The following is a 72,089-nucleotide window of genomic DNA, read 5'->3' as shown; positions in this document are numbered from 1 at the left end:
ATCGGCGGCCATTTTGTGACTTGTGGTGCGCCAGCACAAGCTATCACCAAGTGTATTTAACCATCGATAGTGTGGTTATTTTGTGCTATATCCTACATCAGCTGCAGGCTGAGCCTGTGTCACCGAAGTGCATTTAACCATCAACAGTCTGGTTATTTTTTGGCCATATACTACATCAGCTGCAGGCTGAGCCTGTGTCACCGAAGTGCATTTAACCATCGACAGTCTGATTATTTTTTGGCCATATACTACATCTGGTGCAGGCTGAGCCTGTGTCACCCAAGTGCATTTAACCATCAACAGTGTGGTTATTTTTTGGCCATATATTACATCAGGGGCAAGTTGAGCCTGTCACCCAGCGCCTAAAAAATAGACCTGACATTTCTATTCAACCAAATCTGTACTGTTTTAGCTGGTCAAGTTATTTGTAGTGACCGTAAAAGCACACTTTTTTTTCTGGGTTGAAAAACCATTCCCAAATTTGCCATTCTCAAAATAACTAGTTTCTGGTATTTGAGGCCTACCTGAAATCTATCCCAAAAAGAATATCTTACATTGAAGCTAGTAATAGTGTCATTCAGAAAAACCTAAGACACACGCTAGCATGCAGATAGAAGTCTGATTCTGTGATTAAACCTATACCTGTCACACAGCGCAAAAAAAAACAGGCCTCACATCTCTATTTAACCAAATCTGTACTGTTTTAGCTGGTCAAGTTATTTGTAGTGACCGTAAAAGCACACTTTTTTTTCTGGGTTTAAAAACCATTCCAAAATTTGCCATTCTCAAAATAACTAGTTTCTGGTATTTGAGGCCTACTTGAAATCTATCCCAAAAAGAATATCTTACTTTGAAGCTAGTGATAGTGTCATTCAGAAAAACCTAAGACACACGCTAGCGTGCTGATAGAAATCTGATTCTGTGATTAAACCTATACCTGTCACACAGCGCAAAAAAAAACAGGCCTCACATCTCTATTTAACCAAATCTGTACTGTTTTAGCTGGTCAAGTTATTTGTAGTGACCGTAAAAGCACACTTTTTTTTCTGGGTTGAAAAACCATTCCCAAATTTGCCATTCTCAAAATAACTAGTTTCTGGTATTTGAGGCCTACTTGAAATCTATCCCAAAAAGAATATCTTACATTGAAGCTAGTGATAGTGTCATTCAGAAAAACCTAAGACACACGCTAGCGTGCAGATAGAAGTCTGATTCTGTGATTAAACCTATACCTGTCACACAGCGCAAAAAAAAACCAGGCCTCACATCTCTAGTTAACCAAATCTGTACTGTTTTAGCTGGTCAAGTTATTTGTAGTGACCGTAAAAGCACACTTTTTTTCTGGGTTGAAAAACCATTCCCAAATTTGCCATTCTCAAAAGAACTAGTTTCTGGTATTTGAGGCCTACTTGAAATCTATCCCAAAAAGAATATCTTACATTGAAGCTAGTGATAGTGTCATTCAGAAAAACCTAAGACACACGCTAGCGTGCAGATAGAAGTCTGATTCTGTGATTAAACCTATACCTGTCACACAGCGCAAAAAAAAAACAGGCCTCACATCTCTATTTAACCAAATCTGTACTGTTTTAGCTGGTCAAGTTATTTGTAGTGACCGTAAAAGCACACTTTTTTTTTCTGGGTTGAAAAACCATTCCCAAATTTGCCATTCTCAAAATAACTAGTTTCTGGTATTTGAGGCCTACTTGAAATCTATCCCAAAAAGAATATCTTACATTGAAGCTAGTGATAGTGTCATTCAGAAAAACCTAAGACACACGCTAGCGTGCTGATAGAAATCTGATTCTGTGATTAAACCTATAAGTGTCACACAGCGCAAAAAAAAACAGGCCTCACATCTCTATTTAACCAAATCTGTACTGTTTTAGCTGGTCAAGTTATTTGTAGTAACCGTAAAAGCACACTTTTTTTTCTGGGTTGAAAAACCATTCCCAAATTTGCCATTCTCAAAATAACTAGTTTCTGGTATTTGAGGCCCTCTTGAAATCTATCCCAAAAAGAATATCTTACATTGAAGCTAGTGATAGTGTCATTCAGAAAAACCTAAGACACACGCTAGCGTGCTGATAGAAATCTGATTCTGTGATTAAACCTATAACTGTCACACAGCGCAAAAAAAAACAGGCCTCACATCTCTATTTAACCAAATCTGTACTGTTTTAGCTGGTCAAGTTATTTGTAGTAACCGTAAAAGCACACTTTTTTTTCTGGGTTGAAAAACCATTCCCAAATTTGCCATTCTCAAAATAACTAGTTTCTGGTATTTGAGGCCCTCTTGAAATCTATCCCAAAAAGAATATCTTACATTGAAGCTAGTGATAGTGTCATTCAGAAAAACCTAAGACACACGCTAGCGTGCTGATAGAAATCTGATTCTGTGATTAAACCTATACCTGTCACACAGCGCAAAAAAAAACAGGCCTCACATCTCTATTTAACCAAATCTGTACTGTTTTAGCTGGTCAAGTTATTTGTAGTGACCATAAAAGCACACTTTTTTTTCTGGGTTGAAAAACCATTCCCAAATTTGCCATTCTCAAAATAACTAGTTTCTGGTATTTGAGGCCTACTTGAAATCTATCCCAAAAAGAATATCTTACATTGAAGCTATTGATAGTGTCATTCAGAAAAACCTAAGACACACGCTAGCGTGCTGATAGAAATCTGATTCTGTGATTAAACCTATACCTGTCACACAGCGCAAAAAAAAAACAGGCCTCACATCTCTATTTAACCAAATCTGTACTGTTTTAGCTGGTCAAGTTATTTGTAGTGACCGTAAAAGCACACTTTTTTTTCTGGGTTGAAAAATCATTCCCAAATTTGCCATTCTCAAAATAACTAGTTTCTGGTATTTGAGGCCTACTTGAAATCTATCCCAAAAAGAATATCTTACATTGAAGCTAGTGATAGTGTCATTCAGAAAAACCTAAGACACACGCTAGCGTGCTGATAGAAGTCTGATTCTGTGATTAAACCTATACCTGTCACACAGCGCAAAAAAAAACAGGCCTCACATCTCTATTTAACCAAATCTGTACTGTTTTAGCTGGTCAAGTTATTTGTAGTGACCGTAAAAGCAGACTTTTTTTTCTGGGTTGAAAAACCATTCCCAAATTTGCCATTCTCAAAATAACTAGTTTCTGGTATTTGAGGCCTACTTGAAATCTATCCCAAAAAGAATATCTTACATTGAAGCTATTGATAGTGTCATTCAGAAAAACCTAAGACACACGCTAGCGTGCTGATAGAAATCTGATTATGTGATTAAACCTATACCTGTCACACAGCGCAAAAAAAAACAGGCCTCACATCTCTATTTAACCAAATCTGTACTGTTTTAGCTGGTCAAGTTATTTGTAGTAACCGTAAAAGCACACTTTTTTTTCTGGGTTGAAAAACCATTCCCAAATTTGCCATTCTCAAAATAACTAGTTTCTGGTATTTGAGGCCCTCTTGAAATCTATCCCAAAAAGAATATCTTACATTGAAGCTAGTGATAGTGTCATTCAGAAAAACCTAAGACACACGCTAGCGTGCTGATAGAAATCTGATTCTGTGATTAAACCTATACCTGTCACACAGCGCAAAAAAAAACAGGCCTCACATCTCTATTTAACCAAATCTGTACTGTTTTAGCTGGTCAAGTTATTTGTAGTGACCGTAAAAGCACACTTTTTTTTCTGGGTTGAAAAACCATTCCCAAATTTGCCATTCTCAAAATAACTAGTTTCTGGTATTTGAGGCCTACTTGAAATCTATCCCAAAAAGAATATCTTACATTGAAGCTATTGATAGTGTCATTCAGAAAAACCTAAGACACACGCTAGCGTGCTGATAGAAATCTGATTCTGTGATTAAACCTATACCTGTCACACAGCGCAAAAAAAAAACAGGCCTCACATCTCTATTTAACCAAATCTGTACTGTTTTAGCTGGTCAAGTTATTTGTAGTGACCGTAAAAGCACACTTTTTTTTCTGGGTTGAAAAACCATTCCCAAATTTGCCATTCTCAAAATAACTAGTTTCTGGTATTTGAGGCCTACTTGAAATCTATCCCAAAAAGAATATCTTACATTGAAGCTAGTGATAGTGTCATTCAGAAAAACCTAAGACACACGCTAGCGTGCTGATAGAAGTCTGATTCTGTGATTAAACCTACAGTGGGGGAAATAATTATTTGACCCCTCACTGATTTTGTAAGTTTGTCCAATGACAAAGAAATGAAAAGTCTCAGAACAGTATCATTTCAATGGTAGGTTTATTGTAACAGTGGCAGATAGCACATCAAAAGGAAAATCGAAAAAATAACTTTAAATAAAAGATAGCAACTGATTTGCATTTCATTGAGTGAAATAAGTATTTGAACCCTCTAACAAAAAAAGACTTAATACTTGGTGGAAAAACCCTTGTTTGCAAGCACAGAGGTCAAACGTTTCTTGTAATTGATGACCAAGTTTGCGCACATTTTAGGAGGAATGTTGGTCCACTCCTCTTTGCAGATCATCTCTAAATCCCTAAGGTTTCGAGGCTGTCTCTGTGCAACTCTGAGCTTGAGCTCCCTCCATAGGTTTTCGATTGGATTAAGGTCCGGAGACTGACTAGGCCACTCCATGACCTTAATGTGCTTCTTCTTGAGCCACTCCTTTGTTGCCTTTGCTGTATGTTTTGGGTCATTGTCGTGCTGGAACACCCATCCACGACCCATTTTCAGTTTCCTGGCAGAGGGAAGGAGGTTGTCGCTCAGGATTTCACGATACATGGCTCCGTCCATTTTCCCGTTTATGCGAATAAGTTGTCCTGTGCCCTTAGCAGAAAAACACCCCCAAAGCAAAATGTTTCCACCCCCATGCTTGACGGTGGGGACGGTGTTTTGGGGGTCATAGGCAGCATTTTTCTTCCTCCAAACACAGCGAGTTGAGTTAATGCCAAAGAGCTCTATTTTGGTCTCATCAGACCACAGCACCTTCTCCCAGTCACTCTCTGAATCATTCAGGTGTTCATTGGCAAACTTCAGACGGGCCTGCACATGTGCCTTCCTGAGCAGGGGGACCTTGCGAGCCCTGCAGGATTTTAATCCATTGCGGTGTAATGTGTTTCCAATGGTTTTCTTGGTGACTGTGGTCCCTGCTAATTTGAGGTCATTAACTAACTCCTCCCGTGTAGTTCTAGGATGCTTTTTCACCTTTCTCAGAACCATTGACACCCCACGAGGTGAGATCTTGCGTGGAGCCCCAGAGCGAGGTCGATTGATGGTCATTTTGTGCTCCTTCCATTTTCGAACAATCGCACCAACAGTTGTCACCTTCTCTCCCAGCTTCTTGCTAATGGTTTTGTAGCCCATTCCAGCCTTGTGCAGGTCTACAATTTTGTCTCTGACATCCTTGGACAGCTCTTTGGTCTTTCCCATGTTGGAGAGTTTGGAGTCTGCTTGATTGATTGATTCTGTGGACAGGTGTCTTTTATACAGGTGACTAGTTAAGACAGGTGTCCTTAATGAGGGTGACTAATTGAGTAGAAGTGTCTAACCACTCTGTGGGAGCCAGAACTCTTAATGGTTGGTAGGGGTTCAAATACTTATTTCACTCAATGAAATGCAAATCAGTTGCTATCTTTTATTTAAAGTTATTTTTTCGATTTTCCTTTTGATGTGCTATCTGCCACTGTTACAATAAACCTACCATTGAAATGATACTGTTCTGAGACTTTTCATTTCTTTGTCATTGGACAAACTTACAAAATCAGTGAGGGGTCAAATACTTATTTCCCCCACTGTATACCTGTCACACAGCGCAAAAAAAAACAGGCCTCACATCTCTATTTAACCAAATCTGTACTGTTTTAGCTGGTCAAGTTATCTGTAGTGACCGTAAAAGCACACTTTTTTTTCTGCGTTGAAAAACCATTCTCAAATTTGCCATTCTCAAAATTGTGGTGAACGGGAACAATGAGGAAAACATCTAATAAGGGACGTGGACGTGGACATGGTCGTGGTGGTGTTAGTGGACCCTCTGGTGCTGGGAGAGGACGTGGCCGTTCTGCCACAGCCACACGTCCTATTGAACCAACTACCTCAGGTCCCAGTAGCCAGCAGAATTTACAGTGATATTTGGTGGGGCCCAATGCCGTTCTAAGGATGGTAAGGCCTGAGCAGGTGCAGGCATTAGTCATTTGGGTGGCCGACAGTGGATCCAGCACGTTCACATTATCTTTAACCCAGTCTTCTGCAGAAAGCGCACAGATGGCGCATGAAAACCAAGCCCATCGGTCTGTCACATCACCCACATGCATATCAGGGAAACTGTCTGAGCCTCAAGTTATGCAGCAGTCTCTTATGCTGTTTGAAGACTCTGCTGCCAGGGTTTCCCAAGGGCATCCACCTAGCCCTTCCCCAGGGGTGGAAGAGATAGAATGCACTAACGCACAACCACTTATTTTTCCTGATGATGAGGACATGGGAATACCACCTCAGCACGTCTCTGATGATGACGAAACACAGGTGCCAACTGCTGCGTCTTTCTGCAGTGTGCAGACTGAACAGGAGGTCAGGGATCAAGACTGGGTGGAAGACGATGCAGGGGACGATGAGGTCCTAGACCCCACATGGAATGAAGGTCGTGCCACTGACTTTCAGAGTTCGGAGGAAGAGGCAGTGGTGAGACCGAGCCAACAGCGTAGCAAAAGAGGGAGCAGTGGGCAAAATCAGAACACCCGCCGCCAAGAGACTCCGCCTGCTACTGACCGCCGCCATCTGGGACCGAGCACCCCAAAGGCAGCTTCAAGGAGTTCCCTGGCATGGCACTTCTTCAAACAATGTGCTGACGACAAGACCTGAGTGGTTTGCACGCTGTGCCATCAGAGCCTGAAGCGAGGCATTAACGTTCTGAACCTTAGCACAACCTGCATGACCAGGCACCTGCATGCAAAGCATGAACTGCAGTGGAGTAAACACCTTAAAAACAAAGAAGTCACTCAGGCTCCCCCTGCTACCTCTTCTGCTGCTGCTGCCTCGGCCTCTTCTGCTGCTGCCGCCGCCTCGGCCTCTTCCTCCGCCTCTGGAGGAACGTTGGCACCTGCCGCCCAGCAAACATGGGATGTACCACCAACACCACCACCTGCGTCACCAAGCATCTCAACCATGTCACACGGCAGCGTTCAGCTCTCCATCTCACAAACATTTGAGAGAAAGCGTAAATTCCCACCTAGCCACCCTCGATCCCTGGCCCTGAATGCCAGCATTTCTAAACTACTGGCCTATGAAATGCTGTCATTTAGGCTGGTGGACACACACAGCTTCAAACAGCTCATGTCACTTGCTGTTCCACAGTATGTTGTTCCCAGCCGCCACTACTTCTCCAAGAGAGCCGTGCCTTCCCTGCACAAACAAGTGTCCGATAAAATCAAGTGTGCCCTGCGCAACGCCATCTGTGGCAAGGTCCACCTAACCACAGATACGTGGACCAGTAAGCACGGCCAGGGACGCTATATCTCCCTAACTGCACACTGGGTAAATGTAGTGGCGGCTGGGCCCCAGGCGGAGAGCTGTTTGGCGCACGTCCTTCCGCCGCCAAGGATCGCAGGGCAACATTCTTTGCCTCCTGTCTCCTCCTCCTCCTACTCAGCTTCCTCCTCCTCTTCTTCCACCTGCTCATCCAGTCAGCCACACACCTTCACCACCAACTTCAGCACAGCACGGGGTAAACGTCAGCAGGCCATTCTGAAACTCATATGTTTGGGGGACAGACCCCACACCGCACAGGAGTTGTGGCGGGGTATAGAACAACAGACCGACGAGTGGTTGCTGCCGGTGAGCCTCAAGCCCGGCCTGGTGGTGTGCGATAATGGGCGAAATCTCGTTGCAGCTCTGGGACTAGCCGGTTTGACGCACATCCCTTGCCTGGCGCATGTGCTGAATTTGGTGGTGCAGAAGTTCATTCGCAACTACCCCGACATGTCAGAGCTGCTGCATAAAGCGCGGGCTGTCTGTTCGCGCTTCCGGCATTCACACCCTGCCGCTGCTCGCCTGTCTGCGCTACAGCGTAACTTCGGCCTTCCCGCTCACCGCCTCATATGCGACGTACCCACCAGGTGGAACTCCACCTTGCATATGCTGGACAGACTGTGCAAGCAGCAGCAGGCCATAGTGGAGTTTCAGCTGCAGCACGCACGGGTCAGTCGCACTGCGTATCAGACACACTTCACCACCAATGACTGGGCCTCCATGCGAGACCTGTGTGCCCTGTTGCGCTGTTTCGAGTACTCCACCAACATGGCCAGTGGCGATGACGCCGTTATCAGCGTTACAATACCACTTCTATGTCTCCTTAAGAAAACACTTAGGGCGATGATGGAAGAGGAGGTGGCCCAGGAGGAAGAGGAGGAAGAGGGGTAATTTTTAGCACTTTCAGGCCAGTCTCTTCAAAGTGACTCAGAGGGAGGTTTTTTGCAACACCAGAGGCCAGGTACAAATGTGGCCAGACAGGGCCCACTACTGGAGGACGAGGAGGACGAGGATGAGGAGGAGGTGGAGGAGGATGAGGATGAAGCATGTTCACAGCGGGGTGGCACCCAAAGCAGCTCGGGCCCATCACTGGTGCGTGGCTGGGGGGAAACACAGGACGATGACGATACGCCTCCCACAGAGGACAGCTTGTCCTTACCTCTGGGCAGCCTGGCACACATGAGCGACTACATGCTGCAGTGCCTGCGCAACGACAGCAGAGTTGCCCACATTTTAACGTGTGCGGAATACTGGGTTGCCACCCTGCTGGATCCCCGGTACAAAGACAATGTGCCCACCTTACTTCCTACACTGGAGCGTGATAGGAAGATGCGCGAGTACAAGCGCACGTTGGTAGACGCGCTACTGAGAGCATTCCCAAATGTCACAGGGGAACCAGTGGAAGCCCAAGGCGAAGGCAGAGGAGGAGCAAGAGGTCGCCAACGCAGCTGTGTCACGGCCAGCTCCTCTGAGGGCAGGGTTAGCATGGCAGAGATGTGGAAAAGTTTTGTCACCACGCCACAGCTAACTGCACCACCACCTGATACGGAACGTGTTAGCAGGAGGCAACATTTCACTAACATGGTGGAACAGTACCTGTGCACACCCCTCCACGTACTGACTGATGGTTCGGCCCCATTCAACTTCTGGGTCTCCAAATTGTCCACGTGGCCAGAGCTAGCCTTTTATGCCTTGGAGGTGCTGGCCTGCCCGGCGGCCAGCGTTTTGTCTGAACGTGTATTCAGCACGGCAGGGGGCGTCATTACAGACAAACGCAGCCGCCTGTCTACAGCCAATGTGGACAAGCTGACGTTCATAAAAATGAACCAGGCATGGATCCCACAGGACCTGTCCATCCCTTGTGCAGATTAGATATTAACTACCTCTCCTTAACAATATATTATTCTACTCCAGGGCACTTCCTCATTCAATACTATTTTTAATTTCATTTTACCATTATATTGCGGGGCAACCCAAAGTTGAATGAACCTCTCCTCTGTCTGGGTGCCGGGGCCTAAATGTGTGACAGTGGCCTGTTCCAGTGGTGGGTGACGTGATGCCTGATTCTCTGCTATGACATGAAGACAGATTCTGTGCTGACATAAGGCCAGATTCTCTATTACAGGACCTCTCTCCTCTGTCTGGGTGCCGGGGCCTAAATGTGTGACAGTGGCCTGTTCCAGTGGTGGGTGACGTGAAGCCTGATTCTCTGCTATGACATGAAGACTGATTCTGCGCTGACATAAGGCCAGATTCTCTGTTACGGGACCTCTCTCCTCTGCCTGGGTGCCTGGGCCTAAATGTGTGACAGTGGCCTGTTCCAGTGGTGGGTGACGTGATGCCTGATTCTCTGCTATGACATGAAGACAGATTCTGTGCTGACATAAGGCCAGATTCTCTGTTACAGGACCTCTCTCCTCTGTCTGGGTGCCGGGGCCTAAATGTGTGACAGTGGCCTGTTCCAGTGGTGGGTGACGTGAAGCCTGATTCTCTGCTATGACATGAAGACTGATTCTGCGCTGACATAAGGCCAGATTCTCTGTTACGGGACCTCTCTCCTCTGCCTGGGTGCCTGGGCCTAAATGTGTGACAGTGGCCTGTTCCAGTGGTGAGTGACGTGATGCCTGATTCTCTGCTATGACATGAAGACAGATTCTGTGCTGACATAAGGCCAGATTCTCTGTTACAGGACCTCTCTCCTCTGTCTGGGTGCCGGGGCCTAAATGTGTGACAGTGGCCTTTTCCAGTGGTGGGTGACGTGAAGCTTGATTTTCTGCTATGACATGAAGACAGATTCTGCGCTGACATAAGGCCAGATTCTCTGTTACGGGACCGCTCTCCTCTGTCTGGGTGCCTGGGCCTAAATGTGTGACAGTGGCCTGTTCCAGTGGTGGGTGACGTGAAGCCTGATTCTCTGCTATGACATGAAGACTGATTCTGCGCTGACATAAGGCCAGATTCTCTGTTACAGGACCTCTCTCCTCTGCCTGGGTGCCGGGGCCTAAATGTGTGACAGTGGCCTGTTCCAGTGGTGGGTGACGTGAAGCCTGATTCTCTGCTATGACATGAAGACAGATTCTGCGCTGACATAAGGCCAGATTCTCTGTTACGGGACCTCTCTCCTCTGCCTGGGTGCCTGGGCCTAAATGTGTGACAGTGGCCTGTTCCAGTGGTGGGTGACGTGAAGCCTGATTCTCTGCTATGACATGAAGACAGATTCTGCGCTGACATCAGGCCAGATTCTCTGTTACAGGACCTCTCTCCTCTGCCTGGGTGCCTGGGCCTAAATGTGTGACAGTGGCCTGTTCCAGTGGTGGGTGACGTGAAGCCTGATTCTCTGCTATGACATGAAGACTGATTCTGCGCTGACATCAGGCCAGATTCATTGTTACGGGACCTCTCTCCTCTGCCTGGGTGCCTAGGCCTAAATGTGTGACAGTGGCCTGTTCCAGTGGTGGGTGACGTGAAGCCTGATTCTCTGCTATGACATGAAGACTGATTCTGCGCTGACATTAGGCCAGATTCTCTGTTACGGGACCTCTCTCCTCTGCCTGGGTGCCTGGGCCTAAATGTGTGACAGTGGCCTGTTCCAGTGGTGGCTGACATGAAGCCAGATTCTCTGCTATGGCATGAAGAGACTGATTCTGTGCTGACATGAAGCCAGATTCTTTACTATGGCATGAAGAGACTGATTCTCTGCTATGGCTATGAAATCTCAGAGCATACAGGGACTAAACATTAAAGTTTAAAACTTTAGTAGAAAAACTTATAATTACTAAATATAAAAGGACACAAAATGACATGCAAACAGAAAAAAGTTGTAAAATAAAAGGGAGAAAATAACCTAAAAACCTAAAATTTTTAAGTGTTGAGGGTAGGTGAAGCAAAAGGTTGACATCCTCTTGAATGGCCCTCAAAATATGAATACTGCTTTATTGTTTCAAACCTGTTTTATAATTTGAGCTCTTGGCTTGGGTTTCAGAGCTACTATTCCGGGTCATTATCAAAATCCCATGTATGAGATTGGACAGTCAATTGATAAGAGGGCATGTACCATACATTGTAAATTGTACCTTGACCCTTAATTAACCTCACTGTATGGGATGTGGGATGTTTGGCTGAGATAAACAGAGGTCCATTTGCCCAGCTCTAGCCACATAATCCAGCACACACACAAAGGTTTATTGCTTTTTCTACAGAAAATATTTGGTGGTCAGTTACATAAAGCCATGTCACCTTTTCATCACAATAAGTGCAAGTACTTTTTTTTTTAACCGCAATCACTTCTGTCTTCTTGGTACAGATCTCCAAATAGAGATTCCCCTTCTGTAAACCTTTAGTTAACTAGAGCATAGAGCCACTGTAAAAAGCAGCTCTGGCTCCGACAGACTCAGTATGCTCATGTGTTACATGATTACATTTTCATGTCATGCCCTGCTCAGGTTATGTGAGGAGGTCTGCCAGGTTAGCAGCACGTGTGTAGCCTTTTGTTTTGGAATGAGCTGTATCCGCCTCCCTTCAGGTGCACTGGGTGGGGTCATTGGTATCAGTTTAAATTACGCCCACTCCCAGTGTCCTGTGCGGGTTATAGCTTCTGTCTTGCTGAGACAAAGGAAGGAAGGAAGGATTTGCTGTTCCTGCTCACTAACAAGATAAGTTGGTTTTGTGTTTCTTGTTATTGTCTGTCTGGGCTGTTAGAGAGACACCTGCCCCCTCCAGGTCCTGAGGGAGCAGGCTGCCTCGTTCCCCCTTTCACCATCTTAGGGATTTTAGGGTATCTTCAGCCCAGGCGGCACGGGGACACGTTCATTCCCACCTTCAGGGTCTGAACGTGGGCATAGAAGTCTAGGGAGAGCTGGTAGGGATTTGTCAGGAGGTGACCTTTATCCCCAGCTTCTTGCCTAAACACTGTTTTGGTTGTTTTCTGTGTATCTTGTATCCTGTCCAGTGTGACATTATAACCCGCCAATACTTTGACTGCCATTTCTCAACTGTTTTGAGATGGAGTCAATTGATGCGCTAGTTGATCGCATGCAGGGATTATCCCTAGAGGTTACTGATCTGCGTAATTCGGTCACACGGTGTCAGAATGCTCTGGCATCAGGTACTATAGGAGGAAGTCAAATCTATGAGGAGCCTAAAGTCGCTCTCCCTGATAGATTTGCAGGGGGTGTAGATGACTTTATCCGCTTTAAAGAGTCATGCAAGCTGTATTTTCAGCTTCGCCCATCTTCGTCTGGTGATGAGAGTCAGAGGGTAGGGATAATCATTTCCCTGCTTAACCACCTCAGCCCCCAGTGCTTAAACACCCTGAAAGACCAGGCCACTTTTTACACTTCTGACCTACACTACTTTCACCGTTTATTGCTCGGTCATGCAACTTACCACCTAAATGAATTTTACCTCCTTTTCTTCTCACTAATAGAGCTTTCATTTGGTGGTATTTCATTGCTGCTGACATTTTTACTTTTTGTGTTATTAATCGAAATTTAACGATTTTTTTGCAAAAAAATGACATTTTTCACTTTCAGTTGTAAAATTTTGCAAAAAAAACCGAGATCCATATAGAAATTTTGCTCTAAATTTATTGTTCTACATGTCTTTGATAAAAATAAATGTTTGGGTAAAAAAAAAAATGGTTTGGGTAAAAGTTATAGCGTTTACAAACTATGGTACAAAAATGTGAATTTCCGCTTTTTGAAGCAGCTCTGACTTTCTGAGCACCTCTCATGTTTCCTGAGGTTCTACAATGCCCAGACAGTACAAACACCCCACAAATGACCCCATTTCGGAAAGTACACACCCTAAGGTATTCGCTGATGGGCATAGTGAGTTCATAGAACTTTTTTTTTTTTGTCACAAGTTAGCGGAAAATGATGATTTTTTTTTTTTTTTCTTACAATGTCTCATATTCTATGAACTCACTATGCCCATCACGAAATACCTTGGGGTCTCTTCTTTCCAAAATGGGGTCACTTGTGGGGTAGTTATACTGCCCTGGCATTCTAGGGGCCCAAATGTGTGGTAAGGAGTTTGAAATCAAATTCTGTAAAAAATGACCAGTGAAATCCGAAAGGTGCTCTTTGGAATATGGGCCCCTTTGCCCACCTAGGCTGCAAAAAAGTGTCACACATCTGGTATCTCTGTATTCAGGAGAAGTTGAGGAATGTGTTTTGGGGTGTCTTTTTACATATACCCATGCTGGGTGAGATAAATATCTTGGTCAAATGCCAACTTTGTATAAAAAAATGGGAAAAGTTGTCTTTTGCCAAGATATTTCTCTCACCCAGCATGGGTATATGTAAAATGACACCCCAAAACACATTCCCCACCTTCTCCTGAGTACGGAGATACCAGATGTGTGACACTTTTTTGCAGCCTAGGTGGGCAAAGGGGCCCATATTCCAAAGAGCACCTTTAGGATTTCACAGGTCATTTTTTACAGAATTTGATTTCAAACTCCTTACCACACATTTGGGCCCCTAGAATGCCAGGGCAGTATAACTACCCCACAAGTGACCCCATTTTGGAAAGAAGAGACCCCAAGGTATTCGCTGATGGGCATAGTGAGTTCATGGAAGTTTTTATTTTTTGTCACAAGTTAGTGGAATATGAGACTTTGTATGAAAAAAAAAAAAAAAAAATCATCATTTTCCACTAACTTGTGACAAAAAATAAAAAATTCTAGGAACTCGCCATGCCCCTCACGGAATACCTTGGGGTGTCTTCTTTCCAAAATGGGGTCACTTGTGGGGTAGTTATACTGCCCTGGCATTTTCCAGGGGCCCTAATGTGTTGTAAGTAGGTAAATGACCTGTGAAATCCTAAAGGTGCTCTTTGAAATGTTGGCCCCTTTGCCCACCTAGGCTGCAAAAAAGTGTCACACATGTGGTATCGCCGTACTCGGGAGAAGTTGGGCAATGTGTTTTGGGGTGTCTTTTTACATATACCCATGCTGGGTGAAAGAAATATCTTGGCAAAAGACAACTTTTCCAATTTTTTTATACAAAGTTGGCATTTGACCAAGATATTTATCTCACCCAGCATGGGTATATGTAAAATGACACCCCAAAACACATTCCCCAACTTCTCCTGAGTACGGCGATACCACATGTGTGACACTTTTTTGCAGCCTAGATGCGCAAAGGGGCCCACATTCATTTTATGAGGGCATTTTTAGACATTTGGATCCCAGACTTCTTCTCACGCTTTAGGACCCCTAGAATGCCAGGGCAGTATAAATACCCCACATGTGACCCCATTTTGGAAAGAAGACACCCCAAGTATTCAATGAGGGGCATGACGAGTTCATAGAAATTTTTTTTTTTTTTGGCACAAGTTAGCAGAAATTGATATTTTATTTTTTTTTCTCACAAAGTCTCCCTTTCCGCTAACTTGGGACAAAAATTTCAATCTTTCATGGACTCAATATGCCCCTCACGGAATACCTTGGGGTGTCTTCTTTCCAAAATGGGGTCACATGTGGGGTATTTATACTGCCCTGGCATTCTAGGGGCCCTAAAGCGTGAGAAGAAGTCTGGAATATAAATGTCTAAAAAATTTTACACATTTGGATTCCGTGAGGGGTATGGTGAGTTCATGTGAGATTTTATTTTTTGACACAAGTTAGTGGAATATGAGACTTTGTAAGAAAAAAATAAATAATTTCCGCTAACTTGGGCCAAAAAAATGTCTGAATGGAGCCTTACAGAGGGGTGATCAATGACAGGGGGGGTGATCAATGACAGGGGGGGTGATCAATGACAGGGGGGTGATCAGAGAGTCTTTATGGGGTGATCACCCCCCTGTCATTGATCACCCCCCTGTAAGGCTCCATTCAGATGTCCGTATGTGTTTTGCGGATCCGATCCATGTATCCGTGGATCCGTAAAAATCATACGGACATCTGAATGCAGCATGACAGGGGGGGTGATCAATGACAGGGGGATGATCAGGGAGTCTATATGGGGTGATCACCCCCCCTGGAAGGCTCCAGGGAGACGCCTGTATGTGTTTTGCGGATCCGATCCATCTATCAGTGGATCCGTAAAAATCATGCGGACATCTGAATGGAGCTTTACAGGGGGTTGAACAATGACAGGGGTGTAATCAATGACAGGGGGGTGATCAGGGAGTCTATATGGGGTGATAACCACAGTCATTGATCATGCCCCTGTAAGGCTTCATTCAGACGTCGTATGCGTTTTGCGGATCCGATCCATTTATCAGTGGATCCGCAAAAATCATGCGGACATCTGAATGGAGCTTTACAGGGGGTTGATCAATGACAGGGGTGTAATCAATGACAGGGGGGTGATCAGGGAGTCTATATGGGGTGATCACCACAGTCATTGATCACGCCCCTGTAAGGCTTCATTCAGACGTCCGTATGCGTTTTGCGGATCCGATCCATTTATCAGTGGATCCGTAAAAATCATGCGGACATCTGAATGAAGCTTTACAGGGGGTTGATCAATGACAGGGGTGTAATCAATGACAGGGGGGTGATCAGGGAGTCTATATGGGGTAATCACCACAGTCATTGATCACGCCCCTGTAAGGCTTCATTCAGACGTCCGTATGCGTTTTGCGGATCCGATCCATTTATCAGTGGATCCGTAAAAATCATGCGGACATCTGAATGAAGCTTTACAGGGGGTTGATCAATGACAGGGGTGTAATCAATGACAGGGGGGTGATCAGGGAGTCTATATGGGGTGATCACCACAGTCATTGATCACGCCCCTGTAAGGCTTCATTCAGACGTCCGTATGCGTTTTGCGGATCCGATCCATCTATCAGTGGATCCGTAAAAATCATGCGGACATCTGAATGGAGCTTTACAGGGGGTTGATCAATGACAGGGGTGTAATCAATGACAGGGGGGTGATCAGGGAGTCTATATGGGGTGATCACCACAGTCATTGATCACGCCCCTGTAAGGCTTCATTCAGACGTCCGTATGCGTTTTGCGGATCCGATCCATCTATCAGTGGATCCGTAAAAATCATGCGGACATCTGAATGGAGCTTTACAGGGGGTTGATCAATGACAGGGGGGTAATCAATGACAGGGGGGTGATCAGGGAGTCTATATGGGGTGATCAGGGGTGATCAAGGGTGAATAAGGGGTTAATAAGTGACAGGGGGGGGGGGTGTAGTGTAGTGGTGCTTGGTGCAACATATTTACTGAGCTACCTGTGTCCTCTGGTGGTCGATCCAAACAAAGGGGACCACCAGAGGACCAGGTAGCAGGTATATTAGACGCTGTTATCAAAACAGCGTCTAATATACCTGTTAGGGGTTAAAAAAAACACATCTCCAGCCTGCCAGCGAACGATCGCCACTGGCAGGCTGGAGATCCACTCTCTTACCTTCCGTTCCTGTGAACGCGTGCGCCTGTGTGCGCGCGTTCACAGGAAATCTCGCGTCCACCCAGAAGAGCAGGGCCGCCGCAAAGACGCAATCCTGCATACGGCGGTCCTGAGGAGGTTAAAGGGGACGCGCAATCCTGGGCCTTTTCTCTGCCGTCTGGTTCTCTGGCCCTCCGGTCGGTGTAAGAGTTTTTTAAAGCCTTGGGATTCATTTATGATGATCCAGATCGGGTCTTGATGGCGGAATCTAAATTCCGTAATTTATTACAAGGTGAACATACTGCAGAGACTTACTGCGTTGAGTTTAGGAGATGGGCTACTGAGTCAGAGTGGAATGAACCTATGTTACGAGGTCAGTTTTGTCAGGGGTTATCTGAGAGAATTCACAGTAGTGGTTTGATTAAAGAATGTTGTAGGAATATATATATACTGTTTCACTGGTTAATTATCCTACTAAAACTTAGCTTTTATAATTTTCAATTAAAAATAGGTCCCACATGTATTAAGGCTGATTTCAGCCTGTATTTGTGGGCAGGGCGTTGGCTCCCTATATATACCTGCCAATTCCTTCCCTCAGGTGGTGTGTCTCACTTACTTTGTAGGAGGAGCCACATCTAGCTGCCATGCAAGCTTCACGTCTGTTTTTTTCCAGCTTCACGTCGGGTTGTTCAAGTGCGATTCGCTACACAGCGCCACGATATCAAGAGAGGTCGTTCGGTTACACGTAAGTTCTTGGAGCATGAGCTCCCGCCTACTCACGGCTACGGGCAGTAGCACTCCTCCACAAAGGTTCTGTGGTTCAAGGTGGAACGCATCCACTTCCGCCTGCCCTCCTCCAGCCGAGCACTGATCGCAACACCTCCCACACACGTCCGTCCACTCCAGGCTCGCACTTGGGGACCGCACATCCCAGTCCAAGCAGGGTAGCAAGCACGGGGGTCCCCCTTCCCCTCCCTGCAGCGGCCATGAGTGCGCCACATGCCCACTCGGAAATATCCACCCCAGATAAAAAAAAAAAAAAAAAGGGGGATAATAAATCATTGCCCCAGCAGAGACGCTATATAGCAGAGGCGGCACAGATGGGAAGCAGTGGGCATTGTTGCCGGCGTTACGCCAAACTGCGGCAGCCCAGCTTCCAGCCTGTGTCAGGGGCAATTTTGGTGTGCGTATTTGCATATATTAATCAACAGCACATGGGCCAGTAAGTTACTTGGTCCCTGCAGGTCAGAATTGTGTCACGGCATGGAAGCAGGGATTCACACTGCCAGCAGGTGTCAGAGGTCCAAAATTGCGCGTGGCAGGCTCCCTGTTTCCAAACGCAGGTTTGGCTGGAAAGATTCGTCAGCGGCGCGCGATCAGTTCAGTTATCACATATACCGCGTACTTAAATTATCTGTCGCCTGGACCACTCAGGCCAAGTTCAATGTTGTACGTCACCTGGATCGTCCAGGCCGTGTTTAATGTCATGTCACCTGGATCGTCCAGGCCAACTTTAAACGTTGTATGTCACCTGGATCGTCCAGGCCGAGTTCAATGTTGTATGTCACCTGGATCGTCCAGGCCAACTTTAGCGTTGTATGTCACCTGGATCGTCCAGGCCGTGTTTAATGTTATGTCACCTGGATCGTCCAGGCCAACTTTAGCGTTGTATGTCACCTGGATCGCCAGGCCGAATTTAAAGTTGTATGTCACCTGGATCGTCCAGGCCAACTTTAGCGTTGTATGTCACCTGGATCGTCCAGGCCGTGTTTAATGTTATGTCACCTGGATCGTCCAGGCCAATTTTCAATGTTGTATGTCACCTGGATCGTCCAGGCCGAGTTCAATGTTGTATGTCACCTGGATCGTCCAGGCCAACTTTAGCGTTGTATGTCACCTGGATCGTCTAGGTTCAGCTACCACTTATACCATGTCACATCATTTATCTTGCCTCTGGGTCACGCCAGGATGAGCTAAATGTTGGACGACAACTGGACCTTCAATTTAGCCATTGTTGTGACACGCAGTTAGTTTTTCAAACGAGCCAATGTAACACGTCACCTGGATCGTCCAGGCCGAGTTTTTTATATGTCCCCTGGATCATACGGGGCCGAGTTTTACGTAGTATGTTACCTGGATTGTCCAGGCCGAGTCTAATGTTGTGCGTCGTCTGGATCATCCAGGCCGGGTTCAATGTTGTATGTCACCTGGATTGTCCGGGCTATGTTCAATATGGTATTTCACCTGGATCGTCCAGGCCAAGTCTAATGTTGTGTCACCTGGATCGTCCAGGCCACGTTTTTAAGTAGTATGTTACCTGGATCGTCCAGGCCACGTTTTTAAGTAGTATGTTACCTGGATCGTCCAGGCCACGTTTTTAAGTAGTATGTTACCTGGATCGTCCAGGCCATGTTTAATGTAGTATGTTACCTGGATCGTCCAGGCCATGTTTAATGTAGTATGTCACCTGGATCGTCCAGGCCATGTTTAATGTAGTATGTCACCTGGATCGTCCAGGCCATGTTTAATGTAGTATGTCACCTGGATCGTCCAGGCCATGTTTAATGTAGTATGTCACCTGGATCGTCCAGGCCATGTTTAATGTAGTATGTCACCTGGATCGTCCAGGCCATGTTTAATGTAGTATGTCACCTGGATCGTCCAGGCCATGTTTAATGTAGTATGTCACCTGGATCGTCCAGGCCATGTTTAATGTAGTATGTCACCTGGATCGTCCAGGCCATGTTTAATGTAGTATGTCACCTGGATCGTCCAGGCCATGTTTAATGTAGTATGTCACCTGGATCGTCCAGGCCATGTTTAATGTAGTATGTCACCTGGATCGTCCAGGCCATGTTTAATGTAGTATGTCACCTGGATCGTCCAGGCCATGTTTAATGTAGTATGTCACCTGGATCGTCCAGGCCATGTTTAATGTAGTATGTCACCTGGATCGTCCAGGCCATGTTTAATGTAGTATGTCACCTGGATCGTCCAGGCCATGTTTAATGTAGTATGTCACCTGGATCGTCCAGGCCATGTTTAATGTAGTATGTCACCTGGATCGTCCAGGCCATGTTTAATGTAGTATGTCACCTGGATCGTCCAGGCCTTGTTTAATGTAGTATGTCACCTGGATCGTCCAGGCCATGTTTAATGTAGTATGTCACCTGGATCGTCCAGGCCATGTTTAATGTAGTATGTCACCTGGATCGTCCAGGCCATGTTTAATGTAGTATGTCACCTGGATCGTCCAGGCCATGTTTAATGTAGTATGTCACCTGGATCGTCCAGGCCATGTTTAATGTAGTATGTCACCTGGATCGTCCAGGCCATGTTTAATGTAGTACGTCACCTGGATCGTCCAGGCCATGTTTAATGTAGTACGTCACATAGGTTGTCCAGGCCATGTTTAATGTAGTACGTCACATAGGTTGTCCAGGTTCAGCTACCACTGATAACATGTCACACCATTTGTCCTGTCCGGGTTACCCCTAGGATGAGCTAAATGTTGAGTGACAACTGGACCTCCAAGTTAGCCACTGCTGTATCCACATCATATGTCATATTGGGTTCGCCACACCCCGTTCTAGTCTGTCCAGGCTCGGCTTTTAGGAGCCTTCCGGACAATCAAGGGGTTTCACGGTCCCCATCCTTTTCTCACGGCTACGTTATTCAGTTTACTTAAATGTTTTCCCTCAGATTCCTAGAAGTGTCTCCAGCCACTATCATTCTCAAAGTAGGCTAAAAGTCCCGCAAGGTAAGTCATACGCAACGAGGGTAATAGCACTGGGAGGTTCTATCCTTGCATATCCCAGTCTGTATATACCTTATTTAGCTCTTATTGTTGGTTTTTTCTGTTCGCGGCAATCCAGATCAAGTCATTCATCAAAGTCAGGTTCAGTCAAAGGCGGATCCACGATGTCTCAGGGTCAAAGAAATGTAGCAGCAGATGCACTGTCTAGATTTAATTTTTTGGTTTTCTTTCAGGAGATGCCCGACGCGGACCCCACGGGAGCCTCAATCCCGACACACAACACTCTAGTGATGGGCTAGAGTCTTTGATTTCGACAGCAAAACACCTCATAAGTCAATCATTAGCCCCAAATACGGCCAGGAATTACAGAGCCGGGTTGAAAGCGTTTGATAGTTTTAGACTCCTTTTACCCTCAGGGCGGCCGTGACGAAACATCATACTTGCTGGCATTCATAGCTTTCTGTTATTCCCAACTTAAACTCTCTTATAATACCATCAAATTATACCTAGCGGGCCTCCAACATCACTTCATGCTCAGTAATCTGGGTCGATCTTCTATTTTTTTCAAACCAGGCAATCAAGGCGGCCCTCAGGGGAATACAAAAAAATGCAAAACAGGCTCCCACCCGTAGACAACCGGTGTCCAGCAAGCTGTTCAGAGATTTGTCTTCTGCCCTAGATGGCTGTCCTTTTGGGCCCTTGACCAGCACGGTAATACAAGCAGCCATGTTTTTAAGTTTTTACGGCTTCCTCCGGCCAGGAGAATTCACTGGCAGCTCTCCGGGACATGGCTGTCTCCGCAAAGAACAGCTGTCGTGGCATAATGACTATTTCGTACTCAGCCTTTCACTGACCAAAACAAACCAAGCAGGGCCACCCACGGAGACTAAATATTTCCCTACCCAAAATAACTGGTGCCCAGTTCGGATCCTCAACAAATTATTATCCCTGTTACAGACAGCGCCTCGTAACAGTCCTCTCCTGCCCTTCAAAGACAAACCCCTCTCTTCAAACCAATTCACGTCCCATATCCGTTCTCTGGCAGCAGGCCTTGGGTACGACCCAGGAGTCATCTCGGGTCACTCGTTCCGCATCGGAGCGGCACTGGAGATCATCTTGTTTCATTAGATACATTCCAAACCCACACAGGGAAATATCCCAGGCTTTTCAGTCATTGGCGTTATAGGTCATGCGAGTTGGAAGTATATGAATAAACCGGTTTAGACAACATAGTGTACTTGTCTTTTTGCCCTCTCCAGGCTTACCCACGCCCGTGGCTCCCGGCACAACTCAGCCATAGTTGAGGTTCGGCATGCCTTACCCACGTCCAAGACGCATTCAGCCCTGCCCATAAGTATTAAGGCTGATTTCAGCCTGTATTTGTGGGCAGGGCGTTGGCTCCCTATATATACCTGCCAATTCCTTCCCTCAGGTGGTGTGTCTCACTTACCCCTCCCTCCCACCCCTTTTTTCACACACTCCAATAGGGTACGCCCTCTCCAGGCTTACCCACGCCCGTGGCTCCCGGCACAACTCAGCCATAGTTAAGGTTCGGCATGCCTTACCCACGTCCAAGACGCATTCAGCCCTGCCCATAAATATAATAATGTTAGACTGCGTATGATGCATCAGGCTGAAATAGACAGATACATACAGTATGGAGGGTACTATACACTGGGTGAGGATACAGTTGGATTATTTCTATCTTTACAACTCACGGTTAGTTGAGTAAGAAATAAACGGTCCTTCTTTCCGGAGGTCCAGGCAAATATAGGGCTGTATACGGTCTCCAGAGGCGGCTTGGTGTGCTGGAAGGTAACATCACTTGTTGTTAGGTACCATACACTCTGGGTCCCGGGACACTAGGACAGGAGGAATATCCCTATACAACTAGTGTACCCTGCCTGAAAGCAGAGAGGTCTCCCGCCTAGATGCGAGAGAATCACCCCAGAAGGAGTGACCCCACTTATCGGTGGCTGTCCCTATTTTGCTCACCCTACAGAAAAATCCTCCAAATATCAGCAGCCAGATGTTGTTTAATCTTTTGATCCCGACGCGTTTCCTCTGACAGTAGATACCGTCAGATTCATCAGGGGTATATGGTCAGATGAGGTAACGGTTAGATAACCGTCAAGCACAATCACTTTTCTTTTTCTTTTGGATAGACCCACTGGATAGATGCAGTCCAGAACAAGTGTCTAGGACTGTCCCCTTAAATACCCTTTATATTAGCTTTAATTAGGTAGCGGTGAGTAGCTTACCGCATGGTGTGGCGTGCGTTCCACCTGATGTATCCGTAAGCGGCAGTCCCTTAGGTGCGCATGCGCGGTAGTCCATGATATCCGCTGTGGAACGCATGAAACGAAGTCGTGCGCTCCAACCCGGCACATTCTCGATGCTGCGTCCGGAAGCGGAAGTATTTGGTTCGCGCAGGCGCATAGACCATAAGGGGCGGCGGGGGGAGGTCCGCAATGGACCGCATGAGAGAAGATCTTGCGTTTCAGCCAGCGCATGACCAGAAGTACCACACTATTATCAAATATAGTAAGGAACTTCAGCCCGGTATTCAAAGTGGAATAATAGGAACATGCGCAAAATATATGATACTTTTTGACCCCAAACGGGTCAGTCCCCCAGGATCAAGGGCTACCCATAGTGCAGGCTAATTGATACCTATATCGAGAGGTTAGGGTATATTACATTTGGGGTACAGTGGATTTTACATAGGTAGGACATAGTGAATATACATCATATAGGGAAATTACAGGAATATCTGGATAGACCCTAATAGGATATTGTCATTCACATAATGATATCACTGGGACATTCACTGGGCCTCAATGAAGTGTTGTCTTTTGCATGCTTCATCTAAAATTTGGTTGTGTTTAAAATACTCTTAAATCACTGACGAATACATATACCAGTAAAATGGGCCAGACAGGAACATAATATATTGACCGTGAAAGGTCATATTCCTTGATATCATTATGTGAATGACAATATCCTATTAGGGTCTATCCAGATATTCCTGTAATTTCCCTATATGATGTATATTCACTATGTCCTACCTATGTAAAATCCACTGTACCCCAAATGTAATGTACCCTAACCTCTCGATATAGGTATCAATTAGCCTGCACTATGGGTAGCCCTTGATCCTGGGGGACTGACCCGTTTGGGGTCAAAAAGTATCATATATTTTGCGCATGTTCCTATTATGCCACTTTGAATACCGGGCTGAAGTTCCTTACTATATTTGATAATAGTGTGGTACTTCTGGTCATGCGCTGGCTGAAACGCAAGATCTTCTCTCATGCGGTCCATTGCGGACCTCCCCCCGCCGCCCCTTATGGTCTATGCGCCTGCGCGAAACAAATACTTCCGCTTCCGGACGCAGCATCGAGAATGTGCCGGGTTGGAGCGCACGACTTCGTTTCATGCGTTCCACAGCGGATATCATGGACTACCGTGCATGCGCACCTAAGGGACTGCCGCTTCCGGATACATCAGGTGAAACGCACGCCACACCATGCGGTAAGCTACTCACCGCTACCTAATTAAAGCTAATATAAAGGGTATTTAAGGGGACAGTCCTAGACACTTGTTCTGGACTGCATCTATCCAGTGGGTCTATCCAAAAGAAAAAGAAAAGTGATTGTGCTTGACGGTTATCTAACCGTTACCTCATCTGACCATATACCCCTGATGAGGAAACGCGTCGGGATCAAAAGATTAAACAACATCTGGCTGCTGATATTTGGAGGATTTTTCTGTAGGGTGAGCAAAATAGGGACAGCCACCGATAAGTGGGGTCGCTCCTTCTGGGGCGATTCTCTCGCATCTAGGCGGGAGACCTCTCTGCTTTCAGGCAGGGTACACTAGTTGTATAGGGATATTCCTCCTGTCCTAGTGTCCCGGGACCCAGAGTGTATGGTACCTAACAACAAGGGATGTTACCTTCCAGCACACCAAGCCGCCTCTGGAGACCGTATACAGCCCTATATTTGCCTGGACCTCCGGAAAGAAGGACCGTTTATTTCTTACTCAACTAACCGTGAGTTGTAAAGATAGAAATAATCCAACTGTATCCTCACCCAGTGTATAGTACCCTCCATATGTATCTGTCTATTTCAGCCTGATGCATCATACGCAGTCTAACATTATTATATATGTGGGACCTATTTTTAATTGAAAATTATAAAAGCTAAGTTTTAGTAGGATAATTAACCAGTGAAAAGGGTTATCTGAGAGATTGAAAGATGCCCTTGCTTTTCATGAGTACCCGGATACATTGGAGAATGCTATGTCTTTGGCAGTACGGTTAGATAGACGTATTAGAGAGAGGTGTAAGGTTCCCTCCGCGCAAGGGATCCCTTCTGTGAGTGGTTTCGTCTCACCTGCTCCCCAGGGTGATATGACATCTATCTCTGGGGTAAGGGAGGAACCCATGCAGCTGGGTGAGGTGTCTATCCATTCTGGTAGTAGGAACTTTAGGTGGCTGCATAAACTATGTTATTACTGTGGGAAAAGGGGTCATTTTATTTTTGCTTGTCCTTTTGTTAAACTTCATGTTGATGAGAAAGAATCACAAAGAGGTTTACTTAACCACTTAAGGACCACAGGTTTAAACCCCCCTAGTGACCAGGCCCTTTTTTACAAATCGGCACTCCACAACTTTAACGGTTTATTGCTCGGTCATGCAACTTTTTTACCTCCTTTTCTTCTCACTAATAGAGCTTTCATTTGGTGGTATTTCATTGCTGCTGACATTTTTACTTTTTTTTTATATTAATCGAAATTGACCGAAATCTTTGCAAAAAAATGACATTTTTCACTTTCTGTTGTAAAATTTTTCAAATAAAACTACATTTCTATATAAATTTTTCTCTAAATGTATTGTTCTACATGTCTTTGATAAAAAAAAATGCAATAAGTGTATATTTATTGGTTTGTGCAAAAGTTATAGCGTTTACAAACTATGGTACAAAAATGTGAATTTCCGCATTTTGAAGCAGCTCTGACTTTCTGAGCACCTGTCATGTTTCTTGAGGTGCTAGAATGCCAGGATAGTATAAATACCCCACAAGTGACCCCATTTTGGAAAGAAGACACCCAAAGGTATTACATGAGGGGCACGGCGAGTTCCTAGAATTTTTATTTTTATTATCATCTTCGCTAGCGGTTAGAGTGACTGCTGTCTACAGGTTCATATTCTGAACCACTGGATTCAACGGGTAAGGCATCCCCATCGCTTTCATCCATCACGGCCAGAATCCTGTAGGCCTCTTCAGCGGAATACCCCTTGTTTGACATTTTGGGTTCACTAAATTTAGGGGGTATTCCTCTGAGACTACCCAGGAAAAGAGCAAACGCAGCGATTTTACGGTGTTTTTGTAGTGATCAGAAAAAGAAAATTCTGTCACTGCGTTGGGGCGGACTGATCGCAAGTGTGCGCACAAGATCAGGCCTAATGTACTTATATAGATCTGAATGCGATCAGTCTTGATCACTTACAGATACTATATAGTACTAGTGCTGATTAGCGACAGCGATGACGCTAATCAGTGACTGCGGTGCGGTGGGCTGGGCGCTAACTACCTAGCAAGTAGCTAACTACCTGGCGGTGATGAGGGACCCTTACAGGGGGGTGATCAATGACAGGGGGGTGGACAGGGGGGTGGACAGGGGGGTGATCAGGGAGTCTAATATGGGTGATCAGGTGCTAAATAAGGGGTTAATAAATGACAGGGTAATGTGTAATGTGTAGTGTGGTGATTTGGTGCTACTTTCAGAGCTGCCTGTGTCCTCTGGTGGTCGATCCAAGCAAAAGGGACCACCAGAGGAGCAGGTAGCAGGTATATCACTTCAGACGCTATTTTAAAAATAGCGTTCTGACATACCTCTTTGATTGGTCATTTCAAAAATCCACAGCCTGCCAGCCAATGATCGCGGCCGGCAGGCTGCAGATGAACTTGTGAACTGCGCGATCCTGTGAACTGCGCGATCCTGTGAACTGCGCGATCCTGTGAACTGCGCGATCCTGTGAACTGCGCGATCCTGTGAACTGCGCGATCCTGTGAACTGCGCGATCCTGTGAACTGCGCGATCCTGTGAACTGCGCGATCCTGTGAACTGCGCGATCCTGTGAACTGCGCGATCCTGTGAACTGCGCGATCCTGTGAACTGCGCGATCCTGTGAACTGCGCGATCCTGTGAACTGCGCGATCCTGTGAACTGCGCGATCCTGTGAACTGCGCGATCCTGTGAACTGCGCGATCCTGTGAACGCGCGCTCCTGTGAGCGCGCGTTCACAGGAAATCTCGGCTCACGCGAGATGACGCCGATCGGCGTTAGTGTGACCTGGCAGCGCCGCAGCAATCACGCCTTTCGGCGTTAGCGAGACGGGAGGTGAATTTTGTTCGGACAATTGTCTTGGCACATCTATCTCTGGTGTGTCTACTATGGCTTTACCTCAGTATCTCTCAGATTTTGCGGATGTCTTTTCGGAGGGTGGGGCTCAGGAATTGCCCCCTCATCGTGACTATGATTGTCCAGTTAATCTCATCCCAGGGGCTAAGTTGCCAAAGTCTCGGCTTTACAATCTTTCTCAACCTGAAAGAGGTAATGCGGAAGTATATTGCCGAGAGTTTGGCAAAAGGTCACATTAGGCCATCTAAGTCTCTGGTTGCAGTTGGTTTATTTTTTGTAAAGAAAAAGGATGGATCACTGAGACTTTGTTTGGATTTCCGGGAATTGAACCGTATTACGGTCCGTGATCGTATCCCCTTCCTTTGATCTCCGATCTTTTTGATCAAATTGTTGTAGCCAAGGTGTTCTCTAAGTTGGATTTAAGAGGGGCCTACAATCTGATCAGAATCAAGGAAGGGGATGAGTGGAAAACGGCCTTCAACACTCACAAGGGTCATTTCGAGAATCTGGTTATGCCTTTTGGGTTAACTAACGCGCCAGCGGTATTTCAGCGATTCGTCAATGACATTTTCCATCATTTTGTGGGGAGGTTCGTGGTAGTTTACTTGGATGACATTCTAATTTACTCTCCTGATCTGAAGACACATAAGGATCACATGAGACAGGTTTTGTCGATCCTTCGGGAGAAATTATATGCCAAATTGGAGAAATGTGTGTTTTCTGTGCTGGAGCTTCCGTTTCTGGGATATCTGCTTTCTGACTGGTTTTCGTATGGACCCCGAAAAGCTCCGGGCGGTTCTGGAATGGGACCAACCGGAGAATCAGAAAGCTTTGATGCAGTTTTTGGGGTTTACTAATTATTATCGAAAATTTATCTTGAACTATTCTACCATTGTAAAACCTCTGACCGATATGACTAAGAAGGGCGTCGATGTCTCTGTCTGGTCGGATGAGGCATTGCAGGCCTTTTCGGCTATTAAGGAATGTTTTGCGTCTGCTCCCATTCTGGTGCAGCCCGATGTTTCTCAGCCATTCGTGGTGGAGGTTGATTTATCAGAAGTGGGGGTTGGAGCAGTGCTGTCGCAGGGTTCATCTCCTGGCAAATGGGTTCCATGTGCTTTTTTCTCCAAGAAGCTCTCGGTCGCCGAGAGGAATTATGATGTAGGAGATAGGGAATTGCCGGTCATCAAATTGGCCTTTGAGGAATGGCGTCACTGGTTGGAGGGGCGTCTCATCCCGTTACGGTATGTACTGATCATAAGAATTTGGATTACCTGCAATCTGCCAAGCGTCTGAATCCTAGACAGGCTAGATGGTCACTGTTCTTTACCAGGTTCAATTTTGTGGTTACTTTTTGCCCGGGGGTTAAAAAGGTCAAGGCAGATGCGTTGTCTCGCAGTTTTCCTGGGGGATGTGATTCAGAGGATCCTGCTACGATTTTGGCTGATGGGGTGGTGGTCTCCGCTCTGTACCCCGAATTGGAGATGGAGGTCGTGAAGAAATCCCCCATTTTCTAAAGTGACCGGCAAAAACACCCAAACTTCTGGAACTATTTTGGGCAGCCCACCCAGGGTGAACCGGTCACAGAAGACTTCCATGTCTCTTTGAGAACCCCTAAACCGATCTGGGTGAAATTTGAATATGTTGATCACCCAGATCGGGGCTATCAGGGGACATATGATTTGTGGGGATACCTCATGTATAAAGGGGTGTTCCAGATATTGGGGAAAACTGTGACTTTTCTGCCTAGAGATAATCAAGTTGTTACTTTATCAGACTTGATTATCTCCAGGACTAGGGGAGGGCATTGTATGTTTATGCTGGAAGGGTTTTATGTTTCCATTGTACTTGATTGGCTATACTGTGTCCCTCCCTGTGGGATGTCCCCTTGCATGGGGACTTGCATAAAAGCCTGTGTGTGTTAATTAAAGCGTGTTCTATTTGTGCCCTTCTTCTGGACTTTGGCTGATTTTTGGGGATTCGCATCCTTTATTAAGGGAATCATCTTAAAAAGTTATTGGCATTTCGTATGGAATTTGTCTACTTCAACTGCCGAACGGAGCGCTATATTCACCAGGCTCGGGCGATTCGGGAGGAAACTACCGAATGTGGTTTAAAGATACTTGGTTTCCTTGCAACTGGTGGCAGCAGTGGGATTCGAATCCTGAATGGACGTCCTGAACCAAGCAAGGGAATGAATGGCTCAGCAATACCAGCTACTTAAGAGGACTATGCGACTATGCTAAAGGATTTACTGGAAGCTCGAGGCGTAGTGGCAAGTAACAAGACAAAAGCCACGTTAATTGCAGAATTAATACAGAGCGACGGAACCAGCAATACAGAAATGGAGCACGAGGAAGAAACCGTGATGCAGAAGGACATCAGATGGATGCTCAGTGTATTGGGAGCCAATCCATCAACAGAGGCGGTTCTGCAGGTCATGGCACAAGCCAGGCAATCGCAAAAAGAGCGAGAGGACCGAGACAGACCGACACAGGGAGATTTGCTTCACTCCCCGGGAAGTACCAATGACCTACCTAAGAAGGTAAATTATGCAGCGTTTAAAACTTTTAATGACAATGAAATGGAAATTGACAGTTATTTGCAAGACTTTGAACGTCAATGTGCGCTGGAGGGATTAGACTCCACAAAATGGGCTGCAGTATTAGCAGCAAGTTGTCAGGAAGAGCAGCAGAGGCGTTGCGAGCAGTACCTGATGGGGACATACATAATTATATCCAGATAAAAGACATTTTGTTAGCCAGATATGCTGTAACCCCTGAGGCATACCGGAAAAAGTTTCGGGAACTTCGGAAGGCCAGGAGAGATTCACACACTGAATGGACTTTTCGGCTACACAGGGCAGCCCGGAATTGGATGCAGAGCTGCCAAGCAACTACCCTGGAGGATGCCTTACAGCTCCTGCTATTGGAGCAAAAATGGTGGAGGAAGCCGCCAGACTAGCAGATGAATACCAGGACAACAGGAGGAGGGAATAGGGGGTGAGCAGACCGACTTTTAAGCTCAACTACCCGGCTCCAACAACATCTGCAGCCCCTAGGGCCTCCATAAACCACCCGCCGCCGGGCTCCGCAGCAACCCCTCGACCCCCTGCAGTGTGCCATTATTGTAAGCAGCCGGGACAATACAAAAACCGGAGAGGCTGGGAAAGGCAACCACCACAACAACCCAGGGCAGCCGTTTATTGTGACCCGCAAGAAAGTACAACCTACGTCCCTAATCAAGAAGAGCAGTGGAGTGGACTACACGAGGTTAATCCAGTGCAAGCTGCAAGTGACAACCGAGACCACCACCGGCAATGGATTACAGTGGATGGCATGGGGACACGAGCTAGGAGAGACTCTGGGGCCACTCTAACCGTGGTACAACCACACACGGTCAAGGCCCAAGCTCGCACTGGTCGCACAGTAGCTGTAAGGGTAGCTGGGGGCGCCATACACAAGTTACCTACAGCCAGTGTCCTTGTGGACTGGGGTTCTGGATCCAAACAGTTGGAGGTTGGCATTATGCAGGAACTGCTGGCAGAAGTCCTACTGGGCAATGATGTAGGCTGTTTAACCTCCCAACTATCACGGGACACCACTTCAGAAGCATACCCGGTTACCACCCGGGCTCAAGCCAGACTGGAAGCACCGCTGCACTCTGAAGAAAGCCAGGTAGGAGTTGAAATACCCCCTTTACCCGACCACCCGTCCCCTTTCTGGGATACGCCACAGGGTTTTGAACAGGAACAGAGAACCGACCCCACACTAGAAGGGTATAGACAGGCAGTAGACGTTACCCAGGGGGAAAGCACCCACGAAAGATTTAAATGGCATAAGGGGTTATTGTACCGAGTGACAGGAGGGGTGGGACACGGGGCCTCTCAGGTCACTAAAAGGCAGCTAATAGTACCCCGTAAGTTTTGGGCGGAGTTATTAAAACTCAGTCATGACATCCCACTAGCAGGACATCTAGGGGTTAAAAAGACAAGTGACCGGTTGACCCAAACGTTCTTCTGGCCTAGGGTCACGCAAGATCTTAAGTATTATTGTAGGACGTGTGACATATGTCAAAAGATAGGGAAAAGGGGTGACCACCAGAAAGCCAAACTCCACCCTTTACCCATTATAGAAGAACCGTTTCACTGAGTAGCGGTGGACTTAATAGGACCCCTCAGCCGACCCAGCCAGTCCGGCAAAAAGTTCATTCTCACTGTAGTGGACTACGCCACTAGATACCCAGAAGCAGCAGTCCTCGCAAACATAGAGGCCGAGACTGTGGCGGAGGCCCTAGTTAAAATATTTTCCCGGGTAGGTTTTCCCCAGGAGATCTTGTCCGATCGGGGGACTCAGTTCACGGCACTCCTGACACAGCAATTGTGGCAGAGCTGTGGAGTGAAACCCATATTTAGATCCCCCTATCACCCCCAGACCAATGGACTCTGTGAACGGTTCAATGGCACCCTCAAACAGATGCTAAAGACCTTTGCAGAGTCCCACAGGAATTGGGAAAAGTATCTTCCCCACCTTCTGTTTGCCTACCGCGAAGTGCCCCAGGCATCCACTGGGTTTTCCCCCTTCGAACTCCTGTTCAGGAGAAAAGTCCGGGGCCCCCTGGATCTCGTACGGGAGCACTGGGAGGGCAACACGGATGAGGGGGGAGTACCTGTCGTCCAGTATGTTCTGGAGTTCCGGGACCGATTGCGGGCTCTCACCGAATCCGTTCGGGAGAGCCTGCGGGTGGCCCAGGAATGCCAGAGGAAGTGGTACGATAGGGGAGCCAGATATAGGGTACTAGACATAGGGCAGAAAGTGTTGGCCCTGAGACCCGCTAAAAAGGACAAGCTGCAAGCGGCCTGGCAGGGATCCTTTAAGGTGATAGAGCGCATAAGCGATACCACCTATATTGTGAGCAAATGTTCAGATGAAAGGCTGACCAAAGCTTTTCATGTAAACATGCTCAAGCCCTATTTTGAGAGAACGGAAGATGTAGGTGCCGTATGTGCCCCCTCTTCTGAAGATAGTGAGGAACTACCCCTCCCTGATTTATTAGACACCTCCCTGTGTACTATTGACCAAGTAAGCTGGGGTCAGAACCTAAACCCCTTAGAGAAAGGTGAGGCATTTCAACTGCTTCAGGGATACCAAGGAATGTTTTCGGCCATACCAGGCTATACCTCCGCTGCGGTACACCGTGTAGAAACCCAGGGAGAAACGCCATTACGGCAGCAACCATATCGTATCCCTGAGGCAGTACGTGAAAATATGCTCACCGAAATAAGAGATGCTCAAGTTAGAGGTTATAGAACCCTCACAAAGTCCTTGGGCTTCCCCGGTAGTACTAGTTCCGAAGCGCGACGGCACCACGCGCTTCTGTGTAGACTATCGGAGACTCAACGATCGCACTATAACTGACGCCTACCCCATGCCCAGAATAGATGAGCTATTAGACCGTATGGCTGGGGGGACTTACTTGACCACCCTGGACTTGTGCAAGGGGTATTAGCAAATCCCCTTGGAGCCTGCGGCCATCCCAAAGTCGGCATTCGTCACTCCATTTGGGCTATACCAGTTCAAGGTTATGCCCTTTGGGATGAAGAATGCCCCGGCTACTTTTCAGAGGATGGCCGATAGGCTCTTGGAGGGGTTCCAGGACTTTGCATGTGCGTATCTAGATGATATTGCCATCTATAGCCACACATGGGAGGACCACCTGGGTCATGTGTCCAGGGTACTCAAACAAATTCATCTCGCAGGTCTCACCTTGAAACCGGACAAATGCCATGTAGGCATGGCCGAGGTACAATATCTCGGCCACAGGGTAGGTTCTGGTAGGCAGCGTCAGAGCCGGCTAAAGTAGAGGCCATAGCTAATTGGCCCCAACCCCGTACCAAAACCCAGGTATTAGCCTTTTTAGGGACGGCCGGTTACTACCGAAAATTTGTCCCAGAGTATAGCGCCCAGGCCAAACCTCTCACCGACCTTACCAAAAAGGCCCTACCAAAACAGGTAACCTGGACCCCAGAGTGCGCGGACGCTTTCCAGAGACTTAAAGCAGCATTAATCGAGGCTCCTGTGTTGGCAGCACCCAACCACACTAAACAATTTCTTGTCCACGCAGATGCCTCCATGTTTGGGTTGGGAGCCGTGTTGAGCCAGGTGGGGGACGACGTCATGGAACACCCGGTGGTATACCTCAGCCGTATACTTTTACCCAGAGAGGTCAGCTATGCCACCGTGGAGAAAGAGTGCCTAGCCCTAGTTTGGGCACTCAAGAAACTTCAGCCCTATCTGTATGGACGGCTGTTTACCCTTATGACCGACCACAACCCCCTTGTGTGGTTAAACCGGGTAGCTGGTGACAACCCCAGGCTATTACGGTGGAGCCTAGCCCTTCAGTCCTACAACTTTACAATGCAATACCGTCCGGGCAAACAAAACGGTAATGCGTGCGGTCTGTCCCGACAGACCGAACTTGACTCGTGAAATAACTTTCTCGGACATCCCCAAGCCAACCCGACAGGGTCTAGGCGGGTATGCCGACCTATGGACTTATAGGTGAGCAGTGTGAAGAAATCCCCCATTTTCTAAAGTGACCGGCAAAAACACCCAAACTTCTGGAACTATTTTGGGCAGCCCACCCAGGGTGAACCGGTCACAGAAGACTTCCATGTCTCTTTGAGAACCCCTAAACCGATCTGGGTGAAATTTGAATATGTTGATCACCCAGATCAGGGCTATCAGGGGACATATGATTTGTGGGGATACCTCATGTATAGGGGTGTCCGTGACACGGACCCGAACCCGAACATTTTCATAAAAGTCCGGGTTCGGGTTCGGTGTTCAACGCTTTCTTGGCGCTTTTTGAAAGGCTGCAAAGCAGCAAATCAACAAGCGTCATACTACTTGCCCCAAGAGGCCATCACAGCCATGCCTAGCCTCTATTTAAGCTGGAGTCACGTAGCGCCGCACGTCACTCTGCTATGATCAGTATAGGGAGAGGTTGCAGCTGCGACGTTAGGGCGAGATTAGGCAGATTAACTCCTCCAAAAGACTTCATTCTGTGATCGATCTGCAGCTGTGGATCATTGAAGTGCTATTATTGACTTGCTCACTTTTTTGAGGCTGCCCAGAGCGTTTTTAGATCACTTTTTTTCTGGGGTGATCGGCGGCCATTTTGTGACTTGTGGTGCGCCAGCACAAGCTATCACCAAGTGTAATTAACCATCGATAGTGTGGTTATTTTGTGCTATATCCTACATCAGCTGCAGGCTGAGCCTGTGTCACCGAAGTGCATTTAACCATCAACAGTCTGGTTATTTTTTGGCCATATACTACATCAGCTGCAGGCTGAGCCTGTGTCACCGAAGTGCATTTAACCATCGACAGTCTGATTATTTTTTGGCCATATACTACATCTGGTGCAGGCTGAGCCTGTGTCACCCAAGTGCATTTAACCATCAACAGTGTGGTTATTTTTTGGCCATATATTACATCAGGGGCAAGTTGAGCCTGTCACCCAGCGCCTAATAAATAGACCTGACATTTCTATTCAACCAAATCTGTACTGTTTTAGCTGGTCAAGTTATTTGTAGTGACCGTAAAAGCACACTTTTTTTTCTGGGTTGAAAAACCATTCCCAAATTTGCCATTCTCAAAATAACTAGTTTCTGGTATTTGAGGCCTACTTGAAATCTATCCCAAAAAGAATATCTTACATTGAAGCTATTGATAGTGTCATTCAGAAAAACCTAAGACACACGCTAGCGTGCTGATAGAAATCTGATTCTGTGATTAAACCTATACCTGTCACACAGCGCAAAAAAAAACAGGCCTCACATCTCTATTTAACCAAATCTGTACTGTTTTAGCTGGTCAAGTTATCTGTAGTGACCGTAAAAGCACACTTTTTTTTTCTGGGTTGAAAAACCATTCTCAAATTTGCCATTCTCAAAATTGTGGTGAACGGGAACAATGAGGAAAACATCTAATAAGGGACGCGGACGTGGACATGGTCGTGGTGGTTTTAGTGGACCCTCTGGTGCTGGGAGAGGACGTGGCCGTTCTGCCACAGCCACACGTCCTAGTGAACCAACTACCTCAGGTCCCAGTAGCCAGCAGAATTTACAGTGATATTTGGTGGGGCCCAATGCCGTTCTAAGGATGGTAAGGCCTGAGCAGGTGCAGGCATTAGTCATTTGGGTGGCCGACAGTGGATCCAGCACGTTCACATTATCTTTAACCCAGTCTTTTGCAGAAAGCGCACAGATGGCGCATGAAAACCAAGCCCATCGGTCTGTCACATCACCCACATGCATATCAGGGAAACTGTCTGAGCCTCAAGTTATGCAGCAGTCTCTTATGCTGTTTGAAGACTCTGCTGCCAGGGTTTCCCAAGGGCATCCACCTAGCCCTTCCCCAGGGGTGGAAGAGATAGAATGCACTAACGCACAACCACTTATTTTTCCTGATGATGAGGACATGGGAATACCACCTCAGCACGTCTCTGATGATGACGAAACACAGGTGCCAACTGCTGCGTCTTTCTGCAGTGTGCAGACTGAACAGGAGGTCAGGGATCAAGACTGGGTGGAAGACGATGCAGGGGACGATGAGGTCCTAGACCCCACATGGAATGAAGGTCGTGCCACTGACTTTCAGAGTTCGGAGGAAGAGGCAGTGGTGAGACCGAGCCAACAGCGTAGCAAAAGAGGGAGCAGTGGGCAAAATCAGAACACCCGCCGCCAAGAGACTCCGCCTGCTACTGACCGCCGCCATCTGGGACCGAGCACCCCAAAGGCAGCTTCAAGGAGTTCCCTGGCATGGCACTTCAAACAATGTGCTGACGACAAGACCTGAGTGGTTTGCACGCTGTGCCATCAGAGCCTGAAGCGAGGCATTAACGTTCTGAACCTTAGCACAACCTGCATGACCAGGCACCTGCATGCAAAGCATGAACTGCAGTGGAGTAAACACCTTAAAAACAAAGAAGTCACTCAGGCTCCCCCTGCTACCTCTTCTGCTGCTGCTGCCTCGGCCTCTTCTGCTGCTGCCGCCGCCTCGGCCTCTTCCTCCGCCTCTGGAGGAACGTTGGCACCTGCCGCCCAGCAAACATGGGATGTACCACCAACACCACCACCTGCGTCACCAAGCATCTCAACCATGTCACACGGCAGCGTTCAGCTCTCCATCTCACAAACATTTGAGAGAAAGCGTAAATTCCCACCTAGCCACCCTCGATCCCTGGCCCTGAATGCCAGCATTTCTAAACTACTGGCCTTTGAAATGCTGTCATTTAGGCTGGTGGACACACACAGCTTCAAACAGCTCATGTCACTTCCTGTTCCACAGTATGTTGTTCCCAGCCGCCACTACTTCTCCAAGAGAGCCGTGCCTTCCCTGCACAAACAAGTGTCCGATAAAATCAAGTGTGCACTGCGCAACGCCATCTGTGGCAAGGTCCACCTAACCACAGATACGTGGACCAGTAAGCACGGCCAGGGACGCTATATCTCCCTAACTGCACACTGGGTAAATGTAGTGGCGGCTGGGCCCCAGGCGGAGAGCTGTTTGGCGCACGTCCTTCTGCCGCCAAGGATCGCAGGGCAACATTCTTTGCCTCCTGTCTCCTCCTCCTCCTACTCAGCTTCCTCCTCCTCTTCTTCCACCTGCTCATCCAGTCAGCCACACACCTTCACCACCAACTTCAGCACAGCACGGGGTAAACGTCAGCAGGCCATTCTGAAACTCATATGTTTGGGGGACAGGCCCCACACCGCACAGGAGTTGTGGCGGGGTATAGAACAACAGACCGACGAGTGGTTGCTGCCGGTGAGCCTCAAGCCCGGCCTGGTGGTGTGCGATAATGGGCGAAATCTCGTTGCAGCTCTGGGACTAGCCGGTTTGACGCACATCCCTTGCCTGGCGCATGTGCTGAATTTGGTGGTGCAGAAGTTCATTCGCAACTACCCCGACATGTCAGAGCTGCTGCATAAAGCGCGGGCTGTCTGTTCGCGCTTCCGGCGTTCACACCCTGCCGCTGCTCGCCTGTCTGCGCTACAGCGTAACTTCGGCCTTCCCGCTCACCGCCTCATATGCGACGTACCCACCAGGTGGAACTCCACCTTGCATATGCTGGACAGACTGTGCAAGCAGCAGCAGGCCATAGTGGAGTTTCAGCTGCAGCACGCACGGGTCAGTCGCACTGCGTATCAGACACACTTCACCACCAATGACTGGGCCTCCATGCGAGACCTGTGTGCCCTGTTGCGCTGTTTCGAGTACTCCACCAACATGGCCAGTGGCGATGACGCCGTTATCAGCGTTACAATACCACTTCTATGTCTCCTTAAGAAAACACTTAGGGCGATGATGGAAGAGGAGGTGGCCCAGGAGGAAGAGGAGGAAGAGGGGTAATTTTTAGCACTTTCAGGCCAGTCTCTTCAAAGTGACTCAGAGGGAGGTTTTTTGCAACACCAGAGGCCAGGTACAAATGTGGCCAGACAGGGCCCACTACTGGAGGACGAGGAGGACGAGGATGAGGAGGAGGTGGAGGAGGATGAGGATGAAGCATGTTCACAGCGGGGTGGCACCCAAAGCAGCTCGGGCCCATCACTGGTGCGTGGCTGGGGGGAAACACAGGACGATGACGATACGCCTCCCACAGAGGACAGCTTGTCCTTACCTCTGGGCAGCCTGGCACACATGAGCGACTACATGCTGCAGTGCCTGCGCAACGACAGCAGAGTTGCCCACATTTTAACGTGTGCGGAATACTGGGTTGCCACCCTGCTGGATCCCCGGTACAAAGACAATGTGCCCACCTTACTTCCTACACTGGAGCGTGATAGGAAGATGCGCGAGTACAAGCGCACGTTGGTAGACGCGCTACTGAGAGCATTCCCAAATGTCACAGGGGAACCAGTGGAAGCCCAAGGCGAAGGCAGAGGAGGAGCAAGAGGTCGCCAACGCAGCTGTGTCACGGCCAGCTCCTCTGAGGGCAGGGTTAGCATGGCAGAGATGTGGAAAAGTTTTGTCACCACGCCACAGCTAACTGCACCACCACCTGATACGGAACGTGTTAGCAGGAGGCAACATTTCACTAACATGGTGGAACAGTACCTGTGCACACCCCTTCACGTACTGACTGATGGTTCGGCCCCATTCAACTTCTGGGTCTCCAAATTGTCCACGTGGCCAGAGCTAGCCTTTTATGCCTTGGAGGTGCTGGCCTGCCCGGCGGCCAGCGTTTTGTCTGAACGTGTATTCAGCACGGCAGGGGGCGTCATTACAGACAAACGCAGCCGCCTGTCTACAGCCAATGTGGACAAGCTGACGTTCATAAAAATGAACCAGGCATGGATCCCACAGGACTTGTCCATCCCTTGTGCAGATTAGATATTAACTACCTCTCCTTAACAATATATTATTCTACTCCAGGGCACTTCCTCATTCAATACTATTTTTAATTTCATTTTACCATTATATTGCGGGGCAACCCAAAGTTGAATGAACCTCTCCTCTGTCTGGGTGCCGGGGCCTAAATGTGTGACAGTGGCCTGTTCCAGTGGTGGGTGACGTGAAGCCTGATTCTCTGCTATGACATGAATACAGATTCTGCGCTGACATAAGGCCAGATTCTCTGTTACGGGACCTCTCTCCTCTGCCTGGGTCCCTGGGCCTAAATGTGTGACAGTGGCCTGTTCCAGTGGTGGGTGACGTGAAGCCTGATTCTCTGCTATGACATGAAGACAGATTCTGCGCTGACATAAGGCCAGATTCTCTGTTACGGGACCTCTCTCCTCTGCCTGGGTGCCTGGGCCTAAATGTGTGACAGTGGCCTGTTCCAGTGGTGGGTGACGTGAAGCCTTATTCTCTGCTATGACATGAATACAGATTCTGCGCTGACATAAGGCCAGATTCTCTGTTACGGGACCTCTCTCCTCTGCCTGGGTGCCTGGGCCTAAATGTGTGACAGTGGCCTGTTCCAGTGGTGGGTGACGTGAAGCCTGATTCTCTGCTATGACATGAAGACAGATTCTGCGCTGACATAAGGCCAGATTCTCTGTTACGGGACCTCTCTCCTCTGCCTGGGTGCCTGGGCCTAAATGTGTCACAGTGGCCTGTTCCAGTGGTGGGTGACGTGAAGCCAGATTCTCTGCTATGGGACCTCTGTCCAATTGATATTGGTTAATTTTTTTTTTTATTTTTTTTTTTTATTTGAATTCATTTCCCTATCCACATTTGTTTGCAGGGGATTTACCTACATGTTGCTGCCTTTTGCAGCCCTCTAGCTCTTTCCGGTGCTGTTTTACAGCCTTTTTAGTGCCCAAAAGTTCGGGTCCCCATTGACTTCAATGGGGTTCGGGTTCGGGTTCGGGACGAAGTTCGGATCGGGTTCGGATCCCGAACCCGAACATTTCCGGGAAGTTCGGCCGAACTTCTTGAACCCGAACATCCAGGTGTTCGCTCAACTCTACTCATGTATAAAGGGGTGTTCCAGATATTGGGGAAAACTGTGACTTTTCTGCCTAGAGATAATCAAGTTGTTACTTTATCAGATTTGATTATCTCCAGGACTAGGGGAGGGCATTGTATGTTTATGCTGGAATAATTTTATGTTTCCATTGTACTTGATTGGCTATACTGTGTCCCTCCCTGTGGGATGACCCCTTGCATGGGGACTTGCATAAAAGCCTGTGTGTGTTAATTAAAGCGTGTTCTATTTGTACCCTTCTTCTGGACTTCGGCTGATGTTTGGGGATTCGCATGCTTTATTAAGGGAATCATCTTAAAAAGTTATTGGCATTTCGTATGGAATTCGTCTACTTCAACTGCCGAACGGAGCGCTACAGGGAGTGCAGAATTATTAGGCAAGTTGTATTTTTGAGTTAAGATAATTTTTATTGAGATATCATAAGTGTACATAGATTCCAACATAAATGATATACATTACATGTGGATTATTCATTACATGTTATTATTTGCATAACAGTAGTGTTCCTACATTACGGTGCATTTTATATCATGTCTTGTCGATATACATATATATATTTTTTATAAGAGGGTAGAGTATGGTTAACCTACCAAAACATTTAAACATTTTGTTATTACAAACTTTCCTATGTCATTTTTAACATATACACAGGTTATAAATTGTTACAGATTGCTACAGATTCAAATGACCTGCAATTTTTAACTGTATATAACTGTATATACAACAGTGGCTTCAGGCTGATCGGCTCTTGTCATTGCTCCTGCATCCGTTATTTTTCTGGGTAATGTTTTAACCAAGTGTCCCACTTTTGTTTTATATAATTGCTTTTCCCTAAACATATTCCATATATTTTTTCATTTATGTAATTCCTTGAAACCATCTCAATTACATTTTCTATCTTAGGAATATTATTTGATTTCCAGTTTTTAGCAATCAGTAACCTGTATGCTATACATATGTGTATAAGAGGATATTGGACTTCTGAATCTATATTTTCCATTTCCAAGTTTAGCAGTACCAGTTCAGGGGTTACTTTAATACATTTCCCCATTATCATACTGATTAGGATTTCTAGATCTTTTTTTAGTTTAGCAAGTTTTGGGCATTTCCAAAAGGTGTGCAACAAGGTACCCTTTTGGTTGCATTTTCTCCAGCAATTGTCTGAGCAAGTATCATAGAATTGGTGGAGCTTAACCGGAGTGTAATACCATCTGCTATACATTTTGAAGAATTGTTCTCTATGATTTGTGCAGATAGTAGCTTTTTTAAACAGTTGTGTCGCTTTATTCCAGTTATTCAGTGTTATACTTCTGTTTAGGTCTACTTCCCATTTCTTATGGTATGAAGTGTTTTCTTGTACTGTATCGTCATTGCCGTATATCTTTTTGAAGTTGTTTTTCCCCTCGCCACTTATAGAGTAGTTTAAGAGGTCCGCTAGTTGTTGTGGTATCTCTATTTCTATTGAAGGGTATTTTTCCCAGATATTTTTTAACGTCTTGTGCATGTCTCTGTCTGATTCTGTTAAGTTGTATTTTTCTTTAAGAGAATCGTAAGTTTTGAAGTTGTTGTCCTCAATTAGTTGTCTTAAGTGGACTAGTCCTTTAGACGTCCAGTTTTCTATGTTTTTGAGTGCAATAATATGTTTTAGTGATACTATTTCCAAGGGGTATTTAGTTGTGTTTACTGATTTTTTTATGCTTAAATATTTGTATGTTCCAGGCCTCTGTGGTGTATTTTACTGTGGGCAGAGTTTTCTTTGCAAGCTCAGGGAGTTTGTTGGCATTTAGTATGAGGTGTGTCCAATTTTTAACTTGAGTTGCCTCAGATTCTATTTCTACCCAGGTTTTTGGTTCTTTTATATGTCTTATCCAATCCAAAGATTGTTGCAGTAGATTGGTATTATGATAGGCTTCTATGTTGGGAAGGGATATACCACCAAACTGTGTCTTTTTTGTAATCACTTGCATTGGGATTCTAGGTTTTCGTTTGTTCCATATAAAATTATTAGCTTGTGTTTGTAGGTTCCTTAGTATGTATTTTGGTACAGAGATGGGAATTGTTCTGAATTTGTAAAGTACTTTAGGTAGGATGAGCATTTTATAAAGAGTTAATCTTCCAAACCAGCTCCATTCTTTTAACATTAACGCATCCAAATCTTTTTTGAGATTTTTTAGTAGGGTGTGGAAGTTCTCTTTTAATAAAAGGTTTCTATCTGGTGCTATTTCTGAACCTAGAAAAGTTATTGTTTTGTGGTTCCATATATAGTTGAATTCCTTATTAATCTTGGTTCTGGTGTCCTCTTTGATGTGAATCCCTAATATGTGAGATTTGTTTTGGTTTACTTTATGGTAGGAAATTTTCCCAAATCTGTCTAGTTCTTTCTGGGTTTCTCTAATGGACCTGAGTGGATCAGTCAGTGTTAATATCATATCGTCTGCAAATAATGTTTTATATGAATTATCAGTTACTTTAATGCCTTTTATGTTTGGGTTCAATCGTATGTGTGCTATCAGAGGTTCAATTGCAAGAATAAATATAGTTGGGGATAATGGACATCCTTGCCTAGTTCCATTGCTGATGAGGAAGGTGTCTGAGTATAATCCGTTGCATTGGACTCTTGCAGATGGGTTTTTGTATAGTGCGAATATCGCTTTAATCATTGAGTCCGGGAAGTTGTATTGGGACAGAGTCAACTTAACGTAATCCCATTGAATTCTGTCAAACGCCTTCTCTGCGTCCAATGAGAGAAGCAGAGAAGGCGTTTTCCTAGTCTTTGCCCAGAAAGCTAAATCAATGATCTTTCTAGTACCGTCATATGGTTGTCTGTTTTTGGTAAAGCCTACTTGATCTAAATTGACCAGAGACGGTACCAAATTTTTTAGCCTGTGTGCTAGAATTTTTGCATATAGTTTGACGTCCGCATTTATTAATGAAATTGGGCGGAAGTTTCCTGGACTGGTGGGTTCTTTACCTTGTTTAGGGAGAGTAATTATGTTGGCTGATAACATTTCTTGAGGAAATTCGCCTTGTTCCATTGCTTTGATATAAGTTTTTGTAAAATGAGGGATTAATATGTCATCAAAGATTTTATAATATTCGGATGAGAATCCGTCTGGACCCGGCGATTTCCCTTTTTTTAAAGACCTGATTGCTAATTCTGTTTCTTTTTCAGATATAGGGGATTCGAGCGATTTTTTAGTTTCTGGGTTGATATTTGGGAGTTTGCACTCTTTCAGGTAATCAGTAATCTGTTCTTTAGTTGGTTGATGTGTATTTATATCTTTTTTTAAATTGTAAAGTTTTTCATAATATTTAGCTATTTCTATTGGATTAGTTATTTTTTCTTTTGTAATCTCATCTATCAGATGTTGTATTCTGAACTGAGTTCTGATATTTTTGGATTGTTTGGCCATTAGTTTTGTTGGTTTATTAAAGTCCCTGTAATAGTTTGCTTCTATTCTTTTAGTTGTTTTTAGATGATTTTTGAGTAAAATGTTGTGAAGCTTCAGCCTAGTCTTAGTTAGGGCTTCTAGTGTAGTAAAAGAGTTGTCAGTTTTGTGTTTTTTCTCGAGGTGCTCTAGTTCTTTTAATGTGTTCGTGATTTCTCTTTTGTGAGACTTATTAAATCTGGCCGTCTGTTGGATTATTATCCCTCTTGAAAAGGCTTTGTGAGCTCTCCAAATCATAATGGGATCAGAATGTGAGGAGGAATTGAATTCGAAGAATTCCTCTAAGTTTTTCTTTATTACTTGGTTTGTTTCTGCATTATTGAGTATGAATATGTTGTTTTTCCATGAGAAGGAAACAGGGGATGGTGCTGTATTTTTTATTTTTAGTAATATTGACGCATGGTCTGACCAGGTTATGTTGTTTATAGTACTTGATATGATATGGTTGAATGTTTCAGCTTTAGTTAAGAACATGTCGATTCTTGCGTATGAATTATGGCACTGTGAATAGTGCGTGTAGTCTTTTTCTGAGGCGTTTAAGCATCTCCATGTGTCATATAATTTTTTGTCTTTTAGCCAATTGTCTATGAGTACTCTGTTTTTATTTTTCCTACTGTTTGTGTCCAAGATTGGGTCGTGTATTGCATTAAAGTCGCCTCCCAACAGGAGAGTGCCTTTGGTTAACATGTCAATTTTTTTGTGTAGTTTGTTCAGGAATTTTATTTGTCCAGTATTGGGTGTATAGATGTTCACTAGCGTGTATGTGGTATTGTTTATTGTGCAGTTTAGGATGATGAATCTTCCTTCATTGCTTTTTGTTATTTTTTCCTCTTGGAAGGTTATCGTATCTTTGATAAGAATAGCTACGCCTGCTTTTTTGGTTGCCGCATTAGCATAAAATGTCTTCGAATATCCTTTGATTTTTATTTGTGGGTTGTCGCTTTCTTTGTAATGTGTTTCTTGGATGAAAGCTATGTCTGGTTTAAATTTCTGTATGTCGTGTTTAAGGAATGATCTCTTTTGAGGACTGTTTAGGCCCCTTACGTTGTAACTAAGTAGTGACAGTGTCCTTTTATTTTCCTAAATCTAACGGAACAAGAAGGTAGAGTATTCTCAGTAAAAGTGTTGGATGGGGATGTAGGATGTGTCAGAAGGAAATCACTTACGTTTGTAGTCTTTCTTACTTCTGCAAGCCTGCAAGTTTTTTTTTTTTTTTGTTTTTTTTTTGAATTTCCTCCCAGGATATGAGATGAGATGGGGACAAGACTTGGTTATGTTCTTTTTTCCGGATGGTCTATATGTAGGTAGTTTGCGCCTGTGTATATATATAAATAGGTTACACTTTAGATAAGAGCACAGTATACGACAAGAGCCGATCAAACCCAGCCTAAACAATAAATGGTTCTACAATCTATCAGATTATAAAGTTATTTGGGTCAACAAAGAAAAAGAAAAGATAGTAAGTAAAAGTTATGAGATGCGTGTGCACCAATGTGGCGGCCCAAGGAGGCTACCCCACCGGTCCCACTATTGTAACAGATAAGAAAATAAATAAATAAAATAAAATGAATAAAAGGGAAGTTATAGAGGTTATAGAAGAGTAGCTTTCGCTACACAATTGGGGTCAATTGTAGGAAAAGGAAGGGAAAGAAAAATAAGTATACTTGGAGTCTTGGTGATACATATACTCCAGTGTATACTGCAATAAATGTAAATATTGTCAACATGTTTTAAGTTACTGTAGATGAGTACTGGGTGATTTCATCAGCGCAGCTTCATCTCTTCTTCAGCGCGGTCTTTCTCTTTTTGATGGTCTTTCAGGAGGTCGGTCTTCTATTTCTGGTGAAATGTCCCATTTGTTCAATAATTCCAGGCCTTGTTCTGTAGATGTAATTATCCTTGTTGTTCCTCCATCTGGGATCAATAGTTTTACAGGAAATCCCCATCTGTAAGGTATATTATGTTTGCGTAGAGTGTTAGTTACTGTTTGATATTTTTTTCTCTGTTGGATTGTGAATTGTGATAGATCTGTATAGACTTGTATATTTTTAAATTCTTCTGGGAGTTGTTTGCATTTTCGGAATTCTTGGTTGAACTTTTCTTTGATTTTGTAGAAGTGTATTCTAGCGATAGTGTCTCTTGGGATTGAAGGATCCAGTCCTTTTGGTTTTGGTAGACGGTGGGCTCTGTCTATTTCAAAGTCCTGTAAGGAGCAGTCTGGTAGAACCGTACCCATTAGTTTTTGTAAATAATGTGTTAGTTCCGAGGGCAAAACGGTTTCTGGGATGCCTCTAAATTTCAGATTATTTCTTCTGTTTCTATCTTCTAAATCGGCTATTTTGAGTTGTAGGTTTTTAATTTCATCTGAGTTGCAGTTAATGGTGTCAGCAATTTCATTGTGTGATTTGCAAATCTGATCCATTTTGTTCTCTATGTGCGTTACTCTAGAATCCATTTTTTCCAGCTTTGAGTTAGTTGATAAGAAGACATTGCTTATCTCTTTTGTAAAGGATTTGTGCAGCAATAGTATTGTCTCCTTTATGAAGGATTCAGAAGCTGCTTTATCAGTAGCGATAATGGAATTGAGGTCTATCCCCTGGTTAGGTTCAGGTGTAGCTTTGGCTTGTTCTGTTTGAAGCGTCTGGATTTCTTCATTTAGGGATCCACTGAATGATTTTTTCCGTGCTCTCTGTTTTTGAGGGCTCGTAGTGTCTGAGGAGTTATCTGAGAAATTTTCATTCTCCATGTTTTCTTCTTGTTCTTCATTTCCCATAATTTTGTTGTTAATTTTGAGGCTTTTGGTTCTGGGACCTTTTGTCTTGTTTTTTTGCGAGCTGTGCATGCTGTATAAATCTGGGAAATCCTCTTCCAGATATTCCTTTGAGTGATACGATTTTTTTGATGAAGTTTGCCAAGCTTCAGGATTATTTATCCCTCTGGTACGGTAAGGGTGGTTATGCTTCTGTTGCATCTCACTCAGTAAATAGGGGGTCTATAATGTATAGCTCCAACAAGAGTATTTATAATTATGTGTAGCAGGTTGATATTTTCTTTGCTGTTAAAGAAGGGCCTGCTAAAGTGTCCTGTATTGCAAGAGGTGATATCGCTTATATAGCAGTATACCCCCCTTTTAAAGTATCCCACAGTCCTACCAGGTTACTTGCAGTTGTTGTTGTGTAGTCAGACGATGGGTTAATGTAAGCGATTATACTTCTATTGCCGCTGTCTTCAGAACTTTGCTTTTATTTTTATTCTCTTGCAAGCAAAGGATCTCTGCTTATTCTTTTCCTGTTGTCCGTCACACTGCTGCTATGCTGGGATCCGGAGGTTTGGATCTCTCTTCTGGCGCTTAGGTGTTTTGCGCCCCTTCCTCCTTTATTTTTATTTCCCCCCTCGGCCAGTTGAAGCGATCTTGTCCGCTCCTATATTATTGTCTGCCGCTTCGTTTTTTTAGCGCTCCTCCCGCTCTGCTTGGTGAGTTACTTCACCTCTTTTATTGCTGTGTTCGCGATCTCTTTGCTCTGCGGTTCGTCCAAGATGTCGCTCCCTTCTCTTCCCTTGATGGCTCCGCCCCTTTTATGATGCGTTCTTTCGCGCCTCTCTTCCTCCTGGTGCCGCGGCTTTCCTTTAGATGTTGAGATATGTTCTCCTACCCGACTTTGCCCGGGATACACTTCACCTAGGTTGCGGTACCAGTATCCAGGACGTTTTCCTATGTTGTCCCCGCTTGTCTGACAATTGTAAGTTGCTTTTTTTGGTAGCTTTAGCATGTATACACCGGGAGCTGTGACTAGCTGCTTCTTCTCTCCATGGGTTCCAAGCTCCGCCCCCGGCAAGTTGTATTTTTGAGGATTAATTTTATTATTGAACAACCATGTTCTCAATGAACCCAAAAAACTCATTAATATCAAAGCTGAATATTTTTGGAAGTAGTTTTTAGTTTGTTTTTAGTTTTAGCTATTTTAGGGGGATATCTGTGTGTGCAGGTGACTATTACTGTGCATAATTATTAGGCAACTTAACAAAAAACAAATATATACCCATTTCAATTATTTATTTTTACCAGTGAAACCAATATAACATCTCAACATTCACAAATATACATTTCTGACATTCAAAAACAAAACAAAAACAAATCAGTGACCAATATAGCCACCTTTCTTTGCAAGGACACTCAAAAGCCTGCCATCCATGGATTCTGTCATTGTTTTGATCTGTTCACCATCAACATTGCGTGCAGCAGCAACCACAGCCTCCCAGACACTGTTCAGAGAGGTACTGTTTTCCCTCCTTGTAAATCTCACATTTGATGATGGACCACAGGTTCTCAATGGGGTTCAGATCAGGTGAACAAGGAGGCCATGTCATTAGATTTTCTTCTTTTATACCCTTTATTGCCAGCCACGCTGTGGGGTACTTGGACGCGTGTGATGGAGCATTGTCCTGCATGAAAATCATGTTTTTCTTGAAGGATGCAGACTTCTTCCTGTACCACTGCTTGAAGAAGGTGTCTTCCAGAAACTGGCAGTAGGACTGGGAGTTGAGCTTGACTCCATCCTCAACCCGAAAAGGCCCCACAAGCTCATCTTTGATGATACCAGCCCAAACCAGTACTCCACCTCCACCTTGCTGGCGTCTGAGTCGGACTGGAGCTCTCTGCCCTTTACCAATCCAGCCACGGGCCCATCCATCTGGCCCATCAAGACTCACTCTCATTTCATCAGTCCATAAAACCTTAGAAAAATCAGTCTTGAGATATTTCTTGGCCCAGTCTTGACGTTTCAGCTTGTGTGTCTTGTTCAGTGGTGGTCGTCTTTCAGCCTTTCTTACCTTGGCCATGTCTCTGAGTATTGCACACCTTGTGCTTTTGGGCACTCCAGTGATGTTGCAGCTCTGAAATATGGCCAAACTGGTGGCAAGTGGCATCTTGGCAGCTGCACGCTTGACTTTTCTCAGTTCATGGGCAGTTATTTTGCGCCTTGGTTTTTCCACACGCTTCTTGCGACCCTGTTAACTATTATGAATGAAACGCTTGATTGTTCGATGATCACGCTTCAGAAGCTTTGCAATTTTAAGAGTGCTGCATCCCTCTGCAAGATATCTCACTATTTTTGACTTTTCTGAGCCTGTCAAGTCCTTCTTTTGACATGGAGTCCAGGAGAAATGGGACTACTTAAAAGGTGCATTATTGAAGGCAACAGAAAATTGCATTAGACTTGTCAGTAAAAGCAAAAAAAGGAGGAGACCACTGTGGTACTCAGCAGAAGTGGCCCAAATCATTAAAAATAAAAAGCTAGCATTTTGTAATTATAAAAAAACCCAGAGCAATGAAGATAAGGAAATCTACAAGATTAGGCAGAGAGAGGCCAAGCAAGTTATAAGAACTTCTAAAGCGCAGGCAGAAGAAAAACTAGCTCAGTCTATGAAAAAAGGGGATAAGACATTCTTCAGATATATAAATGAAAAAAGGAAATTAAAACAAGGAATAACTAAATTAAAAACAAAGGACGGAAGGTATGTAGAAGAGAATAAAGGGCTAGCCGACTGCCTTAATGAATACTTCTGTTCAGTTTTTACAAAAGAAAAAGGAGAAGGACCTCCACTAGAAAGAATGACTAATAAATCGTTTGATGCATGTATCTTTACAGAGGAAGATGTTCTAAGTTTGCTGTCTAAGGTGAAGACAAGTAAGTCACAGGGGCCTGATGAGATACACCCAAAATTATTAAAAGAGCTTAGTGGTGAGCTGGCAAAACCGTTAACAGATTTATTTAACCAATCATTAGTAACAGGAGTCGTCCCGGAAGATTGGAAATTGGCTAATGTCGTGCCCATTCACAAGAAAGGTAGTAGGGAGGAATCGAGCAACTATAGACCAGTGAGTCTGACATCAATAGTAGGCAAATTAATGGAAACCCTATTAAAGGATAGAATTGTGGAACATCTAAAATCCCATGGATTGCAAGATGAAAAACAACATGGGTTTACTTCAGGGAGATCATGTCAAACAAATCTTATAGATTTTTTTGACTGGGTGAATAAAATAATAGACGGTGGAGGTGCAGTAGACATCGCATATCTAGATTTTAGTAAGGCTTTTGACACTGTCCCACATAGAAGACTTATCAATAAACTGCAGTCATTGAGCATGGACTCCCATATTGTTGAGTGGATTAGGCAGTGGCTGAGTGACAGACAACAGAGGGTGGTAGTCAATGGAGAACATTCAAAACAAGGTCATGTTACCAGTGGGGTTCCACAGGGATCTGTACTGGGACCGATTTTGTTTAATATCTTCATAAGTGATATTGCAAAAAGCCTCGCTGGTAAGGTTTGTCTTTTTGCTGATGACACAAAGATAGGTAACAGGGTTGATGTTCCTGGAGGGAAACGCCAAATGGAAAAGGATTTAGGAAAACTAGAAGAATGGTCAGAACTCTGGAAACTGAAATTTAATGTGGATAAGTGCAAGATAATGCACCTGGGGCGTAAAAACACAAGGGCAGAATATAGAATATTTGACACAGTCCTGACCTCAGTATCTGAGGAAAGGGATTTAGGAGTAATTATTTCAGAAGACTTAAAGCTGGGAAGACAATGTAATAGAGCAGCACGAAATGCCAGCAGAATGCTTGGATGTATAGGGAGAGGTATAAGCAGTAGAAAGAGTGAAGTGCTTATGCCGCTGTACAGAACACTGGTGAGACCTCACTTGGAGTATTGTGCGCAGTACTGGAGGCCATATCTCCAGAAGGATATAGATACTCTAGAGAGAGTTCAGAGAAGAGCTACTAAACTAGTACATGGATTGCAGGATAAAACTTACCAGGAAAGGTTAAAGGACCTTAATATGTATAGCTTGGAAGAAAGAAGAGACAGAGGGGATATGATAGAAACTTTTAAATACATAAAGGGAATCAACTCGGTAAAGGAAGAGAGCATATTTAAAAGAAGAAAAACTACCACAAGAGGACACAGTTTTAAATTAGAGGGGCAAAGGTTTAAAAGTAATATAAGGAAGTATTACTTTACTGAGAGAGTAGTGGATGCATGGAATAGCCTTCCTGCAGAAGTGGTAGCTGCAAATACAGTGAAGGGGTTTAAGCATGCATGGGATAGGCACAAGGCCATCCTTCATATAAGATAGGGCCGGGGGCTATCCATAGTATTCAGTATATTGGGCAGACAAGATGGGCCAAATGGTTCTTATCTGCCGACACATTCTATGTTTCTATTTTGCCAAAGGAAAGGAAGTTGCCTAATAATTATGCACACCTAATATAGGGTGTTGATGTCATTAGACCACACCCCTTCTCATTACAGAGATGCACATCACCTAATATGCTTAATTGGTAGTAGGCTTTCGAGCCTATACAGCTTGGAGTAAGACAACATGCATAAATAGGATGATGTGGTCAAAATACTCATTTGCCTAATAATTCTGCACGCAGTGTATATTCACCATGCTCGGGCGGTTTGGGAGGAGACTACCGAATGTGGTTTAAAGATACTTGGTTTCCTTACAGAGGTGTTGGGAGCCCAGGAGAGGGCTCCTGGTTCTTGTCCCCCAGGGAGGTTGTTTGTTCCTGATGGACTGCGATACAAGGTATTCATGGAACATCATTATACTGTCCTTGCTGGACATCCTGGTGGTAAGTTTACCTTTGATCTGGTGTCCCGGAGGTTCTGGTGGCCCAGGTTATGTAAGAGTGTTGAGGATTACGTAGCAGCCTGTGAAACCTGTGCACGGTCAAAAGTTGCTCACACTCGACCTTCTGGTTCACTTCTTCCTTTGTCTATTCCGTCTCGTCCTTGGACGCACTTGTCTATGGACTTTATTTCGGATCTCCTGAGTTCCTCCGCGAAAACAGTAATTTTGGTGGTTGTCGACCGTTTTAGTAAAATGGCTCACTTTGTATCGTTAGCTAGTCTGCCCAATGCCAAGACTCTTGCTCAGATTTTTGTTGATAATATCGTGAAATTACATGGCATTCCCTCGGATGTGGTTTCTGATAGGGGCACGCAGTTTGTCTCCAGGTTTTGGAGGGTGTTCTGCTCTCGGCTTGGCATTCAACTTTCATTCTCTTCGGCTTTTGATCCGCAGTCGAATAGGCAGACAGAGCGTACTAATCAAAACCTGGAGACCTACTTGAGGTGCTTTGTGGCTGAGAATCAAGAGGACTGGTCCTTATTCTTATCCCTAGCAGAGTTTGCTTTGAATAACCATAGGCAGGAGTTCACAAGTAAGTCACCATTTTTTGGTGCATACGGTTTTCATCCTCAGTTTGGTACCTTTTCTGGGACTACTTCCTCTGGGATGCCAGAGGAGGAGACATTTTCTTCTGCCTTGTCTTCTATCTGGCGGAGGATCCAAGTGAATTTGGAGAAGATGGGTGAGAGGTATAAGCGAATGGCTGACAAGAGACGTATGACTGGTCCGGACCTGTGTGTGGGTGATCTATTGGACCTTACAAAATATCCTCGGTGGTTTATTGGACCTTACAAAATATCCTCGGTGGTCAATCCAGTAGCGTTTCGTCTGGATCTTCCGCAGACTTGGAGGATCCATGATGTGTTCCACAGGTCTTTACTGAAGAAATATGTGAAACCGGTAGAACCATTGACATTGCCTCCTCCCCCTGTTCTGGTTTATGGAAATTTTGAGTTTGAGATCTCTAGGGTTCTCGACTCAAGAGTTCTTTGGGATTCCCTTCAGTACCTGGTACACTGGAGGGGATACGGCCCTGAGGAGAGGATGTTGGTTCCGGCTGTGGATGTTAGTGCCAGCCGACTGGTGAGGGCTTTTCACAGATCCCACCCGGATAAAGTTGTCCCGGGGTGTCCGGAGGTCACCTGTGGAGGGGGGGTACTGTCATGCCCTGGTCAGGTTATGTGCGGAGGTCTGCCAGGTTAGCAGCGTGTGTGTAGACTTTTGTTTTTGTTTTGGAGTGAGCTGTATCCGCCTCCCTTTAGGGGCACTGGGTGGGGTCGTTGGTATCAGTTTAAATTACGCCTACTCCCAGTGTCCTGTGCGGGTTATAGCTTCTGTCTTGCTGAGAGGAAGGATTTGCTGTTCCTGCTCAATAACAAGATAAGTTGGTTTTGTGTTTCTTGTTATTGTCTGTCTGGGCTGTTAGAGAGACACCTGCCCCCTCCAGGTCCTGAGGGAGCAGGCTGCCTCTTTCCTCCTTTCACCATCTTAGGGATTTTAGGGTATCTTCAGCCCAGGCACGGGGACACGTTCATTCCCACCTTCAGAGTCTGAACGTGGGCATAGAAGTCTAGGGAGAGCTGGTAGGGATTTGTCAGGAGGTGACCTTTATCCCCAGCTTCTTGCCTAGACACTGGTTTGGTTGTTTTCTATGTATCTTGTATCCTGTCCAGAGTGACATTTCACTTGAAAGGGCACTGTGGAATACTTAGACATCTGGAGTGGAAATGTGTGGCAACAAGCAGCTCGGTCAAAGGTTTTTGTTAATCTTGGGACAATGGTAAGGGATAATATCAAGCAGCTCGGTCAAAGGTTTTTGTTAATCTTGGGACAATGGTAAGGGATAATATCTATAAATTCTAACATTTTGATTGCCACTAGGTTTAAAGTCCTTGAACCCAGTCTTCAGTAAGCTTATAAGCTCCCCCTTGTGGTGACATCAGCATTTAGCCATTTAATAATGTTTTGTGAACAGAAATGGGATTCTTCCAATAAAAAGATATTCCAAAATGAGAACAGAATTGATCTATATGGATTAAAAATATGCAATACAAAAAATTAATGTACAAGGTGCACAAAGTGTATGTATGCATATCTATGATGTAAGCACTGATGTGTACACAATAGGGAATCCTAGACAATAATGATGGATCCAAATTATTTATTTAACTAACTTATATTGAGCTGACATAGTCCGGAGCACTTTACAGAGATTATCATCACTTGCTGTCCCCAATGGTGCTTACTAGGGATGAGAGAATTGACTTCGGATGAAACATCCGAAGTCAATTTGCATAAAACTTTGTTCCAATACTGTAAGAAACAGGAGCTCCATACAGTATGAGAATGTATTGGCTCCGATGAGCCGAAGTTAATACTTTGCGAAGTCTCGCGAGACTTCGCGTAATAACTTCATAAATTAATTTGCACTGTAAAACAACATTTCCCAAACTCGGATTCAGTTCTAAGTGGTACCTTCGAACCGAACTCGAGTTTGGGAAATGTTTTTTTACAGTACAAATTAATTTATGAAGTTATTACGCGAAGTCTCGCGAGACTAGTGAAGTAATAACTTCGGCTCATCGGATCCAATACATTCTAATACTGTACGGAGCTCCTGCTCATCGGAGCCAATACATTCTAATACTGTACGGAGCTCCTGCTCATCGGAGCCAATACATTCTAATACTGTACGGAACTCCTGCTCCGTACAGTATTGGAACAAAGATTTATGCGAAACGAATTTGGATGTTTCATCCGAAATCGATTTGCTCACCCCTAGTCCTCACAATTAAAATTCCTTATCATGACCTTACAGTGTGGGATTTAGAGTTTTCCTACCAAAATGTTGATGTGTTTAAAGTAATATAGACAAACCGCTCACTCCCCTTGCAATTCTGGATTGGGTGCTCTAGTCTCAAATTGATTCACTCAAATCAACAAAAGTGTAATGGAAATCATATATATTATGAGACTGGCACTCGAGACTAGTAGTGGTATTGATGCACAATATTTAATTGGCAAAATATATTAAAAAGCAATGTTGCAATACAATGTTAAAATACTAAACAGTCGCTGCAGCGGACATACAATGACAAAAATGACAATATCAATACCCTAAAAATCCCTAAAATCTAAAACTTCAATAAAAACTCAAAAAAGTCCAAAAGGAGAGGGACCATGTGTCCTGGATGTGCACACTATCGCAAGCCAAAGGTGTCAGTCTATTCCTTATAATAGTGTTGGCATTTCTTTCTTATATGCAATATAACATGAATATCCATGCAAGGCACTTCTTCAAATATTCAGAATTGTCCGATATAAATATTCGATAGAGTATCCAATCGGACACAAAGTTTTTACTCACAGGTGAATGTCGATTATCCTGCAGTCAAAATATTCGATCCTTTTGATTTTTACTCACGGTTTCTGTTCATATTCCCGTGGTTCTCAGTGTTTAGCGTCCCACCTGGTTTGTTCGTCACTGGTCTCTCTCGATCGTTATCCACACATCTCGGATCTGGTCATACGATCAGGGTGTAATATTGCGAGAGGTAAACTTATGCTTGTACTGACTTTCACGCACAACCATTTCTAGGGTTTACAAAGAATGGTGTGAAAAGGGAAAAACATCCAGTATGCGGCAGTCCTTTGGGCAAAAATGCCTTGTGGATGCTAGAGGTCAGAGGAGAATGGGCCGACTGATTCAAGCTGATAGAAGAGCAACGTTGACTAAAATAACCACTTGTTACAACCGAGGTATTCAGCAAAGCATTTGTGAAGCCACAACACGCACAACCTTGAGGTGGATGGGCTACAACAGCAGAAGACCCCACCGGGTACCACTCATCTCCACTACAAATATGAAAAAGAGGCTACAATTTGCACGAGCTCACCAAAATTGGACTGTTGAAGACTGGAAAAATGTTGCCTGGTCTGATGAGTCTCGATTTCTGTTGAGACATTCAAATGGTAGAGTCCGAATTTGGCGTAAACAGAATGAGAACATGTATCCATCATGCCTTGTTACCACTGTGCAGGCTGGTGGTGGTGGTGTAATGGTGTGGGGGATGTTTTCTGGGCACACTTTAGGCCCCTTAGTGCCAATTGGGCATCGTTTAAATGCGACGGGCTACCTGAGCATTGTTTCTGACCATGTCCATCCCTTCATGACCACCATGTACCCATACTCTGATGGCTACTTCCAGCAGGATAATGCACCATGTCACAAAGCTCGAATCATTTCAAATTGGTTCCTTGAACATGACAATGAGTTAACTGTACTAAAATGGCCCCCACAGTCACCAGATATCAACCCAATAGAGCATCTTTGGGATGTGGTGGAACGGGAGCTTCGTGCCCTGGATGTGCATCCCTCAAATCTCCATCAACTGCAAGATGCTATCCTATCAATATGGGCCAACATTTCTAAAGAATGCTATCAGCACCTTGTTGAATCAATGCCACGTAGAATTAAGGCAGTTCTGAAGGCAAAAGGGGGTCCAACACCGTATTAGTATGGTGTTCCTAATAATTCTTTAGGTGAGTGTATAATATACTAATAAATATAAATATAGCAGAAAAGTAGAAAAGTGACAGTGCTTCTTTTCAGGTGTTTGATCTGTGTTGTAAGGTGGGTAGGCCCATCACAGAGGGCGGGTCGCAGTGCTGATAGACAGCCAAACATGCGACCCCTCATCTGTCGAGGGGCACACCCACCATTAAATTCTCACAGGAATCCGAAAATTTCCAGGTCTGCATTGAGACCTTTCGGAATAAGGCTTCCAAATTCATAAATTTTCCTTGACTCTGCTCTGGACATGGTCTCTACGTGTTTCCCTCCTCGCCAATTTTTATCAATCCTTTCCAGAGCAGTAAATGTTAACCCCCTATAATCTTTGTTGTGGGCCTCCTTAAAATGTCTTGAGAGAGAATGTTTCATATATTCGTTTTTTATATTTGTCAGATGTTCCGAAATCCTTGTTTTTAGAGCTCTTTTGGTCCGGCCTATATACTGTTTTCGACATGGACATTGTATCAAATAAATTACACTGGTAGAATCACATGTAAGAAAATGCTTGATTTCTACCGAAAACGAGTTCTGAGTTGAGGTGACCTGTGTTGTTCTTTTTGAAAATGTCGTGTTTTTACACCCACGACATTTGCCACACCTATAAAAAACCTTAAGTCCAATCCAATTGTGCATTATACTTGGTTTTTTATCTTTATATTTAATTGATGGGGCTATCTTAATCCCTAAATTGGGTGCCCTAGTGTACGTTATTTTGGGTACCAGGGGTACCAATGGACCCAAGAGTTTGTCTTGTAAGATATGTTGCCAATGCTGTTTAATGATTGACCCCATTTGTCTATGCTGGATGGAACAAGGCAAGATCAGTCTAAAATTCACATTATTAGGTGTAGTTTGTTGTATTTTTGGTAAAAGAAACGTTTCTCTAGGTATATTTCTTATTTTCTGAAGTGCTTCCTCTATGGTTTCGGATGGATATTCTCTCTCTAAGAATTTTTCTTTCATAGTTGACGCCTCCATTTCGAATTGTCAATTCTCCGTGCAATTTCGCTTTAAATGCCGGAATTGTCCGAAGGGGACATTTAAAAGCCAATTCGGCAAATGGCAGCTCGAATATCGAATAAAGCCATTCCTCGCTATTTGCTTTTGAAACGTGCTACAAATGTATTTATTATCTTTCTGGATAATTAAAAGATCTAGATATTCTATTTCCTTTTTATTCTCGTTCGATGTGAACACTAAATTATAATCATTTTGGTTCAATCCGGCTATGAATGCTACGAGTTCTTCCTCTTTTCCTTTCCATATCAGTAGCACGTTATCAATGTACCTTTGCCAGAGCACCAGGTTGCCCCCACGCTGTGGATCAATGTGTTGCCGTTCCCAATGTGCAAGGAACGGATTTGCATAGCTGGGGGCAAACCTGGTGCCCATGGCAGTACCTTTAACTTGTAGGTAATGATGACCTTCAAAACAAAAATAATTATGTTCAAGGATATATTTCACCCCTTCTACTATAAAGTCTATCGGTTGCTGTTTAAAATTGTCCTGAGATCCCAGTATAGTTTTTAAGCGGAGATTCCTTGCCCGTGATCTATTACAGTATATAGTGATTGTATGTCTAAAGTTGCCATTATCCAATCGGGTTTTACCTCCAACTTCTCCAACATTTGAATCACTTGTGTCGTGTCCTTTAGATATGATCTCATATCTTTGACTAGTGGTTGTAACCACGTATCCAGATATTTGGACAAGTTGGAAGTCAGAGACCCAATCCCCGATACTATGGGACGGCCTGGGGGGTCCACTGGGTTCTTGTGTACCTTAGGCAAACAATAGAAAACGGGGAGTCTCCCTGGTGTTCCCATTATAAAATCAAATTCTTGCTTAGATAAAATCCCCACTTCCAGGCCTCTATTACAATATTCTCCTAATTCTTTATTGTAGTCCACAGTGGGATCCACTTCTAATTTCTTATAAGTGGTTGTGTCTAATAATTGTTTAAAACATTCATCATTGTATTTATTTGTGTTTAAAATTACAATAGCTCCGTTTTTGTCGGCGGGGCGAATAGTGATTTGTTTTTTGAAGCTCTTTGATTGCCATTATTTCTTTATTTGTTAAATTGTGGTAACCTCTTTTTTTCTCTTTTATTTTTCTCAGATCTGCTTCAACATTTTTCTGAAAACTAGCTATCTCTGGTCCTATTTCATTCCTGGGAAAATTTCTGGATTTATTCCTAAGATTTGTATGTAGGAAATGCTCATCTTTATGAATTTCAGTGGTTATAGGATTTAAAAAAAAAATAATTTTAAGACATTTTTTTTAATGAATTTTTGTATTCCAATATACGTGTTTAAATTTATCTAGCCTAGCCGTAGGTGCGAATTTTAAACCTTTATTTAGGAGTGACATTTGCGCCTGAGTGAGTGTGAATTCGCTCAGGTTCATAATGCTACTATTCTCTACTACCTCTGGGATTATCTCCTGTATTCTCTGTGTCTTCTTTCTCCCTCTCCATGTCTTTTTGGGGTTTCTTGGTGTTCCTGGTAGTGTGAGTTGTCCCTTTGTTTGTATGGTCCCGGATAAATTTCCGGTTCTTGGTGTCTCTGTATGTGAGGTGGTCTTTGTGGATATTGTCTTTTTTCTGATCCCTGTTGTGTTTTGTTTTGTCTCAAGTTGTAATGGTGCGTTTGTAATGTTTGTGGTCTTCTGTCGTGTTCTGGGGTTTGTGACTGTCGGTGTCTTATTCATGGTGAGTGGTGTGGTGGGGTACTAGACTTTCATATCTGTTTTTAACTAGTATATTGAATCTGGTTTGATCGGTAATACTATTAGTAGTCCGATCACTCCCTTCTAATCTATTTGTCTCCCTCTCATGGGGATCATATATATGCTGTCTTGGGGCGTTTCTATATTTTTTGCTTTTTTTATGTATAATTTCTTGTTCGGCTTTGTCTAAGCTCTTACAGATCCTATCCTGCCAAATATCAAAGTATTCATTCTTCTAACTTTATTTGGGTAATTTTCTCTGTCAGAACTATTAGAATCTGAGACCTTCTTAAGATAAGTTCTACTAGAGCCCTTGATTGCGTGTTGAGGAGGTTATCCCATTCCTGATTGAATTCCTCTCCCCAGAGGTCCTGAGCAGGTGTTTTCACTAATTGTAAACCTTTTGGAATTTTATCCTGTTCTAAATATTGTTTCAATGACCTAATTTTCCGGTGTTGTCTTAGTTGTCTAAGTGCAATACTTTCTAGTTCTCTAAATGTTTCTGAGGTTAATCTATTCTCAATTTGAGACATTCTTGGTGTTTCTGATGTATCAAATAGATAAGAATCTGCTTTCTGTTTCTTATTCTTTATATGACTCCATACGTCCATATTTTGTAAGTGGAGGAGCTGGGTTTGTACCAGTGAGTGAAAATAAATGGAAAAAGTAATATAGACAAACCGCTCACTCCCCTTGCAATTCTGGATTGGGTGCTCTAGTCTCAAATAGAGATGGCCCGAATAGTTCGCCGGCGAATAGTTCCCAGCGAACATTGCTTGTTCGCGTTCGCCGCAGCGGGTGAACATATGCGATGTTCGGTCCGCCCCCTATACATCATCATTGAGTAAATTTTGACCCTGTACCTCACAGTCAGCAGACACATTCCAGCCAATCAGCAGCACACCCTCCCTCCCAGACCCTCCCACCTCCTGGACAGCATCCATTTTAGATTCATTCGGAATCTGCATTCTCAGTGAGAGGAGGGACAGTGCTGCTGCTGCTGATTCAATAGGGAATGAGTTAGCTAGGGCAGTGTTCTGTGTCCACAGACTCATCTGCTGTAAGGACAGCGTCCTGACAGCACCCCAAAAAGCCCTTTTCAGGGCTGGTACATCAGTCTGCTTTTTTATTTTATTTATATATATAAATATATATATATTGCAGTTGCCTGCCCGTGTGTGAGAGGCTGCAGGCTCAGTCACAGACAGTACTGTGTGCACACCATTCATACAGGGTGTGACAGAAAATACCTCGCAGATAAAAAAAAATTATATTTAATTTTTTTCTGTGATCTAATCACAATTGCAAGCCAGTGTGTGTCAGGCCCACACAGACTGTATTGTGTCCACTGGCTAGTGGCTAGACCTCCACTTATACCGTTACAGGCTGTCACTCACTCACAAATACCTTGCAGATAAATAAAAATTCTATTTAATATTTTTCTGTGATATAATCACAGTTGCAAGCCCGTGTGTGTCAGGCCCACACAGACTGTATTGTGGCCACTGGCTAGTGGCTAGACCTCCACTTATACCGTTGCAGGGTGTCACTCACTCACAAATACCTCGCAGATAAATAAAAATTATATTTAATATTTTTCTGTGATATAATCCCAGTTGCAAACCCGTGTGTGTCAGGCCCACACAGACTGTATTGTGGCCACTGGCTAGTGGCTAGGCCTCCACTTATACCGCTACAGGGTGTAACTCACTTACAATACCTCGCAGATAAAAAAAAATTATATTTAATATTTTTCTGTGATCTAATCACAGTTGCAAGCCCGTGTGTGTCAGGCCCACACAGACTGTATTGTGTCCACTGGCTAGTGGCTAGACCTCCACTTATACCGTTACAGGGTGTCACTCCCTCACAAATACCTTGCAGATAAATAAAAATTCTATTTAATATTTTTCTGTGATATAATCACAGTTGCAAGCCAGTGTGTGTCAGGCCCACACAGACTGTATTGTGGCCACTGGCTAGTGGATTGGCTTCCACATATACAGTTACAGGCTGTCACTCACTAACAAATACCTTGCAGATAAATAAAAATTCTATTTAATATTTTTCTGTGATCTAATCCCATTTGCAAGCCAGTGTGTGTCAGGCCCACACAGACAGTATTGTGGCCACTGGCTAGGCCTCCACTTATACCGTTACAGGGTGTCACTCACTCACAAATACCTCGCAGATAAAAAAGAAATCGATTTAATATTTTTCAGTGATATAATCACAGTTGCAAGCCAGTGTGTGTCAGGCCCACACAGACTGTATTGTGTCCACTGGCTAGTGGCTAGACCTCCACTTATACCGTTACAGGGTGTCACTCACTCACAAATACCTCGCAGATAAAAAAAAAATTATATTTAATATTTTTCAGTGATATAATCCCATTTGCAAGCCAGTGTGTGTCAGGCCCACACAGACTGTATTGTGTCCACTGGCTAGTGGCTAGGCCTCCACTTATACCGTTACAGGGTGTCACTCACTCAAATACCTTTCAGATAAAAAAAATTATATTTTATATTTCTCTGTGATATAATCCCATTTGCAAGCCAGTGTGTGTCAGGCCCACACAGACTGTATTGTGGCCACTGGCTAGACCTCCACTTATACCGTTGCAGGGTGTCACTCACTCACAAATACCTCGCAGATAAAAAAAAATTATATTTTATATTTTTCTGTGATATAATCACAGTTGCAAGCCAGTGTGTGTCAGGCCCACACAGACTGTATTGTGGCCACTGGCTAGGCCTCCACTTATACCGTTACAGGGTGTCACTCACTCACAAATACCTCGCAGATAAATAAAAATTATATTTAATATTTTTCTGTGATATAATCACAGTTGCAAGCCCGTGTGTGTCAGGCCCACACAGACTGTATTGTGTCCACTGGCTAGTGGCTAGACCTCCACTTATACTGTTACAGGCTGTCACTTATTCACAAATACCTCGCAGATAAAAAAAAATTCTATTTAATATTTTTCTGTGATATAATCCCATTTGCAAGCCAGTGTGTGTCAGGCCCACACAGACTGTATTGTGGCCACTGGCTAGTGGCTAGACCTCCACTTATACCGTTGCAGGGTGTCACTCACTCACAAATACCTCGCAGATAAAAAAAAATTATATTTAATATTTTTCTGTGATATAATCCCAGTTGCAAGCCCGTGTGTGTCAGGCCCACTCAGACTGTATTGTGGCCACTGGCTAGTGGCTAGACCTCCACTTATACCGTTGCAGGGTGTCACTCACTCACAAATACCTCGCAGATAAAAAAAATTCTATTTAATATTTTTCTGTGATATAATCACAGTTGCAAGCCAGTGTGTGTCATGCCCACACAGACTGTATTGTGTCCACTGGCTAGTGGCTAGGCCTCTACTTATACCGTTACAGGTTGTCACTCACTCACAAATACCTTGCCACTGGCCACCACTTATATAGGGTGGCACAGTACCTTGCACGCATAGTAACACTTATCTAATAAAAAATGACAGGCAGAGGCAGGCCACACCGCAGGGGCCGTCATGTTCATGGTGCTGTGATTTCCACTGGCCCTGGAATAATGCCCAGTGTTCAGAGGCCACGTACCCTGAACCCAAAAAATTCGGAGAAAATAATTGACTGGCTTGCACAGGACACCCAATCTTCAACAGCTTCCGCTAAGAACCTTTACGCACCATCCTCCTCCAGCTCAGCTTTGGTCACCTGCTCTCAAGTTACCACTCTCCCGCCCGCCGCCACCACCACCACTACCACCACAGCCACCACAGCCGCTTCACTTGATCCCTCAGAGGAGTTATTTACACATCATTTGGATGAAATTAGTGATGCGCAACCATTATTGCCAGAGGATGGAGATAACAGGGATATGTCTCAGTCAGGCAGCATTACACACATGGACGTACAGTGTGATGCTGATGATGATGTTGTACCCGCTGCTGCTTCTTTTGCTGAAGTGTCAGATACAAGTGAAGTGGTTGATGATGACGATGTGTCCGTGGATGCCACGTGGGTGCCTGCTCGAAGAGAAGAAGAGGGGGAAAGTTCAGAAGGGGAGACAGAGAGAAGGAGGAGATGAGTTGGAAGCAGGGGGAGGTCGTCGCAAGGAGCTAGTGGCACAGTCAGACAGCATGTATCGGCACCCGGGGTCAGCCAGACAGCACGCCAATCAACACATGCTGCTGCCACCACCAGAATGCCGTCATTGTAAAGCTCAGCAGTGTGGCATTTTTTTTGTGTGTCTGCCTCTGACAACAGCGATGCCATTTGCAACCTGTGCCAAAAGAAACTGAGTCGTGGGAAATCCAACACCCACCTAGGTGTAACTGCTTTGCGAAGGCACATGATCGCACATCACAAACGCCTATGGGATCAACACATGATGACGAGTAGAAGCAGCACACAAGCTCAAAGCCACCATCCTCCTCCTGGTCCAGCATCTTCAGCCACGTCAACCACTGCTGTCCTCCTTGCCCCCGCTCAACCACCCGCCACTCCGCCTCTCACCTTCAGCAGTTCCATTTCATCTGCCCACAGTCAGGTGTCTGTAAAGGAAATGTTTGAGCGTAGGAAGCCAATGTCCCAGAGTCTGACAGCTGGCTTGACGGAACTCTTAGCCCGCCAGCTTTTACCATACCAGCTGGTGGAGTCTGAGGCCATCAAAAAATTAGTCGCTATTGGGACAGCACAGTGGAAGGTACCCGGACGAATAAAAAAAAAAAAAAAAAAGGCAATCCTAAACCTCTACTCAGTGATTGAAAAGGAAGTCATGGCATCTCTGGCATACAGTGTTGGGGCAAGGGTCCATCTGACCACTGATACCTGGTCTTCAAAGCACGGTCAGGGCAGGTATAACACCTACACTGCGCATTGGGTCATCCTGCTGATGGCTGACAATCATGGAATGCGTGTCTCTGCAGGGGAGTTGGTGACACCGCCACGACTTGCAGGCAGGCCTACTGCCAACTCCTCTACTCCTTCTACTCCATCCTCTTCCATAACCTCCTCGGCGGAGTCCTCTTCTGCTGCGGCGTCTGGCTGCACATCAACTGAATCCCCCCAGCTCCCCAGGGGCTATTCCACATCCCGGATACGACAGTGTCACGCTGTCTTGGGGTTGACTTGCCTGAAAGCAGAGAGCCACACCGGACCAGCACTCCTGTCCGCCCTGAACGTACAGGTGGATCAGTGGCTGACCCCGCACCAACTGGAGATCGGCAAAGTGGTGTGTGACAATGGAAGCAATTTGTTTGGCGGCATTGAATTTGGGCAAGTTGTCACATGTGCCGTGCATGGCACATGTGTTGAATCTCATCGTACAACGCTTTGTGTCTAAGTACCCAGGCTCACAGGACGTCCTCAAGCAGGCCAGGAAGGTGTGTGGCCATTTCAAGCGTTCCTACACGGCCATGGCACACTTTTCAGACATTCAGCGCCGAAACAACATGCCAGTGAGGCGCTTGATTTTCGACAGCCCGACACGTTGGAATTCAACACTCCTAATGTTCGACCGCCTGCTCCAACAAGAAAAAGCCGTCAACGAGTATTTGTATGACCGGGGTGCTAGGACAGCCTCTGCGGAGCTGGGAATTTTTTTGCCACGTTACTGGACACTCATGCGTCCTTTTGAGGAGGTGACAAACCTAGTCAGTCGCACCGAAGGCACCATCAGTGACCTCATCCCATTTGTTTTCTTCCTGGAGCGTGCCCTGCGAAGAGTGCTGGATCAGGCTGTAGATGAGCGTGAAGAGGAAGAGTTGTGGTCACCATCACCACCAGAAACAGCCTTGTCATCATCGCTTGCTGGACCCGTGGCAACGCTGGAAGAGGAGTCTGAGGAAGAGGAGTCAGAGGAGCAATGTGGCTTTGAGGAGGAGGAAGACCAACCACAGCAGGCATCCCAGGGTGCTCATTGTTGTCACCTATCTGGGACCCGTGGTGTTGTACGTGGCTGGGGTGAAGAACAGACCGTCAATGACATCAGTAAGGACGAGGAACGGGAAATTAGTAGCTCGGCATCCAACCTTGTGCAAATGGGGTCTTTCATGCTGTCATGTCTGTTGAGGGACCCTCGTATAAAAAGAATGAAGGAGAACGACCTGTACTGGGTGGCCATGCTACTAGACCCCCGGTATAAGCAGAAAGTGGCGGAAATGTTACCAACTTACCGAAAGTCAGAAAGGATGCAGCAGTTCAAAACAAAACTAAAAAATATGTTTTATACAGCTTATAAGGGGGATGTCACAGCACAACGGGAATCTAAAAGGGGAAGAGGTGAAAGTAATCCTCCTCCTACCACGACCACGGTGGCAAGGACAGGATGCTTTACAGATGTGTTGTTGATGGAGGACATGCAGAGCTTTTTCAGTCCTACACATCGCCACAGCCGTTCGGGATCCAGCCTTAGAGAACGACTCGACCGACAGGTAGCAGACTACCTCGCCTTAACTGCAGATATCGACACTCTGAGGAGCGATGAACCCCTTGACTACTGGGTGTGAAGGCTTGACCTGTGGCCTGAGCTATCCCAGTTTGCGATAGAACTTCTGGCCTGCCCCGATTCAAGTGTCCTGTCAGAAAGGACCTTCAGTGCAGCAGGAGGCATTGTCACTGACAAAAGAATTCGCCTCGGTCAAAAAAGTGTTCATTACCTCACCTTCATTAAGATGAATGAGGCATGGATCCCGAAGGGACTGACAGTGGGGGATACGTTTGACTAACAAAGGGCCTGATGACATGCCTTGGCCTCAAAATGGTCCCCACGCTGCTGTATTTAATGTCTGCATACCGGATGACTTTCGTGAATTCTCCGCCACCAACTAGGGTTCAAGCCGCAATGTTTTAGTCACCTTTCTGCCTTGAAAACATCATTTTTCCGGCCGCTGCTACAACAGCGGCTGCAACAATAACATTGTTTTTCAGGCATGTGTACATGACTAATTTTTCTGGCCTCTGGTGCTGCACTGTGGCTGCAAAAACAAAACAAAAAAAAGGCACATACAAGTGTCAATTCCCCTTCGTGATCGTTACCTTGTTGTGGTGAAGGGGCTTGCGTATAACAATGAAGCGATCATCACCTCTATGAGTGTGTTGGCAATGTTGCCACACCCCAGATGATAAGGCCGTTGCTTCATTATGATCAGACCAAAAGCGATCAGCTGGATAATTTTTCATAGAAAAAACATACATTTTCTTATTTTATTTTTTTAAGTTGTATGGGTGGTTTTTAATGCATAAAATAAAAAAAATCATAATAAAGTCTCTTAATAGTTTATTAGAAATAATGCAGACAATTTAAAAAATTCCCATTAGTTCCAATACCAAGCAAGTACAAAGCTCAGAACTAAATTATTCCAGGATGTCGTAATGGTTCGTTAATTTGACAATGGTTAATCAATTCGACACACGTCCCCGGATAGGGGACGTAACAGGGATTAAACTGATAGGAATAGTACTAGTTAAGACACCACTCATATAGGGTGTTACAGCACATTGCTCCGTGCACGCGCAGTGCCCCAACTTGGGAGTAAGAGGACCGACCAAGCTGCTTTTTCCATCTCCCGGTTCCTAAAATCAATTCATTTTGGTGTATCAGAGTTTGGTCTGTCACTGTGAAGGCAGTCGAAGGTACCCGGCCTAAATTTTTTTTCACAAAAGGCAATCCCACCCTGATATGGGACGTAACAGGGATTAAACTGATGAGAATAGTACTACAGAAAATAGCACTCATATTGGGTGTGACAGTAAATTGCACGGCGCAGACGCAGTGACCATGGATTCAAACAAAGGGGAGGGAGCCAGCATTTTTTTAACCATCTCCCCGTTTGAAAAATCTATTTAATAAATTGACCCCAGATTGGGAACGTAACAGGGATTAAACTGATGAGAAGAGAGAACTACAGAAAATACCACTCATATCGGGTGGGGCAGTAAATTGCACGGCACAGACGCAGTGACCGTGGATTCAAACAAAGGGGAGGGAGCCAGCGTTTTTTTAACCATCTCCCCGTTTGAAAAATAAATTCAATTCACCTTTCGGGGACCCTTGGTGTTGTACGTGGCTGGGTGGAGGAAGAAACCTTCAATGACATCAACGGGACATGGCTAGCTTGGTATCCAACCTTGAACAAATGGGGAGTTTGCGGTTGGGCAAATGGACTGTTTGCGGTTGTTTGCGGTGCATTAAAAGGGGAGTTTGGTCTGTCAATGTCTGTGAAGCGGGCGTAACCCTTGTATTTAAAAATGTATTTTGTTACATCCACATTAAACACAGATAATAAAGCACAAATGGCTATCACAATGGATAAAAAAGTGCCAATACATTAACTTATAAAATCTAATCACCCTAAATAAAATATGAATATATATGAAAGGTATCTAGACATATATATGCGCAGTCATATATTCAGAAAATTCTTAAAAAACTGTGATTTGCAAATTTCAATCGTGACAGACCAATGTATTTTGTTACATCCACAGACCAATGTATTCCAATCCTCAATATTATGATGAATGTTACTCCACAGGGGCTTAAGGGAATAATCTGTGCAACGAAGATTAGTAAAATAATGTCAATGAATAACCCTTAAGGCTGTCGATAAGCATCCGAAATTCGATATAATTTTCAGTCACTTATAGTTCGGACTGACGTATCCGATCAGGGCATCAAACAGGTAAGTGTATAAAAAAATTTGATCAGGGCATCAAACAGGTAGTGTATAAATAAATTTGATGCGCATATTCGATTCGTTATAGAAATATTCGGTACGTATATTTAGTACGTTACCCTTCCACACGTCACATGCGATAGTTTGATCCTCCTAGACCGGATTCTATCTTCATGCGGTCAGGACGCCAACTTGGTATATTGGACCTTCCTGTTGCGTCACGTGTTGTCTGATCAGGTGATCTACTTTGTCCACGTGATCTAGTATGGGGCGGAGTTTAAAGATAGTATCGAAGGCTATAGCAGCTGGTAGCCGCTTGTAGCAACTTGGCGCGTGCCTGTTTGTTGGTCACTCCGCTCAAAGAAGCTCAATCCTTGAAAGTAATTTTGAAGTCTTTTTTCAATATGGCCATATGATGTGACGACTTCTCCGGGTCCTGTAGCTGCTTATCACCAAACGCGTTTCGGGGTCTGAACTTGCCCCTTCCTCAGTGATTCCTTAAGTTAACCACTGAGGAAGGGGCAAGTTCAGACCCCGAAACGCGTTGTCCCTTAATTTTAAGTGAAGGGACAATAAAATTATAATTTTCTGCTTGGCAAGCTAATGGCTTAATGTTGGTTATCAATTTCAGAGTTGATTATTTTTATTCAGTAAAGCTGATTTTTAATACAGATGTTTGCGGCCAAGTACTTTCCATCCAACAATAGTATTTAAATATTTATTCATTAATTTGAGCTTTTAGTTTAGTAGTGTGAATTCTAGTCCCATGTAACAGTCTCCTGGTACACTATATTGCACTATATTTGCATTTATAGAGTTGTCTACTGCTTTATTTTACATGTGTTTCTTATAATACTATATATCTGTACCTTTAGATCATGACAAAATAATGGTCTTATAAAATTGAAAATTTTCACTTTATGGTTTAATAACAGCTTTATTCTTTTATTTTTATTAGAAGAGAGAATGCATGCATTGTAGTACAGTATGGTAAAACACAATATAATAATGAAGTAAGATAAAATAAAACTTCTGCAGCTAAATGAGACCAGTAAAGATGAATTGGTATGATAACATCAAGCAAAGTGCACTTAAAGGGGTTGTGTACCTTTTTATTACTGATGATTCTTTGGGTAGATCATCAGCAACTGATCAGTGGGGGTCTGATACCTGTCAGTCACCTGTTTGAGAAGGCAGTGGTGCTCACAGTAGTGTTGCAGCCTTCTCGCTGTTTCCCGCAGGCCAGTGATGTCACGACTATGCACATGGCCTGGTCACAGCTCAGCCCCATTGAAGTGAATGGGGCTGAGCCGTTCCCAGGTCACGTACATAGTCATGACATCTCTGGCCTGTGGGAAACAGTGAGTAGGCCGTGGCACTACTGCGAGCACCACTGCCTTCTCAAACAGCTAATCAGCGGGGATCCCAGGTGTCAGACCCCTGCCGGTCAGATACTGATGATTATTATTATTATTATTATTTATTATTAAAGCGCCATTCATTCCATAGCGCTGTACAAGTGATAAGGGTGTACATACATAATACAGACAATTGCACTAATTATAAACAAGATGAGATACAAACTGGTACAGAAGTCCCTGCCCGTGAGGGCTTACAATCTACATGGTATGGGAGAAGGACACAGTAGGTGCGGGTTAAGTTGGTCATGGTGGTATAGAGGCAGCAGGGTCACTGGTTGTAGACTTGTCTGAAGAATAGATCATCAGTAATAAAAATGTACAAAACCCCTTTACTATGCAAAAACACATTTACAAAAAAATGATTAATTTAAGTGATTACAATATTAGAACAAAAGGTAAGTTTATTAGAAAAAAGCATCAAATAGTGTAAAAGAAATCAGCAAAAATACACCAACACATGTAAGCAAAAAATGCTACAGAGACGAGAAACAGTAAAGACAACACAAAACAAGGGGATATTGCACAAGCAAAAAAGAAGGCAGGAGATGGGAAATAGAGAAAAGTGGGTAAAACAAGGGGAAATACACAAAGGGAAACAGGTTATTGGATAGGAAGAATGAGATAGTTGACCATGATGATATTTCTCTTGTTTACAAGATCAAATTGTGAGGAGCTGCGAAAAGAAGTCTAGTATAGTACCCATCGTATATATTTTTAGATCTATCTTAGGGTACTTTCACACTTGTGTTAAACTTTTCCGGTATTGAGTTCCGTCCTAGGGGCTCAATACCGGAAAGAAACTGATCAGTTTTATCCTAATGCATTCTGAATGGAGAGCAATCCGTACTGTATGCATCAGGATGTCTTCAGTTCAGTCACTGTACAGTTTTTGGACTGAGAAAATACCGCAGCATGCTGCAGTATTTTCTCCATACAAAATTCCGGAACACTTGCACACTTGGCATTATTTTACATTGAAATGCATTAATGCCGGATCCGGCCCCAAGTGTTCCGTAAAAACGGATCCGGTTTTGCGGTCTGCACATGAGCAGACCTTTAAAAATATGAAAAAGTTAAATACCGGATCTGTTTTTCTGGATGACAACCGGAGAGATGGATCTGGTATTGCAATGCATTTGTGAGATGGATCCGCATCCGGATACGTCTTCAAATGGTATCCGTTTGCATACAGATTGCCGGTGTCGGAACTGCCTGCTGAAATCCAGCAACGCAAGTGTGAAAGTACCCTTAAGCTTCACAAAAGCAAATCTCCCCATGGGATCAGTCATATCAGTCCATCACCACATATGATAAAACCTTATGTAGAGCAATGGAGGTGCCTCAGGACTTAGAGGAAGGGTTTTTACTATGCAGCCAGTAGTTATAACTCTACTTATAAACCTAAATTTAAAGCTAGCGACGTGATCCTGCTTAAACTGTGTTTTCTGCAAAATAAGAATACCGTACACTTCAATGTGACCGATGAACGTGACGTCACTTGGCCTAGGGAAAGCTGAGAGAAGGCTGAAGCGCTAAAGCGCTGGAGTCTTCTCAAACAGCTGATCAGCAGGGGTCCCTGATGTCAGACCCCCACCAATCAGATACTCTATATAAGTCTCTGAAAACCCCTTTAATAGTCTTAAGACATTGTTTATTCTTGACTATCAGTGTGTTCAGTGTTGGCTGAAAGTACTAGGAACATATGTTGGTATTTCCTTAATAAAACAAAAGTGTGATAGTCAACCTGCACCAAAAAACACCTACCAAAAGGAATTATCAGAGCATAAAACAGACATTAATAAAGGCATCTGAACACACAAAAGGTGTGATGTCCAAGCCCCAAAAAAGCATCATAAAGTGCCATAGGAAAACAGAGGAGGTCATTTATGAAGCTGAAATACGCCTATATTAGGCGTACTTCAGGTGCAGATTTCAGCCGAAATCTGAAACTATTCCCCTCTCACACCAGGTCTAAAAAAGTGGCCGTGGCGTGAGCGGGGAAGGGCCAGCAGGCAAGTCTCATTTACTATTTAATACGCCTGTTTCAGACATAGAAAAAAGTCTAAATGTAAGACAGCTAGGAAGCTGGCGCCTCTTCATAACTCCTTAATAAATAACCCCCAGAGTGTATAAATAACAAATGAATTAGCATACATGTGTTCTGTCACATGAAGCAAAATACAAATTAATGAATAGCCATGTATAATAGCCATGCATAAAAACTTATGGGTCCATTGGGATATGGGGAGACCCTAATTCTGGAAATGCTATGAGTGGCCTATTCCTATGGCTTATTGCAATGCATTGCAACATCTCATTATAATTTCAATCCTTTCATTTTCTCATAGAAAAGATGTACTTAATTTCCCTTCTGCTGCAGTAGAAGGAAAGAGGTATCCATGGTTTGTATCTATTGGCCTTGTATTAGAGTGTGCATACAAGTAGGCAGGACCAGGAAACTAAGGCCTCTTTCACACTTGCGTTGTCCGGATCCGGCGTGTACTCCACTTGCCGGAATTACACGCCGGATCCGGAAAAACGCAAGTGTACTGAAAGCATTTGAAGACGGAACCGTCTTCCAAATGCGTTCAGTGTTACTATGGCACCCAGGACGCTATTAAAGTCCTGGTTGCCATAGTAGGAGCGGGGAGCGGGGGAGCAGTATACTTACAGTCCGTGCGGCTCCCGGGGCGCTCCAGAGTGACGTCAGAGCGCCCCATGCGCATGGATGACGTGATCCATGTGATCACATGATCCATGCGCTTGGGGCGCCCTGACGTCACTCTGGAGCGCCCGGGGAGCCGCACGGACGGTAAGTATGCTGCTCCCCCGCTCCCCGCTACACTTTACCATGGCTGTCAGGACTTTAGCGTCTTGGCAGCCATGGTAACCACTCTGAAAAAGCTAAATGTCGGCTCCGGCAATGCGCCGAAACGACGTTTAGCTTAAGGCCGGATCCGGATCAATGCCTTTCAATGGGCATTAATTCCGGATCCGGCCTTGCGGCAAGTGTTCCGGATTTTTGGCCGGAGCAAAAAGCGCAGCATGCTGCGGTATTTTCTCCGGCCAAAAAACGTTCCGTTCCGGAACTGAAGACATCCTGATGCATCCTGAACGGATTTCTCTCCATTCAGAATGCATTAGGATAATCCTGATCAGGATTCTTCCGGCATAGAGCCCCGACGACGGAACTCTATGCCGGAAGAAAAGAACGCAAGTGTGAAAGAGCCCTAAGGGGATTTAAAAATGACAATTTTCAGTAGATTGATCTATTTGTTTTTGTTGAATCTAAAGCTGGCCATGCAGATGAGAAAACCGTTGGGCAAACGCTTATTTGGTTGACAGCTATCTCTCTCTATTCTCCCATACATTAGCATGCCTAAGTAATAAATGGAGAGAATTCTTATTTATATAGCGCCAATGTATTCCACAGCGCTTTAGAGACATTGAACCTAGGACCCCAGCGCTGCAAGACACCAACACTAACCACTGAGTCACCATGCTGCCCAAGCACCTCTGGTAGTGGCTTATCTCCCCGATAACAAAAGAATCTCATCCGACATCAACCTTTGGGGGAGAGTCAGGAGACCCCATACACATTAGATGGTCTGTGGCAGGAACGGATATATAAAAAAAATGTATACAATTTGTAGATAATATATAACATTTAGGGTTCATGCACACGACCGTATGTATTTTGCGGTCCGCAAAAACGGATCTGCAAAATTATGGATAATGTCCGTGTGCATTCCGTATTTTGCGGAACGGAACAGCTGACACCTTATGGGACAGTACTATCCTTGTCCATACGGACAGTAATAGGAAATGTTCTATTGTTTTGTGGAACGGACATACGAAAACAGAATACAACATTCTTTTTGCAGACTCACTGAAATAAATGGTTCTGCATACGGTCCGCAAAAAAACGGAACGGACATGGAAAGAAAATACGTTCGTGTGCATGAGCCCTTA

This window comes from Bufo bufo, chromosome 1 (assembly GCF_905171765.1).
Source record: "Bufo bufo chromosome 1, aBufBuf1.1, whole genome shotgun sequence".
Classification (NCBI taxonomy): domain Eukaryota; kingdom Metazoa; phylum Chordata; class Amphibia; order Anura; family Bufonidae; genus Bufo; species Bufo bufo.
Note: the sequence above shows the minus strand (reverse complement) of the source record.